Here is a 72,089-nt window from a genome sequence, read left to right on the forward strand (position 1 = left end):
GAAAAAAGATGGTTGATGCATGTTGGACCGACTGTAAATAACTGGATAGATGTGATAATGAAGACTTTCTCTTTAAATGTAAAGATGGACGTCTTCATACAACACTGGGAAAAATGGGCCCAATATGTCAAACCTCTGAGACCTGATTTTGTTATAATAATGAATTGAGGGAACATCCATTTTTTTTAATTTATTCCTTTTTGTTTTCTCTTTAATGTCCAAATATCTCACTGTAACATGAAGCCAAACTGCTACAAACATGTTATAACTTATATATTTATATTATGTGTCTTTATTCATATCTGTCCCTTGAAAACTATATATTTCTTCTACAAGATACTTTCTTTTTTATATTTATGCTTTGCACATTGCTTGTATATCTATTTGCCTGTGGACGAAGAGACAATGCACTTTGACATTAAATAAAGAAGATCTCTTCATAATGCACGTATAATGGAAGTGATGGGGGAGAAGTTTATCTGATATATATCAACAGCTACATGAACATCTGATCTGTGTTTGTTCAGATTTGTTTCTCTGGACCAGAAGTTTCCACCACAAGACAAATATCAGTATATGAATGAAATACAGGAGAGTCAATATAAGATTCAGAGTATTTGTGATGTCATAAAAATATTGAAAAAACTTCATATTCATGGATTTTGTCTCCTGTTATTATTCTTTGTTACTTGTCTGACTTTGATTTTGGGGGATAATCGTGTTCTTAGTGTTTGGAACTACAGTTCCCATAATGCTTTGAGGGATTTAGCTGAGGGCTTTTATATTTTTGGCCCATATTTGTTTACATTTAGTCAAATAGTCTCCATTAAAGCCTATGACTTGAAGAAGGACAGATGTTTTCAAAACAGCTGCAACTAAAGATGATCTTAATTATTGAATCAGTTATTCTCAATTAATCAATTAGTCGTTCTGTTTATAAAAAGGCATGAAATTGTTAATAATGTCTGTCATCTGAGAGACTAAAACCAGCAAATTTTTGGTATTTTTTGCTTCTAAAATGAGTGAAGCCGTTAATCAATTATCAAAACAGTTGCTGATTAATTCAACTGACTAATCAATTAACCAGCTAACGGTTGCAGCTCTAGTTTCTGGTTATTTCCAGGAGCTGAGCTGAAGTTTCAGTAGTTTTCTGTCTTTTATTTTGTTAGTCACCATCTAACGGCCATTTGGACCGCCACCCCTGCAGAGAGGTTAGGGGGTTTCCCGCTCAGAGCAGCAGGGGCGAGAATGATGGCGAGGGGCGAGTCGGGCCTCGTCTCAACATCCATCAGGGCTCAGTGTTAATGAGTGGAGGGACGAAGGGAGGGGGAAGAAGAGGAGCGAACAGGTGAGGGAGGGGGGAGGCGAGGCTCAGGGGGGAGATGAGGAACGGAGAGGTGAGAGATATTAGTGATGGTGATAAATAAAAAACAACAGGAGGCAGAGAGACAGAGGGGATGATGCAGCAGGAAAGAAGAGTTTCATAAAAAAGAAGAAGAGAAGAAGAAGAAAGTAAAGGAAGAGAGAGAGTCACGAACGTCAGGAAAAAAGACGCTGAACCTCCTCTGAAGAGTTTCAGCTGCATTTCTAGATTTTTTTTATCCTGAATGAAGCCCAGCGAACAGGTGAATGTTGGAGTTAATGTGGAGAGAAGATGGTAAAACATGCACATGTACTGTAGATATCTGAGTATGAGACTGAGAGACATCAGTGTTGGGAGAGATGGAGGACTGATGATGGACAAACGTCACTGAAACAGACTGAATAACAATCTGACAAACATTGATGTAACGTCTGAAATGCACAGTGAAAATGTTGCACCCAATAAAAAAATAAAAATACAACATTGTCATTTCCTCAGAACTCCTCGTGCACAGCCAGTGTTTTCAGTCAGGTGCTGCTCGGTCGCAGGAACATATGAGGTGAAAATCAGAATATAACACACTGTGACTAATTATCACAGTCTTCATTTTCTCAAAGTGAACATTTTACAACTGACTGAATAGGAAGGATGTGTTGTGATGTAGAGGGACGGCTGTAGGACCTGTAGTCCTGTTCAGTCAGTTGTTTACGGGATATAATGAAGTTTAATTATATAAAATCATTCTTGTAACTTTCGTGCCCTTTGTTAAAATGTTCACTTTGAGAAAATGAAGACTGTGATAATTAGTCATGTGACTCAGATGTATTTATCACACCTGTGAGTACTCAACAGTTGTACTGAAACGTGTTGTTCGCTCTTAATAAAGTCACAGTAAAGTCATTACAGTGTGCGCTGGTTCATTTTGATTTTCTCATTGTAATTTCCTGGTTTTTAACGTAATAATCATCACCTGCACGTTTGGAGCTGCGTGTTCGTTATATTTGTTCATTAAAAGCATAATCAACATCCTTAAAGTGGCGAAAGAGACTCCTCATGTCTGAATACAGGAAGTCAGTTTCATCTTTAGTTGGAGAATTATTCTGCTGTTAAGTTGAGACTCGCCTTCAGTTCCTGTTAGCAACATGTATGTTTTATGTTCATTCATCCAGTTATAGTTGTTGCTTAGCTAAAAATATAAATAAATTATTTTTATTTTCACTTTTACAGACTGATCTGACATGAGAAAGTAGGAATATAGAATATGTTTTACAATGTAAAATCAGCTCATTCAGTGTTTCATCGTATGTAAAAGTGAGTTTTCGTAACATTGATGTCAGAGTTTTCATCCACCTGTTGTTGCACAACTTCCAGTTTGTGCAGAAGAAAATCCCATCAGGCGTCGTATAAACAGCACGCTAGTTTCTAAAGTCATTTTTAGTGTTATGCATTTTTTATTTTTCATGTCATTTCACATCATTTAGGTCGTACATTCAGACGCCAAAAATGATCCATAGTTAACGGGAAGTGACGCATTTCAGATGACATCAATATAACGTGACTTTCTTTTCTTCGATAAGGTGATTTTGGCGTGTTAGTCGGAGGCGGGTTGAGTGGACGGTTAGATAGTCGGCAGCTATGCAACAACTGGAACATTTTGACCACGTTTTACTGATCATTTTAACCCAAACTATGATCTCTAAAACATGTAGACAAGACATGGCGTCATCTCATCCCATGAGACCATGTTGGTTTTCCGTCGTTTCAGCTTTGTCTGTCGCTCTTTTAATGACGTCGTCTCGTCGTGTCGTCTTCTTCTTCTGCGGCGGTTTAACGGCACCGACTGGAGAATTAGCGCCACCTGCTGTTTATCTGCTAATATTCACACAACAACAGCAGCGGATGGAAACAAACATTCAGAACATTTTACTTTGGAGAACTGGTTGAGAAAAGTAGAAATACAATAATATAAAGAGAGAAATTATCAAAAGCAACAATAAAATAATGAGAGATGTGACAGAAAAACCTGGAAAGTGATGAAACAAAAACAGAGGAACGAAGGAATATGAATAATAAAGAAGAAGATGTAAACTTGGCTCGGCGTTCCTCAGGGCTCCACGTCGGGCTCCAAAATGTTTTTCAGACAAACTTTAAAACAGCAGAAGAAAAAAAACAAGAGAAGAAGAAGCTGCCTGTGATCAGAAATTACCTCCCTGCGTCCCTCCAGGAGCTTCACTCCATCACCGGCTCTCCCATCATGCCTCACCTGACAGAACATTACAGATGCATTATGGGATCTGAGGGAGGTGGGCAAGGGGACGCGGAGCTTCATGAATACTTGATAAGACACGAGACGACCAAACGGAGGTCGCCAGGAGAGCAGGAGGGTCATCAATATTACATCACAGCGCCACACGGAGGGAACTGTCTCGCTCTCTCTGCTGCTTCGTCTCTCTTTTCTTTGTTCCAGGCAGATTTTGGAAAGTTTTGACCAATAAAATAAAAGTTTGACAGAGAGAACAGAGAGTATCCTCACCCGTCTGACTGCAGCTGAACGAGGAAAACTCTCCTCTTAACTCTTCTGTTTATAAGCCGACAGTTTCTCCTTCACAGCTTTTCATGTTGATCCGTGTTGAACAACCGGAGGATTTGTCTCTAATCGTTATCAACAAAGTCGATTATGCGAGCAGAAAAACTCGGTCACTGAAGTCACATCTTCATCACAGAGACTCGGCAAAGATAAGCTGCCGTGAAAACAGCTCAGCTTCATCCTGTTTGCAGCGTGACTCGCAGCGGGACGCCACCGCCGCCGCCGCTGTGAAGACAACAGGACTGTAATTACAGGAACGTCTCCGAGGGACAAACCACTGACCTGATTACAAACTTAACTTTATAATGTGGCTCGCTGTGGCGTCACACTGACAGGACTAAAGAAAACACTGAAATAATATGTGTACCAGGTTCAGTAGATCCTCTGAAACTCTTTAGATTACGTCAAAAAGTCTTTGGAGGATTTTTTTACAGAGGATTTCCCTCTTTTCAGGCTCTTAACAGCAGAATAAACATTTCTCCTCATTCAGTGAAGGACCACACAGAGGTTTAATAGAGGAAACCTCTGAACATCGAATGTTTCTGTTGTAAATTCATACAAATATCTGCTGCAGCTGATTTATCAGCACAGACTGCAGCAGGAAACGTTTAACATCAGCAGCTCAGACGATGAAGATGCAGTTATAAAGAGACACTACAGAGTGAGTTCAGCAGAGCTCTCTGAACAAAGCATCAGTCTGTTATGTTTCTCTTTCTCTCAGCTCCATCCTGCATGTTGTTCCTGTCTGAAGCACACAGTTACAGTTATTGTTTATTAAAACTACCCTGTAAAAGAAGTTTAAAAGTAGCTCATGAGATAAAACGTGATAAGAACTTGGATTAATAAATACAAACAAAATTAAATCTGCAAGCAGCTGGTCGCACTCTGGCCCGTCGGGATCAGATCATTTTGCTTTTTTAAAAATGAGGGATATTTATTACAAGTGTGGTGTGCTTTTATTTTGAAAGTTTGATTGACAGGATGAGAATTTTCTGCAGACATGTCTTACAAAATCCAGACCGTTCGAGTTATTACAAAGTTTTTAACAACTTTTTTTTAATCACAGTGTCATAAGTCATGTATTAAACCATTAACGTCCTCGGAGGAGACAGCGTTTGTTCGGGGGACCAAAATTGGGGAAAAGTCTTATTTTGAAAGGCTGATTGTGGACTTCCTGTTGGATTTAGGTCAGGGGTGTCAGTGTATGATTCGTAGGTCTTGATGAGACGAATAATTGAGTTTTGGTTTGATCTCTCTACGACATTCCTACGGGCCGTGGCGGCCATTTTTGTTACATAGGTGGCGCTGGAGATCAAATTAAGGGTTTAAGCCCGGTAATAATAAAGAAAGAAAGAAACAAACAAAGAAACAAACACACGAAAAACAATAGAGGACTAGCGTTTTACACTGAGAAGTTAAGTAAATTTCAATCCTTATGTATTATAAACATTACAGTGCTGAGGCTGTATAAATGACCTGAAATTAAGTTGTGCAAAATATGTGCAGAAGTAAAGGTTCTGGTGGGTGTAGCTCTAATTATATATTCAATTCAAGTCAAGTCAATTTCATTCATATAGCGACCAATCATAACAAAAGAGCAGATCTAGACTGAACTCTTTCATTTACAGAGACCCAACATTCCTCCACGAGCAGCAGCAGGAAAAACTTTAACGGGAAGAAACCTCGAGCAGAACCCGGACTGTGGCTGGACGCCATCTGGGTCGGGTTGAGAGAGAAAGGGAGAAAACAACAACAAATAACAATGTATATGTATGTTATATAGGTGAAGTAGTAAACACTAAATAAATGCAGTCAGTGACGTCTTTGTTGAGCCGACAACATCAGGAGATTGAACTCGTATTACAAGATGAAAACATGCTCTTCAGTCGACGTCCGCTCCGACTGAGCAGCACTTTAAAGTAAATCAGATGAACTGCAGCTCATTTACATCTGCAGCCTCAGTGAAAACCTCACTAAATAAAAAACTTGCAGTGACCCAACAGTTTGCACCCCTGACAGTAATACGCAGCAGCCTCATAAATATCCTCCTGTGTGTCATCCAGCTGCTGCTACAGCCGAGCGTCTCCAGGGTCAAAAGCTCAGGAACAGAACAGCTACTAAATGAACCCTTCGTTTGCTCAGGTGGTGACAGAAGAAGCAGAAAACATCCAGTATTTCATAAAAAACATCAGCAGGTCGTCACGCTGCGTCGTTCCCTCAGTGATCGGTGACCTCCTGCAGGGGCCGCGGACCTCAGGTTGGGCCACAGCGCAGGATCTGGTTTATCTGCGGTCTGATGGCTCCCAGCGGGCGGATTCAACATAATAGTTGTTCTGAACGTCGCTCCGTCATTTAAATTGCTAATTATGATGGTGATGGTGAACAAATAAATAAAACATGACCTTCACGTCTTTTATCTCTGACTGTAAAAACTTTGGACGGACGTAAATCAGCTGATGACTCGCCTGTCGTCGGGTAGACGCCGGCGTCTTTTATCAGCTGCTCTGTGAATGTCACAGGAAGACGCAGCGTTTACCTTCTTCTGGTTTGGATGTGAGGAGTCAGCGGATCAGTTCGTTAGTGACGTTTCATTTGTGAAAGACACCAACTGATGATACAACATATATTTTTCTTCATGTTTGGATCCAAACCAACATTGAACTGATCTCCTAACAGTGAGTCACACCGCTAAACATCATGAAGAGTTTGGTCAAAGACTAATAACAGCATCATAGTTGTTCTGTGTCAGGCAGACGCTACTGAGCATGTGCAGGAAGCTGCAGATCACAACCTCTGGACTTTATACTGGAGTTCTTTGAGAAATTTACAAGTGCAGTTATAAAAAAATATATTGATTATAGAGGCTTTAAGGATTCTGGTTTCTTCTGAATGCAAAGAAAATGAATCATCAATCAGTAAATTAAGTAAACGTTGATTTCTCCAACGTTTTCAATCTTTGATCTCAGATTTTAAATCTATGACAAAACTACAGTCTAAAAACTGTAAACTAAAGATTATGTGAACAGATGGCCGTATATATTATGTAAACACCCCACTTATTTATTTATTTATTTTATTTATAATATATATGTTGTTTTTCTTGAGAAAGAGGCACACGGAGACACAAAGAAAGCATTAAACATTGTTACTTGTTGAAGCTGTAGACGCTGTACAATCCATCACATCATCAGTAACAATTATACAAATAATTATCCAAACACAAACAAAAATACAATCATCTTGTATTTTTGGAGAGAGAGCTTGTTGTTCAGCCGGTCCTTTCTCTAAAGATTGTGAACCCAAACTAGACAGCTTTATACGTCTCCAGGAGCAAAGCTACAAACAGTCTGGTCCCTAAACGGACACTTCCACGAACCGTCACACCTTCTTATAAACTAGTATGGTCTCTAAAACAGCAGGTTTAAGACAAAGATATCTCTAGTTAACCCCAGAGGTCAGCAAGCAGCCTTCAGATAGACACAAGTTCAAGAGTTCAACTAGACTACTCATCAACATGTATCCCCAAAATGACATTACATCACATTCACTTGACAACAAACATTGACTCTTTAGTTTGAAAACATTTGTAACATCTATACAAAAGATTTATAAAATGATAACCTACTATTCAATTTTCTTTCAAAATGTATACATATATATATATATATTATTCATTTATTTTGCATCGTGTTAGTGGATTTAACTGGGTTTTATATGGATGCAGTGTTGAAATGTTTGTGTGTTAATTAAAACAAAAATGTAAATGTTGAACTTCTTCTGTTCATCACAACTAGACAAACTCCATCCTGTGATGAAGATCATGCTCTATAATCAAAAGCTCCACATCTGCCACTAAATGAACCTTGAGGTCAGATTGTTCTGAGGTTTTATTTCTTCTTCAGGGATCATATTAAAATCTGATACATGGAAACATGATGATATTCAATAATAGTCTTTATATGTTTACATATATTAACATATATTTATATATTTATATAAACTGTATGTACTAACATGTTAAAGAAACATATCACATATAATCATATTCATGTTTGCATGCATGTATTTCTAATATGTGTAAAATAAAAACATATATTCAACATAAAAATGTGTATTTGACCTTTTAGTTTTATGAAATCATGACCATTAAAATTTGTCTGCAAAATGTTTTAAAATTGTTGAAAACTTGAAAATGATAATAAATTATTAAGTAAGAAATGTGCGCTTCGGTTTGTGTTGTTGTAATAAAAACTGTTACATGACTGCAAATTAACCTCCACTGATGAATATTTCATCTCAATTTCAATTAGCAGAGACGTGAGTGATGTGAGCCGCTCTGTCATTTTAACGACAAAACAAACTGCAGCTCAGACAAAACACTTCATTTAAACATTTATGTTGCTGCAGATGTAAATCCAGAGAGGAGGAGGAGGAGGAGGAGGAGGATGAAGAAGACAACATACATAATGCAGAAACATGCAGCTATTGAACACACAGCAGCCAGAGAAACATCACATTATTATTATTATTATTATTAGAAGAAGTGAAAACAGTTGAACAGACTCAGTAGAAACGTCGCCTCTAAATGTCGTTAATTCTATAATTTGGGGAAAGTTTCACTTTGATGAAAAGGTACAAAAAGAAACGTGATTTCTGGATAAAATAATCATTTATTCAAGATAATATTTTCCTTCAGTGTGATATAATTCATACATTCACATGGACAAATTTGTCACTTTTGTCTTAATTAACTCACTGTGTTTTCACATCCAAAGATTCATAAGTGACAAAAGCAGCCAGCAGTCGCAGAGCTTCAGACGCCTCGGCGGTGGCGGCGGCGGCGGCGGCAGCGAGCAGCGTGACGTCAGCGCCAAGAGCGACGAGTTGAAGTTGAGCAGAGTTCAACTTTCGTCCTGAAGCAACTAAACTAAAGTTCTTAGCAAACATGTCTTACTACTGTATTAATATTAGACTATTTCTATAATTATTGTTGTAGAAGTATTCAATAACTAGCATATAACACTTTATTCCCCGGGCTACTAAGCCAACAATGTGATTTTGAAAGTGAATTTTTTATTTATTTTCTAAATCACAGAAATAAGACTTGGAATATTTTTCTTACTAAATAAAACACAGTGGAAACATGAAAAATTGTATATTTTATCATCGTCATCGTAGTTCTACTACAAACTTGATATTGGCCACAACTGAACGTGACGTTTGCAGCGCTGCATGAACGACCCGCAGCCAGTGAGCTGAGCGCCCCCTGCTGCAGCCAGCGAGCAGCTAGCGAGCAGAGCGCCCCCTGCTGCAGCCAGTGAGCAGCCAGCGAGCAGAGTGCCCCCTGCTGCAGCCAGCGAGCAGCTAGCGAGCAGAGCGACCCCTGCTGCAGCCAGTGAGCAGCCAGCGAGCAGAGTGCCCCCTGCTGCAGCCAGCGAGCAGCTAGCGAGCAGAGCGCCCCCTGCTGCAGCCAGCGAGCAGCTAGCGAGCAGAGCGCCCCCTGCTGCAGCCAGCAAGCAGCTAGTGAGCAGAGCGCCCCCTGCTGCAGCCAGTTACTGTATCTGTGAGGCAAAAACAACACATAAAAGAAGTTTTTGAATCTTGAATTTTGAGGCACAGGGGTCCAAGTAGAGTCTAACCAAATAACCAAATAATGAATAAATGGTACATTAAAATCAATATTCAGCAGAATAGTGTCTGTTTAAGATTTTAAAACCTGTTGATGAGGAAGAAAGGGAACATGTGTCCGACACGTGTATGTGAATAATATGTAGACTGATATCTGTAAATGCAACAGCGACACATCACAGGTATGAACTTAAAACAGGATATAAATATCATAACCTACAAGTCATTTATGTCTGAAGATTTCTATCATGTTTCTGTGGAGCATAAAAAATGACACAAGTATAAATAAATGCAGAAATAAATAATACAATACATGAATAAATTAAAAATAAATACATGTTGGTAATGAAAAAGGACATCATTAAATTAATGTCTTGGATTTATTTTCTACTTTTCCATGAATCATCTTTTATTTAGTCTATTTCTATATTTCTACAATCATTTATTTATGCATTTCTTCATGTATTTACTTGTTTATATTACATTTATTAATTTATTTATTTATTTATATCTTCATTCATTTATTCCTGCATTTATTTATTTATACTTATGTCATTTTCCGTCCTCCACATGTTTCAACTTGCAGAGAAACAATATAAAGTAAAATCATGTTTGTAAAATCAGTGAAATGTCCCTTTAATCCTCATGATTGGCTCATTTACACACTGAATATCTTATCCTATATTTTTATTTAACAGCATTAATGTTGTTGAATGAAACTGTCGTCTTCTTAGCAGCAGAATCTTAATTATCCCCCAAAGACGATGTGTTGGATCCTCGTCAGCTGATTAAAGACAGAAAACACAAACAGAAACAATTTTAAGTCACTCATAAACACAAACACACACATATATACATATACATAAATATATATATATACTTATATATATATATATATATATATATATATATATATATATATATATTTATGTATATATATATATATATATAACAGAAGCTGGACAACATTAAAAAAGTGTTGAAGATTAAAAAGCTCAAACTTTTGGTTCAGCGTGATTGACGTTGTATAATTACAATTTTTAATGAACAAATAAGTGAAACACATCCTGTGATTCGGTTATTCTTTTTTTTTTTTTTTTAATTACATAAACAATTGTGCAGTGAAGGCCAGCGGGGTGATGGAGGTGATGGAAGTGATGGAAGTGATGGGGGTGATGGAAGTGATGGGGGTGATGGGGGTGATGGAGGGTGATGGGGGTGATGGAAGTGATGGAGGTGATGGAAGTGATGGGGGTGATGGAAGTGATGGGGGTGATGGAAGTGATGGAGGTGATGGAAGTGATGGGGGTGATGGAGGTGATGGGGGTGATGGAGGGTGATGGAGGTGATGGAGGTGATGGGGGTGATGGGGGTGATGGAGGGTGATGGAGGTGATGGAGGTGATGGAGGTGATGGAGGGTGATGGAGGTGATGGGGGTGATGGGGGTGATGGAGGTGATGGGGGTGATGGAGGTGATGGAGGGTGATGGAGGTGATGGAGGTGATGGAGGGTGATGGGGGTGATGGGGGTGATGGAGGTGATGGAGGTGATGGAGGGTGATGGAGGTGATGGAAGTGATGGAGGTGATGGGGGTGATGGAGGGTGATGGAGGTGATGGAGGTGATGGAGGGTGATGGGGGTGATGGGGGTGATGGGGGTGATGGGGGTGATGGAGGGTGATGGGGGTGATGGAGGTGATGGAGGGTGATGGAGGTGATGGAAGTGATGGAGGTGATGGAGGTGATGGAAGTGATGGAGGTGATGGAGGTGATGGGGGTGATGGGGGTGATGGAAGTGATGGAGGTGATGGAGGTGATGGGGGTGATGGGGGTGATGGAGGGTGATGGAGGTGATGGAGGTGATGGAGGTGATGAAGAGGAGCTCCCTCTTTCCTTATAGCAGCATTTAAACAGGACTTGATGAAGGTCATCTCTGACTCTTTGTGGTGTGTGTGTGTGTGTGTGTGTGTGTGTGTGTGTGTGTGTATGGGTGTGTGTGTGTGTGTGTGTGTGTGTGTGTGTGTGTGTGTGTGTGTATGTGTGTGTGTGTGTGTGTGTGTGTGTGTGTGTGGTGGTCAGGTGACAGGTGGACATCAAGTACTGTGTACATTCGTACAGTCCTGTTAATAAAGGGAAAGGAAATTACTTGATCAGCGTCACAATGAGACAAGCAGTATATTCAGTATATTAATTGTGTATATTTGCCAACTCTGCTCAAACCGGTGACCCGGTGACGACTCTCGTCATGAACCGAGTCAGACCATCTCACATCCACACATGTGACCGATGATTGAAGGTCACAAGTCATCTGCAAAGACATTTCAGGTTAATTTCACAATGAAATCACTGAAACAAAGATACCAGTGAGCTTATTAATGCTGACAAAGTTCTGTAACAAAGTCTGTGCTGTATATGAATATTAATGACAAATGTGCAAAGTCTACAGTGCAGCACTACTACAAAGCTTTAATGTACCTGCATCAAACGTGCACATGTGCCACCAATCACCTGATAAAGGTGAGTAATAAATAGTTGACCTGAACATTGATGCTGTGAAAAGAGTTGATGGGGATGTGGGTGAAGTCTACTGCAGCTCTGACTTTAGGGAGTCCTATGAAGGAATTAGATTTATATATTATATTTCATATGTAAGTAAACGTCATACTGATTAATAACATAGTGAACTATTAATGTTTGCCACCTTTGATTTTATAGAAGGCTTCTTTTATAGCCAGCGGGGGCAAACGGTGTGAGAACACTACAAATATATTGGTGATTAGTGCAGCAAACAGTATTCTAGCTCAGATTTTCTGAATGCGTGTACGTTCCCGTGACAAAAAAACGCAACGCGATGCACAAAGTTCGGACTACTGTAACTGCACAGCTTCCTTTGGTGGCATCATTAAGTTTGCATATGTAACAAATTCCCTCAGCTGAGAATCACTCATAGAGAAAATAACCATAAAAGCCAACGGATCGCTTCTTATAATTCTGGCACCTGCGTCCACGGGATTCAGCATGAATGGTGACATCATCTCCAAAGGAGTTGATTAGTGAAAGGTGGCACTTTTTAAATTGTGAACTCTGAACTTAAAGTCTTCCAGAACAGGCTAAAAGAGAGCCACCTTCATGACTTTGAGAACTCTGGTTTCAGGCTCAACATACCTCACTAATCTCACTAATCTCACTAATCTCACTAATCTCACTGTGTAATACAAACCCTCAGCTCCTCCACATGCTAACAGTTAACATATCATCACATAAATACAAAAAATATACAAATAAGTTTATTAATTGCAGCACTGATTGATAAGGAGGAGAGTTCAGACCAGACTTCAGTTTGAAATTCACAGTTATGATGTTTATGAATGATTTGTGATATTTGACATATTTCTTTTTAACTTTTTATGGTTTTGTTTAATAAGTTTTGCCTTTTTGTTGGTCTTGTTTTTAGCTGTATCACTTGTGATTTTGTATTAATTAAAATGATTAAACATACCATAATGCCTCCAATAGTGGCTGGTGATAATGGACGGGGGCGTGGTCGACACAAACACCTCGGCCCCAAAAACAGGCGGCGGGGGGGGACGGACGAAGGTGGATAAACTCCTGGAGCCTGTTATATAAAAACAGTAATAACCTGGATGTAACTCCGGTTCTATGAGTGAGAGAGGAGACGTGATATCATTTAAATACGCGGATAACGAAGCATATGTTGATAATAATGACGGCAGCAACACACTACATGAGCACGGGTAGCCATGGTAACCGGGGTAACTTGGCTAAAGTGTTGAGCATACCTTCTTGAGCACGCTACAGCTAAGCGCCGCACCGCCAGAACGTTCAGGGTGGAACTAAAGTGCTAGAATTATTGTTCCTGCATGTCGGAGCAAGTGGAAGCAGATCAGAAAACAACGAGGCTTCGTATTAAAAATATGAGCAAATATATCAAACAGCAGGAATTAGAAATAAAGGCGTCTCTCATATAAACCTGCCTCCAGTAAAGCCTGGTACCTGCAGCAGCTGAGGTAAATAAAGACCTCGGCCACTAGTAGAGAAATACAGTTTATATCATTTTAACCTTTGCTTTGTCTCATTTTTCACAACAGTTTAAATGTGCAAAACAGACATGAAATTCATACCTGCAAACACAAAATGCTGCGAGTATAAAAGACTAAATCAATTCAACATTTCTCCATTTTTTACAGCATCGTCTCTGCTCACTTCATCACCTGCAGTTCACTTCTGTCCTTTACTGCTTTCTGTTTTCCACTATTACAGTAAAACATTATCTGACTGAATTTTAGATTATTAAACTGAGGTTTGGTGTTCAGTCACAATCATCATTTTGTCTTTATGAATGTAGATGTGAGACTTTATTATCTATATTCAGGAATACGTTAGATTATTAATAGTGAAGCATCAGTGTTAGAGCAGCATGTTACTGTTGTAGCTGCTGGAGGTGGAGCTAGTTTACACTACTTTATATACAGTTAGCTAGTTTAGTCCAGTGGTTCCCAACCTAGGGGTCGGGCCCCTCCAAAGGGTCAGCAGATAAATCTGAGGGGTGGTGAGATGATTAATGGGAGAGGAAAGAAGAAAAAACAAAGTTCTGATACACAAATCTGTTTCCAGTTTTTGGACTTTTTCTCTAATCTTTGATTTTTGCTGAAATATTGGATCATTTGAACATTTATTGAAATGAAAGCATGTGAGAAGTTTAGAGGGAAAAATCACTATTTGGTGGAGCTGTTAACAACTCATAGACATGTGAAATGTGACCCCGACTACACACTGCTTTTTGTAAGACGTCAAAAGCCAAAAAGGTTGGAAACCACTGGTTTCATCTTTAACAATGTGTTGTATTTTAAAAGCTTGTTATATTATCCATTGTGTCAAATCTTCATCGGAAAAGTAACTAAAGCTGTCAAATAAATGTAGTGGAGTAGAAAGTACAATATTTCCCTCTGAAATGTAGAAAGTAGCATCACATGGAAATACTCAAGTAAAGTACAAGTACCTCTAAACTGTAATTAAGTCCTTCATCGAGGGTCTAAGGTTCAGTTTTTGTTGAAGCTGTTAAACAGATGAAACATCATAAATTACAGCCTCAAAAATGACCATAAAGTTGAATTAAAACATTTATATTTCTCTCCTATGAGGATGTGATATTCTATCAGGCTGCATTAGTTTTATGTGTATGATGATAATAAAGTTTATCGCTATTAACAAAAAACTACTATATAGAAACACACATATATCTAAACATATACATGAAATGTAAGTTTAATATAGACAGATACACGTATAAAACATATCAGATGTTGGTGACTCTTGTCGTGTCGTTTGAGTTATTGATATATTTTTATTGATTAAGTCGTTTTAGACAAAGTTCTCTCGTATCTTTGTGAACTTATTTCACAGAAACGTCTCTGCTGTCTGCTGCAGACACTCAGAGTAGTTTATTTATTTATTGCTCTGTTGCTTTTTTGGATATTTTAATCATCTATTTTTCCTTATTATTGCTTACTGCCTGTGGAGGAGCTGAAACCTGAGATTTTACTGTCTTATACTTAATGAGATGTAACAATAAAGAATCTGGATGTAAAAGAAATCGTCTCCCAGACTGAATGAACTCTGTGCTTCATCATTTCTTCACTAATTGTCTCTGGTTTTAATTTATTTCACCTTCTTATTAGTGACAAGTTATTAGTGTTTTGTAACTCGTCATCTGGTTTTCAGTTTTGTTTAATTTTTTTTGTCTCGTCTGAAACATCTGATTAAATAAAGAAATTAAATAACTGGTTTAATCCTCAGAGGTTCAACTGTGAACCACTTCCTGTCACATTTCTGTGCAGATTAACAGCAAACACGAAGAAGATGAAATGTTTCTCTACAGTTATAGTTCCTCAGTTTCATCTTTATGTTTTTACTGTAAAATCAGCTTTTATTTATGTGTTTTATATTAAAGTTACTGTAAACTGCAGTACTGTTCCTCAAGATTTAAAATACAGTAAATGTTCTTTTATTTAGTGTTATTTAAACGTTTTATTCATTTTATGTGTGTGTTATCTTTTAATGTTGTGTCTCTATAGATAAATTAGCTTTTTAATTGTTTTCTGCAATCAATCAATCAATCAATCAATCAGTATAGAATCTGTTGATAAGTGCAGTTCAACAATGTGAACAAATAATTTAAGACACGATAACATTTTAAAAAGATGAAATTTTAATAAAACTAATTATAGATTATAAAATTATAAAACACTTTAAACTACGTTTCTCCTGTTAAAAGTTCTACAAATCAGGACTCGATTGATTGATTATTTGATTGATTTTCCAGCATGTTAACAGACGTTTTTACAGCTGGATTTCACTGACGTCCTGTTTTTCTTTGACAGATTTATTTTAATTCTGTAATTGGACTCAAACTAATCATGTTTCTGTTTGCTGCTGTAAGAAAATCAATATGATTCTATAATAACACTCAAACTGCTGCCGTGTTTTTATTGTAAATACAGAAAATTATCTGTAAATTTCTTTTAAAAGTCAAACCAAACTGAGCTGAAATCGTTTCTGCATTAAAATGTTTGTTTGGTCGTTTATTGAATTTTGACAAATGTACAAACATAATAAATCCTTTTGGATATTTAGTAAAAATGACAACACAAAGACTTTGATTTTATATTAATGTCAAATATCATCAGTGGAATTTTCTGAAGAAGCTGACGGTGTTCAACATGCGGTCTGTGGCTCCACCAAGTGATCGTACAGTAAAACTTTATTCAAACACATTTTCACTGTTAATTCTGTCAACAGAAGTCAAGAAACTCTGGTCTCACACTGCGGACACATTTAGAATAAACAAAACAACAAAAGTGAATATAAATAAATCTAATGTGATCGATCAAATGAAATATAGATATAGATTCATATAGAGATGAAATAAAGGACAATAAGAGACACATAATTAGAGAAATGCAGAAACGATCTGCTGATTAAAAAAAAGAAAAAGAAAGAACAGAATGAAGGAAAATATAAATTAAACTTTATGAATTCAATGAAATGACAGTTTCTTTATTTTTAAATATAACATCAGTATTGTGCTTCAGAAATAACAATAAAAATAATAAAAGTAGATAAACCCAACTACCTCACTGATCTCTGCTGATCTGCTTTCAGTCTCTCACGTCTCTTAGAGAATTTACAGTTTCATTATCTGATGTCGTTATGAGTCTTGTAACTGTTATTATTTATTATTTATATGTTGATGTGTGGATAAAGCTGTGATGTTCCTGTTAAACCCGACAGAGTCTCGGCTCTTTATTATATTCTGAGTATTTCTGTCTCCAAATACAGAGTCAACACTTTGTAAAATAGTCTCACGGCGCCACCTGCTGGTCGAAACTGACAACATGGAACAATAAAGATTTCAGAAAACCTTTATAGGAAAATTATAGTTGCAAAACAAAAGGTTGAATACTGGTGATTCCTCCATATTCAGTATAATTAAATACATTATTATTCATTAGTTTTATTTTATCTTACACACATTTATACATATAGAAAAGGAACATTAATATAGATAAATCATTACAAATAAAAACACAAAATATAAACAAACAAACTCACTCACAGCTATATATAACATATATATATATATATATATATATATATATATATATAAGGTTAAACAGACAATACACAGGGTTCATGACTTTTTAAATGTGATTGTTGAGCTAAAGAGTAGAAGATAGAAATATAAACACCCAAAACAGTATATTATACATTTTCAGGTCCTAATATTTTTCCCTCCTCATGTTTGTTAATGGAATGGACAAAATATTAGGAACACCATTCAATATAATGCACTCTAGTAAACCACCGCCCACCATGACCTCAATAGTAAACATAAAGTAGAATTATCACCTCTCTGACAATGTCAACAAAAACTGAAAATGTAAAAGCTTCATAAATGTAGAATATATAGCAGAGCTGTTGTGTTGGATTACATTAGATTGCACAGGTGTTAATGACGTGGCTGGTGAGTATATGTATATATATAAAAATTCTCCCTCTCACCCCCCTCCCTTCCATGGGGGGTGGTGGTGTTTCTCTACCGGAGTTCTGGGAGTTTGAGGGTTCTGTGCAGTATCTTAGCTGTTCCTAGGACTGCGCTCTTCTGGACAGAGACCTCAGATGTTGTACCTGGAATCTGCTGGAGCCACTCTCCCAGTTTGTGGGTCACAGCCTCCAGTGCTCCCATTACCACTGGCACCACTGTTGCCTTCACTCCCCACATCTTTTCCAGCTCCTCTTTCAGCCCTTGGTATTTTTCGATCTTCTCGTGTTCCTTCTTCTTGATGTCAGTCTGGATCTGGAAGTCCCACAGGATCTTGGCTCGATCATTCTCAACCACCTCAGGAGGTGTCTTCCATTGTATACACACACACACACACACACATATATATATATATATATATAATAGCACTTTTCAAAAAAACGTTACAAAGACCTTAAAATTAAATTAATACAAGACAATAAAAAGCTGACAGTGACTAAAATATTAAAATAATATGATAAAACACAACGAAAGATAATGAAACCAATAGTAAAATCAATAAAATACAATTTTTATACTTGTAAATGTCTTATAAATTAAATGACTTTAAATGACTTAAAATATGAGAGGATAGGTAAAACAGAACAAGTGTTTATTTATTTTTCGTTAAAGTTTTTATTTGATTTAATTTGATTATTATTATGTATCGATTTAATGTAATTGTATTTATTTTAATGTAGTTGTGCTGTATTTTATTTTTATGTATAAAGTCCCAGTGGAGCCTCCTCACCAGCTGGCGGCGGTAATGCTCCACTCTGTTGTTTACAACCGTCTTTAAAGACGACGAAGAAGAAGCTTTAGCCTCAGTTAGCTTGTTATTATTGCTCGACTTTCTGTTTTTCGTCTTCTTTGTTGAAAACGTTTCTTTATAAGTTGTTTCTTCCTGTCGTTAACAGTTCAGCTCAAGGTGAGATATTAGCCGTTGTTGATGTTAGCTTGCTAAGCTAATGATGGTAACCGAATAAAACACATTTCTGCCCTTTAACATTTTCAGAAAACTGTGATTTTATAGGTCAAAAGACGCCGAAATTCTCTGATTCCAGCTTCTTTGGTCCTCTGACAGTTAACTGGATATCTAAGAGGACGTCATGTTGGGCTTTAGGAAACACTGAGCGACATTTTTCACTATTTTATGGACTAAATGATTAATTGAGAAAATAATCGACAGATGAAGCGATAAGTTAATGAAAGTAATTGTTAGTTGCAGTTCTTGTTTATTTTATAGCTGTAAAAGCTTCCCTTTTAAAGGATCAACCTGCTGATATTTTTTTATTGTCAACAAATCTTCATGTTTTGGATCCAAACCAACAATGAACTGATCTACTAACCAGTATTGTGTGTGTATCAAAGCTGATATATCTGATTAAAAACACGTCAGTGAGTCTCACCGCTGCTCTGGATGACATGTTCCTTCATCATGAAGAGTTTGGTCAAAGACTAATAACAGCATCATGTTTTCAGTCTCTGGAGAATCTCATGCTTGACTAACATGTAGTGACGCAGGAGGCTTAATTTATCCTTACAGCTCCGTCAGATGTTAAACATCATCATGTCTCTGTTCACTTCTAAAACGTGTTGTTTCTTCTTCCAGAGACCAGAACAAGTTGTTCTTCTGCCGCAGTGTTTTCATGTTTTCAGATGAAATATTTAGTCTGTGGACAAACCTTCCTCAGCGTCTCTCTAAGTCGGTTTTTACATCTCCTGTCTTCCCTGGCACCTTCTGTCTGCAGCATTAGTCCACAGCCGCCTTCCCGTCATGTCTCACAACTACCCGTACAGACGCCCGCCCCCGGACACTGACCTCCGACAGGATCTGGGAACTTACAGCTCCTCAGACCGCCGTCACGCCTCACCGCACCACAACTTTTACAGACCGCATCAGGAGCCGCCGCTGCCGCCGCTACCGTCTCGTCTGTCGTCCTTCTCCTACCCGTCCTCTTCCTCCTCCAGAGGCTCGATGGCAGCGGCGGCGCTGCCCCCGCCTCAGGGGTCAGCGGACGGCGCTCTGAGCATCCTGAGCAGCTGCGGTCTGGAGCCCAGCGACCTGGCTCTGCTGGCCGAGCTGCCTGAAGACGTCCTCACCGTGGAGTCGCTGCCTCACCTCCTCCAACAGATCAAAGGCAAGAGAGGGACGGTCAAACCTTTCCCCCCCAATGCTCCTTCCTCCTCCTCCTCCTCCTCCTCTTCCTCCTCTTATCCTGCCAGCGCTGTGCGGCATCCTGCAGGCGAGTGGGATCACCTCCGCGGCCAGCCGATCCATTACCCACTGGACCAGGTCCCCTCCAGTCCTCTTCCCTCTGAGCAGGTTCAGGACCGCTGGGGGAACCGGACCAGCAGGTCTGTCTCCTACGCACCTTCCTCCAGGACCGACCCACCACCACTACCATCATCATCATCATCATCTTCCTCCAGCTACATGGTGGACTACAGCCACAAAGCGGGCTCCTCTGATTATGGTAAGACAGCGAGAGACGCCGGTCCGTCCTCCTCTCAGGATCGACACTCTTTCAGCTCGCCGGCAGCAAGAAGAGGCAGAAGAAGCCGTCCGTCCCGTTTCTCTCAGCCAGCCGAGTACAGGTCAGCTCCTCCTCCTGAGGACCATCAGAGACCTCGGTCGGAACGCCGTGAGTTTGAAGCCTCTTACAGCAGGAGCAGCAGCAGCCGGGTCGTCGCCACTACCGCCGCCACCGCCACCGCCACCGCCACCGCCACCATGCCCTCAAAGAAAGAAGCGCTGGACTTCCACGGGACAACGCCGGCGGTGTACCCGTACTCGTGCTCTCTGTGTGATATCACTGTGCTGTCAGAGAAGGTAAGTACTCCACCTGCACCTCGAGTCTCTGGCTACAGAGTCTGATGGGGGGCGGGAGGGGGGGTTATCAGGCTTCCTGCTGCAGAGGCATGCTGGGAACAGGTGGAGAGTTTGCTGAGTGTGCTGCTGCAGCTGCTGGAGAGACATGGTGCAGTGTGACAGAACAGATCTCATTGTAGTTCTGCTTTTTGTGTTTCAGGTGTGGATCAAACACATCAACGGCACTCAGCATGCAGACGGACAGCTCAGCCTGCTGCAGCAGTAAGTTTCCCGCCGCTGACGGACTTTGACTCATATATTCAACCTTTATTGACACGTGGAGGGAACACAGAGAGGAACAAGAGGTTTGGGTCTCTAGTTTCACAGCAGCGGCTGCCAGTTTACCACCAGTTTACCACCAGTTTACCACCAGTTTACCACCAGTTTGCTGCTGTGAAACTAGAGGACTTATTGACTTTATTTCTGTGTATTGATGTTCTCTCAGTTTTGGTTTTGTGACTCCGTCTTGTTTCTTCTTCAGGTTTCCTAACTGGGACTGTCGCATGGAGACAGTCAGCAGGTCAGTGGACTGTATGACTGTAATCTTAAAGTGTCTGTAACTCCACAGTCTGATGTGTCAGCGTGTAATATGTTGGTCGTGGCTCGTAGTGATGAACCTCCAGAGAATCATCAGTGAGCTTTATAGTGAGTTTCAGCTCATTGTTTATCTGTCTCCGCAGCAGGCAGCTGTTTTCAGAGAAAAAGCTCTAAAAAGCTGCTGTACTTGTTTCTGCTGAAAACTATTCAAAAAAACACCAGTTAAATCAAATCTTTCTGTCATCCAAGGGCTGACAACCAATCACAGAAGAGGAAAGATGAAGGAAAACCCGCCCAGCCGGCCCAAACAGCCAATCAGAACACCAGTAAGTAAAGGCATGGTATCGTTCTCTCTGATGCTCTTCATCGCTGCTCTAACGTCTTCGTCTCTCTGTGTTCAACAGAGCCTCAGCCCAATAAAAAGTCCCAGAAGAAGGTAAAGTAGAGATCCTGCTAACTCTCAGAAAGCTCACGGATATGTTTCTGACTGTAGTTAGTTTAGCCGCTCCAGGATGAACTTCACTCATGACTCTGTGGTGTGTCTCTCAGACGTCAGAGAAAGGTAAAGTGGTGTGTGTGAAGTTTCCTCCTCAGTCTGTGGACGAGACGTATCTGAGGAAACTCAGCGAACCGTTCGGAAAGATCGTCAAGATCCTCATGTTTCCATCTTTGGTGAGTCCATGTGGTTTATTACGCAACCATATATAATAATACATGTTTGCTGTTCTTCTTCGTATCTGCAGCGTTTTGATTATTATTATCTGATTATTTCTTCGATTAATCAACTAACTGTTTGGTTTTTAAAACATCAAAACACAGTGAAAAATGTCGGTAACAATTTCCTCAAACCAACAGACCAAAATCCAAAAATATTCAGTTTCCTGTCGTGTAACACAAAGCAGCTAATTCTTACATTTCAGGACATGAATCAAAATTGTGGCCTTTTTGTTTAAAATAATCAACGATCAGTGGATTATATATGATAGTTGATTAATGGACTGATCGTCGCAGCTCTAATCAGGAACATTTTTGTGTATGTTGTACAGAGTTTAGTTCAGTTTCATGAGATTAGTCACATCGATGTCAGCTGTGTTTCACTCCCATCTGCTTGTCTTTTAAGGATCCGTCTGATATTTTTCTCCTTGTCAACAAATCGTATGTGCAGATAACTGATTAATGATTAATGAGACTAGAAGAGTTGTGCTTTTGAAGGAAATATTCTCCTCTCTTCAGTCTCCTCGCTGTAGTTTTCAGTTTGTATCTTCAGCCTCGTTTTCAGTAACAGAAACAGATTTTCTGAGCAGCAGGAGTCTTTCCCTTCATCCTGTTGATCTTAAACTTCGCTGTAAACCCTGCAGGCGTTTGTGGAGCTGGGCTCCATCGACCAGGCGAAGGACCTGGTGAAGTTCCACAACAACTATCCTCCGACTGTGAACGGAGAGCAGATGGAGTTCAGCATCTCCAACACTTTCAACTTCCTCCAGGTGAATATTCATCCAACCAGCAGCTCACACTGAAGAGTCACGACCTCCTGATAAAGTAATACTCTACTTCAAATACTCTGAAGACAAGAGACGGTACAGCGCTGATGCATCATGTTGGGACGATCAGCTTGTTTACACAGATGTGATAAAAACAGTAGAGTCAGACGATACCAACATTAAAACCATATGACACCAGAATAAAAACGCACATGTAAAACTTTCTGAATTATTGTCTGAATATGAATATTGTCTCGTCTGTGCACATATATTTCAGATTATAGTGTGTGTGTGTGTGTGTGTGTGTGTGTGTGTGTGTTTTCAGAGCTCTCGGGTGGTGAGTTTCACTCCGGCTCCAGCAGGAGAGGACGGCCAATCAGATCTCATCAGCATCGTCAAACGCTTCGGCCTGCCGCTCTACACTCTGTTCCTGCCGTCTATGGTGAGATCCGACAAACTGTCAATCACACACAGGTCAAAGAAGAAGAAGAAGAAGAGGAGTCAGAGACGAGACTAGAGAAAGATGTTTTATAGCTGAGACATCCGGTCGGGGATGAAGAGTTCCTCCACAAACGTTCAGAAAAAAACACATCGAGCTTCAGCAGAGCTATAAAACACAGCGAAAGCCACATGTTTAAAGATCCCGCCCACACTGTGTTTGAAGAACACTCTGATTGGATTAAAAATTGTTTAGTTGACAAGTCAGAAAACGTTAAAACATCCTCTCCTCCTTCAGGTTTCCACATCACGCTTGTGTAAGTCGCATACTGGACCACCATTGGCTCCAAACTAGTTGTGATGTCATAAATCCTGCAGGTGCTAAACTGAGATTTAAAGGTGTACTGTGCAGGATTTGTCGGAACAACCACAGTCGACCAAAGTGCTGTACAATAAGATATCAAGAATAAATTAAAACAACATAACAGGGTGACAGCAAACAAGAACAAATAGAAAACAAATAATAGTAGAACACTGGGTTTTAACGACAGTCAAAGGCCTGAGCGAGTCTTTAGTTTGGCCTTAGAAGTGTCTCGGGAAGGGGAACACTTCATTCCAAGAGGTCAGCTGTTCCAAAGTTTTGGGGTGATCGAGGGATGTAGTGGGGCGCCAGGCCATGTAGAGCCTTAAAAACAAATAAAAGTAGCTTAAACTCAGTCCTATACTTGACTGGTAACCAGTGCAGGGAGGCCAGTACAGCCAAATAAAGGACATCGCAGTAGTCCAGACGGGAGGAAATCCGAGCAAGTTGTTGAATGAGAGGAGCGGTGTAAACAAGTTAAAAAGTGTTTTAGAGACATGAGAGCAGATAAGAAACGTTCATGGATCACATGACATATGTAATCAGATTACCGCAGAACATATGTAAATAAAAGCAATAAATAAATCAACTAAATGAAGAAAACTGCATAAACTGAATGAGAAGTTAATCTATTAAAATAAATCTTCAGTGGAGGTTTATTGAATCCTTAAATACTGTTAAAGCTGAAATGTAATGAATTGATCAGACTACAAAAAGAGTCACTTTCTGCTTTATTATATTATTATAGTTGTTAAAGCTCATATGATCTTTGAGCCTGTTTTAGTAGAGAAATAATAAACTTTATTTTTATCTTTCAGGCGTTTGTTGAGATGAAAATCGCTGCGGATGCTGAGAAGCTGGTTGATTATTATTCTTCCAACACTCTGAGGATCAACAGCGACTTCATCAAAGTTTCCTTCTCTGGAGAATACAAGAGTCTGATGTGAGTCACTGAGGGCTGCTGGGAAATGTGTCAGCCGCTTCCGATCGATGGGTTATTGATCGGGAGTTAATATTCCCTCTGTCCCGTCCTGCAGGCGGGTCCCGTCAGCCAAGAGGTACGAAGAGGAAACCTGCTCAACCAAGAGGACGAGGAGTCCGAGCGCAGACCGAGAGGACAAGACCACGAGGACCGACGGGGAGAAGACCAGGTCCAAGTCTAAGTCCAGGTCCAGAGATAAATCCAGAGAAAGGTCCTGCAGCAGATCCTCCAGGCAGAACAGGTCCAAGTCCAGAGAGAGGAGGACCAGATCCAGCACAGAGAGGAAGACCAGGTCCAGAGATAAATCCAGCAGCAGATCCTCCAAGCAGAACAGGTCCAGAGAGAGGAGGTCCAAGTCCAGGTCCAGAGAGAGGAGGTCCAGGTCTAGAGAGAGGAGGTCCAGGTCTAGGGAGAGGAGGTCCAGGTCCAGAGAGAGGAGGTCCAGGTCCAGGTCCAGAGAGAGGACTGTGGTTCCAGAGAAACCTGATAAATCTGGTAAGAAAACTCATCTCAGTAAAAACGTGTCTCAGTAGTTGTTGGGATATTAGTTGATTTACTGCCGTCAGTTTATTTATGAAGCTCATCTAAAAACAAGACGAGTCGACCAAAGAGCTTCAGATCACAGTGGAGGACGGAGAGATGACATCACAGTAGTTTCCTGCAGTAAAAGGCACAGTGGGAGCAGTGAAAGCAGGGATGTTCTGAAATGTACCGTTCAGATCGATTTCCTTCTCGTGTCAGGTTAGCATAGCTTAGCTTAGCATAAAGACTGGAAACAGGTGGAAACAGTTAGCCTGTCTGAATGTAATGAACACGTTTCCAGTGTTTATGCTAAGCTACGCTAACTAGCTGCTGGTTGTAGCTTCATATTTACAGTTGTAGAGCTGCAACAATTACTTCCTTTATTTATTGATCGACACAATCAGTCAATCAATGTAGTTTTGTAATTTTTTTTAAGAAACATTCTAAATTCCCAGTTTGCAGCTTTTCAAACGTGCGGATTTGAAGTTTTTCTGTGATAATAAACTGAATATCTATCGATGGATTTTGGACAGTTTCCATGGCATTAAAGGAACGATAACAGGCATTCTTCACTCTTTTATAGACAATCGATGAATCAGTAATGAAAACAATCGTCAGTTGCAGCTTTTTACTGCACAGACATGAGAGAGAATCAATCTGAACATTTAACGCGCAGCTAGAAAGAGAAGCAGATTTTCCCCTTTTTAAATCTTTAAATATTAAAAAAAAACATGTATAACTTTTTAAACAGAGTCTACAGCTGTTTTTAAACACAGCTAAACTAAAGTTTTATGGTTGTATGTGTGAAAGTTGTATTTAAATGTACATGAAGTTCTTCTTCTGTCCACAGAAAGCGAGTCCAGGACTGAAGCTGAGCCTCCACTCAGAGACGCCCAACCTGAAACTGGAGAGAAAGAAGCGAGCGAGCCGGAAGCAGAGTCAGTTTTTAAAGATCACTTTGATACAGTTATTTTTAAAAAGCTGCTGGTGTTTTATAATAATAAAGTTTATTTATGTGGCACTTTTCAAAACTCAGGTTTGGTTTCAGAGGAGTTGAAGCAAATATGTAAACGATATTCCCTGTTTATATACAGAACTGATGCTTTATTATAAATATCATCTAATGTATTATATTATTATTAAAGAGTTGTGCCATTTACTTTGACTGATGTTCAGCATCTTTTTAGAATATTGATCATAAACAATAACATGAAATTATTGACTGAAAAGTTAGTTTACAGTATTGTTACATCCCTGAGTAGTGCCTGCAGGTATAACCTCCAGCCTCTGTGTAGCCTGAGAGGCTAAACTCGGGGAAAACTGCTACTCGTAAAGTGAAAATCCTGTGAAAATGTAAAAGTGAAAAGAAAGAAAATGCTGCTGCAGGTCGTCTGCAGAGGAGAGCGACATCGAGGGGATGGAGGTGATCGGAGAGGACGGAGAGAATCTGGAGGATGAAGATTTGGAAACTCTGGATGACGCTGACGTAGAAAAGGAGAACGAGGAGGAGGAGGAGGAGGAGGAGGAAGACTTACCTGTACAAGGTAGAGATACAAACTGAGCTGCTTCTGAAAAGATGAGACAAACTTTCAGGTAGAAATGTTTTTAAACTGTTAAACTACTTTTCAGGCGAAGGAAAGGAGGAGAAAGATGGAGAGGAAGGTGATCAGGAGAAGAAAAATGAGGAGGAGAAGATGCAGGAGGAAGAGTCAGAATCCATCAGAGCAGCAGAGGACGATGAGGTAAAGAACAGGCTGAAAACTGCTGCCGTAGTAACAGATTTATTAATGTGCAAACAAACACAATAAGTATAAATATACAGTGGTATATTTATATAAACGCTATATAAATAAAACTAGCAGCTTCAGCGCAGTGAGATATATGAATAAATAATCCCAGTTTAAACCAAAGTGTTCATTGATCTGCAGACGAAGCAGAAACGTAACATCAGGATTCATCAGTCTGAAGATGTTAACGCTGGACTGAAGCTGTCTGAGTGATATTTGCTGCTGTCACTGAGACACGTCCAGAGAGACTGATTAAACTATTAATCATTGATTCCTGATAATCAATAACCAGCTGTAACTGAACCTCCAGGAGGAACCAGGCTTCCCGGTGGACCTGGAGAACTGCATCACTCTGGATGAACTAGAAGCGTCTGATGAGCCAGAAACTGAAGGAGGTCTGGAAGTCTGAAACTGACGATTTAATCAACTTATTTAACATTTTTTATTCAGCTTTTAAAACATAAGCAATACTGAACTCTCTACTTGAACTTAATTACAGACAGTTTTCTGTTTTCTAATTCATGTTTTATTTGAATATGTTGGTGTTTGTGTTACAGAAGAAGAAGAAGAAGAAGAGAGAGATGAACCCGAGGTGAGGAGGAAATATTTCTGTTGGTAAAACATCTCGACATTTGTTTACTGACACAGTTAATTTATTTATTATTTCATTCTTTTCCTCCAGGGTCCGTCTACCAGGGTGGTTTACTTCAGAAACCTGCCGCTGCGTTTCTACACCGACGTGGAGTTCATCAGCCTGGTGAAAGGTTTTGGGAAGGCGGTGCGCTACTTCCTGATCCGCCGCCGCCGAGAGGTCCGAAAATGAACGTCTCTTTTTACTTATTGTTCATATAAAATGCTTGTTCCATAAAAACTACTGTATGAATTAGTTGTATTATTGTTGCATAGCCAGGAATCTTCATGTTTCAGGGTTTCATCGAGATGTCGAGCTCCTTGGAGGCTCTGAGAGCTGCCACAGAGCTGAGCTGTAAATCCGTCTCCTTCAACGGCTCCAAACTTATCGTCCACATCTCCCACAAATACTCGCGGCTCACAGCGGGGTCAGTGTCTCCGAACGTCACCTGTCCTGTCTCTGTGTTGTTGACTCCTGATGCCTCAACTCCTGACTGTGTGTGTCTGCAGGTGGACGGTTCAGTCGGACGAGGACGAGGACGAGCGGAGCCAGCGAAGGAGTCGAAGCAGCAGCGGGAGGAGGAGCGAGAGACGCAGCAAATCCAAGACATCAGAGAAGGAGGAGTCCAACAAGGAGTCCGGAGGGAGGAAGGAGTCCCCAAAAAAGACTCCAGAGAGAGAGTCAACATCTAAAAAGACTCCAGAGAGAGAGTCAGTGTCTAAAAAGACTCCAGAGAGAGAGTCAACATCTAAAAAGACTCCAGAGAGAGAGTCAATGTCTAAAAAGACTCCAGAGAGAGAGTCAACATCTAAAAAGACTCCAGAGAGAGAGTCAATGTCTAAAAAGACTCCAGAGAGAGAGTCAACATCTAAAAAGACTCCAGAGAGAGAGTCAATGTCTAAAAAGACTCCAGAGAGAGAGTCAACATCTAAAAAGACTCCAGAGAGAGAGTCAACGTCTAAAAAGACTCCAGAGAGAGAGTCAACGTCTAAAAAGACTCCAGAGAGAGAGTCAACGTCTAAAAAGACTCCAGAGAGAGAGTCAACGTCTAAAAAGACTCCAGAGAGAGAGTCAACGTCTAAAAAGACTCCAGAGAGAGAGTCAACATCTAAAAAGACTCCAGAGAGAGAGTCAACATCTAAAAAGACTGAAGAAAAGAACTCCAAAAACATGTTGGAGAAGGAATCAGCTGTCAAAAAGACTCCAGAGAGAGAGTCAACTTTAAAAAAGACTCCAGAGAGAGAGTCAATGTCTAAAAAGACTCCAGAGAGAGAGTCGGTGTCCAAAAAGACTCTAGAGAGAGAGTCAACGTTAAAAAAGACTCCAGAGAGAGAGTCAACATTAAAAAAGAGTTTAAAGAGAGAGTCATTAGACAAAAAGACTCCAGACAGAGAGTCAACGTCTAAAAAGACTCCAGAGAGAGAGTCGGTGTCCAAAAAGACTGAAGAAAAGAACTCCAAAAACATGTTGGAGAAGGAATCAGTTGTCAAAAAGACTCCAGAGAGAGAGTCAACATTAAAAAAGAGTTCAGAGAGAGAGTCATTGGACAAAAAGACTGAAGAAAAAAACTCCAAAAACATGTTAGAGAAGGAATCAGCTGCCAAAAAGAGTCCAGAGAGTGAGTCAGTGCCTGAAAACTGTCCAGAGAAAGACTCTGCATCCAGAAAGATCTCTGAGAAAGAGTCACTGTCAAAAAAGACTGAAGAAAAGATGTCAGAGGTCGATAAAAAGACTCCAGAGGAGCAGTCGGTCTTCAAAGAGGCTGAGGAGAAGGACTCTAAAAAGGAGATCCTGCTGAAGACGAGTGAAGAGAAGGAGAAGCTGAAGAGGAAGGTGAGTGATGAGAGCGACTCGGTGCCTGAAAAGATGCTGAAGAAAGAGTTCAAAAGAGAAAAGACTGAAGAAGAGTCAGAGGAGGATCTGTGTGAAGATAAAACGTCGTCTGAAGTTCAGCGAGTTCGTTCGGAGACGACTTCAGAATCAGGAGAGAAGAATCCAGATCAACCAGACTCCACCGCAGATCCTCAGAGACCACGAACTGAGCAGGTACAGCTGAGACCTGAAGACCTTTTTACTGTCTGAAGCTCAGTGCACAACACATTCACATTAAATTAATTAACATATAAGCTATTTAATACCTGTTTCACCGTCATACAGGCAGTGATTGTTGATGGAAAACCAGTGTACACAATATGAGCTGCAGTTGTTTTATTTATATATTATTTTAAAGCATATAATTATTATTATTATGGCTTATTCACAGTTTTAATAGATTCAAAAAAGTTTGGATCTATCTATTTATGATTTATTTATCTATTTAGTTTATCTCACAGATACTGACTGATACTGTGGTGGACAGACCGACTAACATTTCCATCCATAGAAACGTGTTTTATTGACTCAAAATAAGTAAAAACTGACTCTGACGTTACCTGAGCTCTCTTCAGTGAGTTTTTAAAGACTGTACCAGCATGTTTGCACCTAAATCACCAAACCTAAAGAGTAAAATCATCTCTCTACACGCCTCAGTGGCTGTTTTTGTACTTCATGTTGTTATAATAATGTATAATGTTGTTGAGTTATTAAAGTTGAAGGAGTGATGAGTTTTAGATTTGTTTGTTCTAAGAAGAAACTGACTGCTGTTTATCTGCGATGTTTGTAGAAAGCTGCTACTGGACGTGCAGAGGGCGCCGCAGCTCCGCTCAAACCTGTTGGTAAGAAGAGACACTTCCTGTCTCCACATCATTCTGCTGCTTCACATGTTTCACTCACTTTAAACTGAATGTAAACACCTGTACGAGCTGCTGACATCATTTTGTGTCTGATTGGAGGAGCAGCAGCGGTGCGTTCACTGACACCTCGTTGTGTCTGTTTCTCCTGCAGGAACAGAGTTTGTTCGTCCGGTCGTCGGTTACTTCTGTAACTTGTGTCAGGTGATCTACGCCGATGAGGACGAAGCCAAACTGCAGCACTGCAGCAGCCGCTCGCATTACACTAAATACCAGGTGAGCTCCCAGAATCCTTCACTGCTGCAAACTCAAGTGGATGGAGAAAGGTGACGTAACCCCTCTCCCACTGCAGAAAACACGTTTTATATCATTGTAACTTCAATATCTTTAGTCATTTGAAAACGTCACCTTATGAAAAGTGTTTTTCACTGTTTTCTGATATTTATTGACTGAACAATTGATCAAAACAACAATTGATGTGAGAAAGCTGCAGCTGTGGATACGAAACAGACAGAAGTAACAGAATGACTGAATTAACAGGTTTGATGAAAGCAGAAATCACAATCTGGACTTCAAGTTTATTAACTGTCAGTAAACAGCTGATAATGTGTTTCTATGTATTTTTAATCTAAAACTAATCAGTTTCATCCTTTAAGGTGACGTCAGATTTAAAACATTTTGAATCCAGTCAGTCTAAAGTGAGTTTGGAGTAAACAAATAAAACATTATTCGAATATTTGAACAGATTGGTTAATGTATCAGTTTTCTTTTCACAGTCCAGGTTAATTGATTAATTATATTACTGAATTGTTGTTATAAACAGCTCGTATTACTGACAAAATGTGATATAAATGTTAATAAATTCATGTACTTAATAATTGTAGACTTTTAGATAGAGTTCTTAGACTAGAAGACTAGTACTAGATACTAAACCTAAAGGGAAATTAAAGTAATTAAATATTGTACCAACTGGTTTTCCATCATTCTTTGGCCATTAGAAAGATGCTAAATTATATTCTATGTGATATTAAAAATATCTTAAATTTAATTTGGTCATCACTGCAGAAAGTCTGGAAATGTTTGAGAGATTCGCTGATTCTTTTTGTCTTAATTCCAACTTTATCTTCACGTGATCTTCATTAGAAACCAGTTTTTGAATAAAAACATCCAACATGGCTTCTCTGACTTGTATTTTTTCAGTTTTCCATCACTGGAATGATGGAATTATAATAAAACTAAAACTATTTCCCTGTAGAGTTGAGAATGTGCTCCTCACTTACAACTTTAATACAAAACATAAAGCTCATCTTTTTAAATTAGCTTTTACAGAGAAACTTTTACATTTTAACTTCACCTACCATATTTATCTTAAATGCGTCCTGTTGTTTTTAATGTTCCTGTTTCATTTTGTGAAGCTCACTGTATTGCATTTGTTATTATGAAATGTTCTGTATAAATAAAGTTTAATTATTTCTTGCTGCTGATTCTGACGGAAAGCTTTGATCTTGTGTTTTAGGAGCAGACGGGGAAAAATCCATGGACGAGCTGAACACCTGACCTGAGAGGAATCAGCTGTTTGGTGTCGACTCAACGAACTGACTCTAACAAACTCTTTGATCTAAAACTCCATGAGGCACTTTTAAGTAAAATGTTTCTGCTCAGGATTTCTGGGAAATGAAGTCCTCCAAATTCAAACTGTCACAAAAATGTAAAAGTCAGACAGAATCTGAAACTGAGAGCAAAATGATTTTTGGATTTGAGCTCTGTTAGTTTCATCAAACTCATTTTTCCTGAAGAGATTCCGTGTTTTGCTCAAAGACACTTCAGCATGTTGAGGATTTTAAAATCTGACTCCAGATGTGGTGGAAACATCTGGAACAAGGTATTTCAGTTTGTCTGTTTTAAAATCAGATCAAACTGAAACTGTTTAAAGGTACATTGAAGCTGCTACTTAAAGTTTTGTTTTGCATTTTGACAGAATCCAAGGAGGGTTGAATCGAGGGCAGCTGGACTTCTTGGTTGTAGATACTTGAAGATGTTTCCCTTCAGTTCTAACTTCAGTTCTTCAGTTAGAGCTGAACAAGCCCCTCAAGAAGTGAAATATCTTCGAATATCTACAACCAAGAAGTCCAGCTGCCCTCAACCCACCTTGGAAAACCATGACCTGGATGACTGAGAGTCTTCAGACATTTTGAAAGAAACACAGTTTGTTGTTTTTAGGGTTAAAATGTTTAATTTTGTACCCAGTCAAAGAGAAAGTGTCTATCTGTAAAATAACTTTCTAATCAAAGTGTTTCATGATTCTGTTGCCAAATAAATAAAACCTCCAAAAAAACTCCACAGGTGAAGAAAGTTTTATTTTATAAAACGTCTAATGAACATGTCAGCTGCAGACTGTGCAGCTTTAAACACAGTTTACCTCCCAGATACAATGAATGTCTGAGACCTCACATCACCATGACAACAGCTCTGAGACTTTAGAAGTTGTCTAGTCAGCACTGGACTTTAAAACTTTAAAACAAATCAAAAATAAAAAATTCCAGTCATTCTAGTTTAACAGTCGCCTTCTTCCCTTTCTTCTTATCTGCTTTCTTCTGTTCTTTCTCCAGATGTTTCTAAAGAACAAACAGGGAGAAACATCAGTTTACTTCTTTTCATTCACAACAATCGTGTAGTGTAGGGTTGGGCTGATGGATGATGAACGCAGGTCGGAGTCTGTGTGGATTGAGCAGATATAACGCTTTCCTCTTCTTTTGTTGAGTGAGGAGAAGAAGCACAAGATCATCTGGATCACTGGAGGATGATGATGATCTCCGACCAGCATTCAGTGTCCTTGTCCACAGAAGCAGCTGTCTGTGAGCTGCAGTCCTGGGGAGCTGAGAGGACAGCGGCCAGACAAACTGCCTTCACCAGCCTGACTGACAGCAGAAATTTACAGAACCAACAACAGTTTGCATGTCGGCTCCACGGGAAGAAGTCCACAGTGTTTGTATTTATAAATACATGGTGATAATGCATATGATGATACATGATACATCAATGTATTGATTCATGGGCTTTATTTCTTCGCCCACTGTAGTGAGTGAGCCTACTTGTCTGCCTGCAGTGAAACAGGCAGCTCACAGACAGACGGGGAGCTGATCAATCAACGTAGATCCGGTAAATAAGTTCCAAACACATACAGCAGGATATTCAACACTCCACTTGGGCCTTTACAATCAACAGCTGTCTGTCCAGATTATGCTTCGTGATTGGTTGATGCTTTTATTTGCTGTGTGAAAACTCAGAAAAATCGACTGGTTTCAGAGTGAGTGTGGGCCCTTTAGTTTAGAGCTCTTGAATTGGTAAATAAGAAAGACCACGGTCAAATTTCAGAACTGAAATTGAAGGAACAAAAATTGACTGCATATTAAAACTTTTGAGAGAGGTTTGAATTCCAAAGGAAAATGCATTATGTGTTTTGTTATACTATTTTTATACCTGTTTTTTAATTAAACTTTTATAAGTGGTTTAAACATTTGTTTTTCATTTAACTTGTTATTTGCATTTAAAGTACTGTCTATGTGTGTGTCATATTTACATTTCATTAGGGTGTATTTTGAATGTAAAAAGTGAATAATAATGAAAGAAAACAATTCTTAGTGGGATTTAAAATGAGTGATTCACATATTCCTACTAAGTAGAGGGGCCATCATTTATTTATATTTGTTGAAAAGCTATGAATTTCATTTCTGTTATGCAAGTTATTACATCCAGCCACAGGTAAATGTGCCCATGTCCCGGACATGGGTCAGATGCTACAGTTATTTAATTTATTAATGTAATTGTCCAAATATGTTTTGTACATTTGACTAAACATGAAGGTCTAAATGTTTAAAAATGTCCTCCAGACTGCAAGGAATGTGGTGACATACAAAACCCATTATTAGTTATTTAACTTTGGTTTAAAAAGAATAAAATAGAAACATAGTATATTAAAAGCACAGGATGGTGTTGTAATTTGTCACTGACCACCAGAGGGTGCTAATATTCATCCTCATTTATCATCATATCTCTGTCAGTATTAGTATCAGAATTATCTTCATTAGTGTGAGCTTGTTAGAAATAACTGAGACAGAAATACTGATGATAATAAGTTGTAAAAAGGGGATTTGTGTTTCCATAGAAACAAAAACAAAGAGGAAGTACAAAATTGACTTGCAATTTTACAAAATAAAACATAATTCAACAGTAATGGTTATGGTGATGATAATAATACCAGTGGAATCAATTTATAACAAATATTTAAATTGATATTTAAACAGACACTGAAAGCAATGATACCTTTGTATCTGAAGCTGGTAAAAAAGCTTTTATGTTTTGGGCTCTTACCAGCTAGAATAAGTTACCTACAAATATCTGCTCTCTGTCATCATTTTGTTTGTTTAATAATATTTTGTTTTCTCATCTTAAAACAGATTGCCTGTGTTTTCAGTAATGCCATCACTGTTCCTTTATTTCCATTATTTCCTGTAATTTTGGACTGATCAATTTTTCCGCTTCTATAAGGTTGTAACATTTTTTGTTTTTGTTGTTTTTTGTGTTTATTTTATTTCATTCATTTATTTATTTTTCTACCTGTTATACAATTTCTTTGTTTGTTGTTTGTTGTGTCATTGTTGTATTATATATCATTGTGTCTTGTACCTTTTCCATTTGTTTTGTGAGTGTTGTTTGGGACCCCCTTGAAAATGAGATAATACATCTCAAGGGGTTTATATATATAATACATATTAGATATATAATAAAATTTCCAACATAAAACTTCTTTTTAATACAAACAAATATCCACATATCAGGATGAATTAACCAAAGGAATAAACAGTGACACCTGGTAGCTTTAATCAGACACCTGAGTGCTAATGGTGCAGAACTTAATAAAACTGTCAATGACCAACAGCTGTCAGACTGTTTGTGAGCTCAACACATTAAACTGACACTTGGTGTTGCTTACATTTACAAGCAGTGAGAGATCATGTTGGTACTAAATACCATCAGCTGTGTGATCCTGTACAGACTGAACTATCTGGTCAGCAGTGAGAAAGTTTCTCTAACAGGAGGAGACTCTTCCTCCTATAGACGACACACAGACATGGATGAAACAGACCAGTCATACCAGAACCCAAACCCAGGACACAAAGGCTGAGTGAATGGGGTGTTAAAGGTGTGAAGGTGGATCAGTGTGTCAGAGGAGACTCTGTAGAAGGACAGAGTGCCAGCAGGATAGTCCACATATACTGCCACTCTGTTAGAGACAGAGGAAGAGGTGGAGGAGGAGGAGGAGGGAATGGATGTTTCTCTGTTATTGTACCAGACAGAGTAACTACCATCACAGCAGAACAGACTCCAGGACTGATCATTCTTTCCAAACTCACAATCTTCACCGAGTCCTTTCCTTCTGATTCCTCTGTAAGTCACTGATATATCAACTCCTCCTCTCAACTCGACCTCCCAGTAACAGCGACCAGTCAGATCATTTCTACAAAGCAGCTGAGGACACCAGTCAAATCTGTCTGGATGATCAGGATATGACTGATCCTCCTCCACACGTGTCACCTTCCTGTTCTTGTCAGACAGCTTGAGTTGTGTGTATACTGTGTTTGGATCCAGTGTGAGTTGACAGAAATCTGATGGAGAGAACGGGACACAATACAGCTGCAGTTATTATTATTGATCTGTCATCTGTTCGATGATGACACCATCTTCATCCTCAGTAGGATGTGAATGAGTGATGTCACAATTTGAAGTTTGCTTTGTTTTCATGAGTGAAATAAAAAACACACTTACACTTCCTCAGACCTGGTGTCAACCATTGGACTCCAGAAGGCTGCAGCCTGAAAGAAGGAAGGGGGTCAGAGCAGCACGTTCTCTTTCAGCATGCAAACATGGACATTCAATTACTCTCATACACATACATTGTTCTCATCAACAAATCTGCTTATATTTCCAAATAGGACACTTATTTATAACGTGATGATAAACACACAGTCATGTACAGTACATCTACGCAGTAGCCCCTTTTACACAGCTTGCTGTGCCTTTATTCTGCCTCGCTGTTCTGTATTAAAGGTACAGGCACAGAATGGGGGGGCAGAGTTGCTCTGCCAATAAGCCGGCAACAGAGATAGTCCCAGCGCCAGAGACAGGGAGCTGACAGGGAGCTGACGCTGTTGTGAGCGTCAGCTCCCTGTCAGCTCCCTGTCTCAGCTGTCAGCTTTCATCATGCCTCCGAAACCAGAACACTGGCATACTATGTAAAACCACACATGGGGCATATTATGCTGGATTTGTTTGGTTCAGTGTAAAAAAGCAAAGGCAGCTTAATGACGGATCTTCTTTACAGCTATAATGTGGGATCTCTGTATGAAAGAGCCTAAAGATGTGCATACACTCTATAAGACTCAGCAATATATTGGTCCTGCAGCTCTCTCTGCTTTGCTGTTGCTAGACGACAAAGCTATCAATCAACTGTCCGCCAGTGAGCTACACATGACGACTATCATCAGCAGCTACATTCAGCTAATCAAAAACGTTCATTCATTCATTCAGCTAATCTTGATGTCAAATAATATCAACAATGACACTTTTCTTTTAAGTCTCATCAGTTTGTACTCTGAACAGATGACAGGACTTTTAAACAGATTCACACTAACATGAAAATGATTAACTGGCCTGTTTCTGTTTGCCTTTCCTGAACAATCTTTGGACTACTGATAAGTCATTTCTTCTCACACAGGTGTGGAACATTTGTGCATGATGGTTACAGCTGACAATTAGCTGCAGTCTTAAGTGTTTAAGGTGAGTTCATGGCAGCTTTCTGTTTTGTAATTTAGTGTCCACCTGTTTGTCCATACCTCAGATTGTCCAGTACCCAGTGTGGATCCTTCAGTCCAGCAGACAGCAGCTTCTCTCCTGAGACTCCTGGATGATTGTAGCTCAGGTCTAGCTCTCTCAGATGGGAGGGATTGGAGCTCAGAGCTGAGGCCAGAGAAGCACAGCCTTCCTCTGTGATCAGACATCCTGACAGCCTGACACACAAAACAACACACCAATGCGTTTCGAGTTAAACTTAACACTTTGAGTCACTACCTCTCAATTTTAAAAAAAGTCAAAGATTTCCTACATTTAAAATCCTAATGACAAGGAAATTCTGAAATACTGACATGAGAGAGGCTGTTTAAGTGTATGGTGTTTAGAGAAATTTCTCAAATCAGTTGAGACTCAAATCATGATCTGACCTTAGAGTTTTCAATGAACAATGTGGACTCTCCAGCCCAGCAGACAGCAGCTTCACTCCTGAATCCTGAAGGTTGTTGTTACTCAAATCCAGCTCTCTCAGACTAGAGGACTGGGAGCTGAGAACAGAGGAGAGAGCTTCACAGCTTTTCTCTGAGAGGTCACAGTAACTCAGTCTGAAAAGACAGTAATGAACAAGACATAACATTTGTGTTGACATAAGTCTTAACTTTGATTATATGTAATCTTTGCCAAGCACTGGCTACATGTTCTGAACAAGCCAGAGATGTGACAGTTAATCAATTAACCGGAATAAAAACTACGTCAGTAATGTAAAAGAACATGGTATCAAAACATAGATGAGTTTCTTAATTTCAGTCAAAGTTCATATATTTGTATTACACAGTACATGAAGCTTAAGTAGAGAAAAAGATGTTAGATTTTCTACACTGTGAAATTTAAAATACTGATGAGATTCTGTAAAACTGACATGACAGAGGCAGTTTAAACTGTATGGACCTTGTAGTTTAGAGAAATATCTCAAATCAGTTGAGCCAAACATGATCTGACCTGACAGTTTCCAGAGGACAGTGTGGACTCTCCAGTCCAGCAGACAGCAGCTTCACTCCTGAATCCTGCAGGTTATTGTTACTCAGCTCAAGCTCTCTCAGACTACAGGACTGGGAACTGAGAACCGAGGACAGAGCTTCACAGCTTCTCTCTGAGAGGTTACACAAACTCAGCCTGAAGAGACAATGTTAACAAAACATTTAATAAATTATTTATTTTTCTCCCATTTTAAATGCTCTCTTTAAAAGTATTTTCATTAAATCTAACTGTCTGTGTACTTACAAAGCTTTGTTGGAAGCTTTGACTACTGGCAGCAGCCTTAGAAGAGCCTCCTCTGAAGCAGAGTATTTCTTCAGGTCAAACACGTCCAGATCTTTTTCTGATGACAGTAGGATGAAGACCAGAGCTGACCACTGAGCAGGAGACAGTTTATCTGTGGAGAGACATCCTGATCTCAGGTACTGTTGGATCTGCTCCACTAGCGAACGATCATTCAGTTCACTCAGACAGTGGAACAGATTGATGCTGCTCTCTGCAGACAGATTCTCATTGATCTTCTCCTTGATGTACTGGACTGTTTCCTGATTGGTCTGTGAAATATGTCCTCTCTGTCTAAGCAGACCTCGTAGGAGAGTCTGATTGGTCTGCAGTGAAAGACCCAGGAGGAAGCGAAGGAACAAGTCAAGGTGTCCATTTGGACTCTGCAAGGCCTCGTCCACAGCACTCTTGTAGAAACTTGTCTCTGCAGATTTGTCTTTTCTTGATTCAGAGTTCTGAGATGTTTTTTGTTCTTCTGCCAGCAAATTGACTCCAGACTTGATGAATGTCAGATGGACATGAAGAGCAGCCAGAAACTCCTGGACACTCAGATGGACGAAGCAGAACACCTTGTCTTGGTACAGCCCCCTCTCCTCTTTAAAGACCTGTGTGAACACTCCTGAGCACACTGAGGCTGCTCTGATATCGATGCCACACTCTGTCAGGTCTGATTCATAGAAGATCAGGTTGCCTTTCTGCAGCTGCTCAAAAGCCAGTTTTCCCAGAGACTCAATCATCTTCCTGCTCTCTGGACTCCAGTGTGGATCTGTCTCAGCTCCTCCATCATATTTGACATTTTTCAGTTTGGACTGAACCACGAGGAAATGGATGTACATATCAGTCAGGGTTTTGGGCAGCTCTCCTCCCTCTCTGCTTTTCAACACATCCTCCAGAACTGTAGCAGTGATCCAGCAGAAGACTGGCATGTGGCACATGATGTGGAGGCTTCGAGATCTCTTGATGTGGGAGATGATAGTGCTGGCCTGCTCCTCATCTTTGAATCTCTTCCTGAAGTACTCCTCCTTCTGTGGGTCAGTGAACCCTCTGACCTCTGTCACCATGTCAACACACTCAGGAGGGATCTGATTGGCTGCTGCAGGGCGTGTGGTTATCCACAGGCGAGCAGAGGGAAGCAGTTTCCCCCTGATGAGGTTTGTCAGCAGCACATCTACTGAGGTGGACTCTGTAACATCAGTCAGGATCTCATTGTTGTGGAAGTCCAGAGGAAGTCGACATTCGTCCAGACCGTCAAAGATGAACACAACCTGGAACTCTTCAAACATGCAGATTCCTGCTTCTTTGGTTTCAGTAAAGAAGTGATGAACAAGTTCCACCAAGCTGTACTTTTTCTCTTTCAGCACATTCAGCTCTCTGAAAGTGAATGGAAATGTGAAGTGTATGTCCTGGTTGGCTTTGTCTTCAGCCCAGTCCAGAGTGAACTTCTGTGTTAAGACTGTTTTCCCAATGCCAGCCACTCCCTTTGTAATCACTGTTCTGATTGGTTCATCTCTTCCAGTTGAGGCTTTAAAGATGTCTTCTTGTCTGATTGTTGTTTCTGGTCTGTCTGGTTTCCAGGATGCTGTTTCAATCTGTCTGACCTCATGTTCATCATTGACCTCTGCAGTGCCTCCCTCTGTGATGTAGAGCTCTGTGTAGATCTGATTCAGAAGGGTTGGGTTTCCTGCTTTAGCAATCCCCTCAAACACACACTGGAACTTCTTCTTCAGGTTCGACTTGAGTGTATGTTGGCACAATGGAGCATGAGTTCCTTAAAGGAGAAAGAACAAATTAAATCAGTCAAAATAAAGATAAAGATTTCAACAATAAGTACATAAACATTTTCCTGCACCTCTTGAGACATCAGTAAATGTCCCATTTATCCAACATGTTAAATCTTTATAGAAATCCTCTTACTGCTCTGCAGACGGTCAGCCAGCTCCTTCTTCTTCATTCTCCTCAGGAACTGCAGTGTGATCTTCAGAAATGCCTCTCTGCTGCTCCTCCTCTTCTCTTTCTCCTCACCGTCCAACACCTCCTCATCCTCCCTCTGACTCTCTAGGCATTCTGGGTAATCTGAACTCAGAACCCTCCGCATCTTTTTCAGCTCATTCTTCACAAAAGTGACGATGTTCTCCTCCAGCCGCTGGAAAAGAATACTATATGAATGACACAATTAAACTAATTATGAAGCAAACATCAGATCCATGTTGGACAGACTGACAATCCACTCTGTGCCTTTACAACAATTGCATAAAGACACTGAAAATACTAAAACTATTAGGATGAACAAAAGATGCAAAATGAGCAAGCAAACAAGATTGTGCAAGCTGCACAAGGTCAAAAGGCTGTATGCTTTCCTGTCAGCCACACCACTAGGCTGCAGTACCTGACCTTAAAAGGAGAATCAACATCAATAATCAGAAACTGCACACACAATACAAAATGGCCAGTGTATCAAATTAAAGAATATAAATAAATATGAACAAAGGAATAGGCTCCTACAGAGATGATTGTGAACAGATGTAAAAGTTGTTATTGTACATGTACAGACCATAAATACGGAGTCCAGGTGTGTTTGATGCTGCTGGGCAGACTGACCACTGGGAACCTCTGAGCTCTCCTGGTCCACTCTGTGGAGGAATCATGAAGAATGGGCTCACATTATGTCTGTCCACACAGAGAAAAACACAACCTAAAGGTCCATCAAGTGATATTTGGATGTGAACAGAGAATCAGATGACTCCCTGTAGTGGTAAAGCTTTACTAGTCCTGCTGATCCCACTGAGAATCAACAGCTCAGTCTGTTTGTAGCTTTCAGCTCAGTGTTTTGCTTTTTCAGTCAGTTTGGTTTAGTCCCAACAGCTCTGAACAACCCTCCATACAGCTCTCCCTCTCTCACTGTACGCTGCTGTACAGTGCCATGGATCAAGGCAGCTAGAACCTCCAGCTGCTCCAGTGGAGCTGCTCAGTGTCTGCTTGTATCAGACTGGTTGAACTGGGCAGCTCACACTATGAAAATGACATTCAGGTGTGAGAAAGTAAGCAGGTGTCATGTCTGAGGCCTTGCCTGGAGCTGCGCCAGAGAGGAAACATCGAAAGCAGTGCAACAGGATGTGGAAGCAGGGCAAACTCGGAGGAGTGCAAGCTAGGCTAACTGTTAACCCATACAAACCAGAGCAAAATGGATTATATAATTTCCATCAGTGCTGGTCACTCGTTCACATGCAAGAGTTGTCTACATTGAACTGAGACATGTACTTTTCTCTCTAAATACGCTTTAATGCACTGTGCTTTTAACTGCTCGTTCTTTTCTTGTTTTGTTTTTTTCTCTTGGGATTATATGTTTTTTCACGTTTTAAAGGGAATTTTAGATATACAGTATATCTTCATCCTTTCTGTTGTTGTTGCATTGCTGTGGGCTGGGAGGAACATTTCGGTTTTTTGTGTATGCAAATACACAAGAAAATGACAAACCAAATATTGAATCTTGAATCTTGAGCAGGTTGAGGAGTATTTAGGAAGACACAATTTGTTGTATAAGTGTAAGAAAGGCTCATAGGACAGGACTTTATGCTTCCTGGGGGCCATGAAGTTTCTGCTCCTGATAGTATCGTCAGTCCCGACAGAGCACCAGTGAAGTCACTGCAGAAATTACTAGCTGTAGGTTTACACCTGCATCCCCAGTTTGAGAGACTGAAAAAATACTCCATACATGTGTGTCTTTGAATTAAAGTAAGTGTGATATCACGAGTAGTTATGGATATGGTGATAATGTTACATCATATCACTTAGTTGTTCAGTTATATGGCATCAGCTTGTTCTACAGGGATAGCTAATTATATTTTTACTTTTTATCTCGACATCACTGTTCTTCATCTTGTATTCAAGCTTCCCATTTCTGTTTAGTCACCTTAAGGAATGTCATCATGTAAATAGATTAAGTATTCCTGTCTATGGAGTTTCTGGAGAATGTAGGCAGCTACAGTATATTGCACATGGTTAGCTAACTACATGTGGGTAATCCTGTAGCTTCTGTCAATTTGATGGCAAGTTTCCATGGTCTGTAGTTGTTGCATTTTAAGCCCAGGAGAGGGCAGCAAACACCACACAATGATGACAAACCAAATCAATGTTGTTCTAAAGCTAAAGGAGACCAGTGAAACTAGTATTGAGCAGTAGATAATTGCCATTAATGCTGTTAATTTACATCTATTTGGATTAATTATATACTTAAGTTTATACACCTGTGTTTGATATTAAGGGCTGAATTACAGTGAATCATTTGTACCTGAGTTTCCTTTTATTCTTATTTCTCAGAACCATGCACACAGTCATATCATTTCTGTCTACAAACATAGCTCTGTCTACTGTGCTGCACTATTGAAATTTGCTGAATAAATCATTGGAAGGAAGATACAACTGTCTGAGTATCGTGTCCTGACCCACACCCAGGAGTGAATGCCATTTCATTACCTAACAATACAGTCCTTCACAGATCCTCCGATACAATAAGCTTCAGTCTGGCTTTACAACAGCATACTCTGCTGACACCTGTCATGTTCATTTGTTTGATTTTGTTAGACAAAACCTTGATGGAGGAAATTATGTTGACTTGAGGAAAGTTGTTGACACTGTGAATCATTCTACAAGGTTTCTTACTACTGTAGGTTTATAATGAAATCTGCAATTCCATTTTTACCTCAGCCATCAAATTGTCTTTGTTGTACTTTGTGTTTAGATGTGGGTGTTTATTATTTAATTTAATTTGTAGCAACTTAGTTTTATGTTGTATGTCTTGTGTTTTGTCTTTTAACCTCTTAGGACCATGTTGGAAGTAAGTGTTTTCACTTTAACATGTTTTTTATGTCTGTAATATATAAATAAAATCATATAATATCTCTTTTCATATGAACAACTGAGTGCAACACCATTAATGTCTTCCAGGAGAGATTGTCTGAACATGTGATTTTTTATCTCCATATTTAAATGATTATGTCTCCTCCCCCTCTATGACAGACGGCCTTTTTAATGACGTGGTCAGACAACATGTCGTACAAACCAGTTCTTTTCTAGCATAACCCGACATTTACTGTCTGTTACAGCTTACATCTGATCAGCATATGGACGTCCTCCTTTAAAATCAAGGAAATCCTCCTTCGACTGATTGCTCTTAAAGGACAGACAGCTGGGTTCAGGTCCAGAAGTTTCTGGTCTCTGCTGCTGGATCCTGAAACAACAACAGCTCTGATAATGTGCATGTTGGATAGAAATTAAACATCTGTTTCCTTCGATAAGATGTTGTTGTTGGAAAATTTTCTTTAAAATATTTAGTAACATTGCTGACATTATAAACTAATCAGATGTTGACTTACTCTTTCTTTGAAGAAGATGGTCTTATAAGATATCCATGTTCATCTATGAGCCTCATGGACAAACAGTTGGGTTCAGGTTCATGTTCAGGTCCAGGTCCAGCAGAGTCTGGTCTGTGCTTCTTCTTTGTTCTTCAACACAACACACACAGAGCTTTGAGTGTGAATAATGATGGTGGAGTGATGTGAGTGGAGAACAGTCATGGACAGTTAGAGATTCTCATCTCACTTCTGAGCTTTGGTCTGGCTGTCATGTTCCCCAAACAGAGAGCTTTCAGAGGGAGCTACTCCCTCCTCTCTGTACTCACACTGATCCATAGCAGAGAAACACCTTCACACAAACACAACAACACATTATTTTACATCAATCCTTTCAGTCACATGACAAACACACAGAGCTGTATCTAATATCATCCACCCCTTCATACACCCAACAGTGTGATCTAATAATCTTGTGGTAATTAATACTTTGTGTTTTCCCAGGTGACTGTCAGAGTATGAGAGAACTGTGAGGGATTCAGATGGATTGAAACCAAAGAGGGTTTGCTGATGGGAGTCAGACTGTTAAAGAATGAAAATATTTGTTGAAATAATATGAAAATATGAGGCTCTAATTGACTAAAACAAAGCAGAACTCTCTTGGCTGCTGTTTATCCACACATGTCTGTATAGAAAATAAAATCATCTTTAGCTACAAACAACAAGTACAGAGGATCTGTAGAGATACAATTGAGACTGATTTATTTCACCTCACAGCTTTAATATTATTCAGTTCTGAAGAAAGATTCTCCACACTCACAGCTCATCTAAACTCATACTTCACCTGACCATCTAATACACACTACACACTGGGAAGAGTGACCTCAAGTTACCTGAAGCATTTGTGCACTTTATACTGATTTATTTACATCCAGAACACAAGCTAGTACATGTACACACACCACAGGCCAGTGGTGGAAAGTAATTAAGTACATGCACTCAGGTACTCTGCTTTAGTACAGTTTTGAGGTATTTGTACTTTACTTGATACTTTTACTCCACAAAAGTACAATATTGTACTTTTTACATTTATCTGACAGTCATAGTTTCTGGTTACTGACTCAGTCTATAAAATATAATGCATTATAGATTGACTTACCCTGAAGTATATGAAGCAGTAAATATCAGCTCCACGTCAACTAAATACAACATTACAGTAATGATTACATGTAAATGCATCAGTAATAATCATCAATAATAATAATAATAATACAATGAAGTTTTTAAAACTGTCATTAGTAAATGAGTTATTGTGTTTTCTACTTAAATGTAATATGACAAAAACAGATTTGCTATTTAAACCAGTTTTTTAATGTACTAACTACTTGAAATGACTTAATACTTTATGATAGATAACAAAGCTAGTAATACTAGCTAGTGGTAAAGTATTTGTATGTTTACCACATAGAGTACTGGGCTTTACTGTCTTTCTGTATGATTTATGGTTGGTTCTAGCAGCTTTATAGTAGGATATTAACTGGCAGTTAAAAAATAGAATGAATATACTTTTTTACAATCATGCAGAGAAAGTAGGATCATGGCCTACCAATAGCACAAGACTGTACTTCAGTGACTGGAAACGTGGTACTTAGCTAAAGCTAATTAGCAGCAAGAAACCCCCCCCCTTCTCCACAGACAACTACCATGAACTTCTGTAGAGGATTGCAGTGCTGGAAACAAAAGTCCACCAATTAGAATGTGGAGTTAGTGACACCAGTGACCACAGTCCAATGCACTGCCGGAGCAGGCGACATAGAATCAAATTTAAAACTGCTGGCATAAATATGTTATGATCATTATTTACCATGGTGGTAATTACTCCCAATTACGCCAATTGGAGGTCATTTAAATTAATGTTGAGTCGTGTGTACATAAGCAAAGACAGTGTTGGACTCCGTAGTTTTCTCTGGGACACTGCCTAATCTGACCAGTGATGACATGTATAGCCGCATGTCACAATTCAACTGCTGGCTGTCGAGGTGGTGTCCAGCAAATGATGTGGGCTTCATAGACAACTGGCGGACTTTCTGTGGAAGACCTGGTCTGATTAGGAGAGACGGCATACATCCCACTTTGGATGGAGCTGCTCTCATATCTAGAAATATTGCTCAGCTTATCAGTAGACCAAAACCATGACCACCAAGAGTTGAGACCAGGAGGCAGAGCTGCAATCCTGCACACTTCTCTACACTTCCATTAGAGCAGTTACCCACCCAAAACCACATAGAGACCGCATCTGTCCCCAAAACTACATAGAGACTGTGTCTGTCCCTCGACCACTTAAATCAATTAAATCTAAACAGAAGAGGATTTATTCATAAAAATCTAATAAAAATTAACACCACCTCTTCAATAGTACAACAAAATAGGATAATTAAATGTGGACTCTTAAACATTAGATCACTATCATCTAAAGCTGTATTAATAAATGATCTAATCTCAGATAATCATATTGATTTATTTTGTCTTACTGAAACCCGGCTATGTCATTAATACTCACATTCCTCCAGACACCTGCCGAGGAGGTGGAGTTGCAGCCATTTTCAACTCAAGCCTAATCATCAACCATAGACCTATATTGAATTATAACTCATTAGAAAGCCTTGTTCTTAGTCTCTCTCACCCAACCTGGAAAACTTTACAGCCAGTTCTATGAATCTATGAGCTTCTTTCATGATAAAATAATATCTATTAGAGACAAAATTCATCACCTCCTGCCCTCAACAGGCACCGATTTATCCCAAAACACAGGCACCTTAGAAACAGCTGTAAAACCTTATACATATTTAGACTGTTTTTCTCCAATTGACCTTACTGAAGTAACTTCAATGATTTCTTCATCTAAACCATCAACCTGTCTGTTACAGCTTACATCTGATCAGCAGATGGACGTCCCTCTTTAAAATCAAGGAAGTCCTCCTTCGACTGGTCGCTCTTAAAGGACAGACAGCTGGGTTCGGGTCCAGCAGAGTCTGGTCTCTGCTGCTGGATTCTGAAACAACAACAGCTCTGATAAATGTGCATGTTGGATAGACTGTTCAGTCTTTGCAGATTTACATTCTTACCTTCTATGAGAGTTTCTCCTTTGATAAGTTGTTGTTGGAAAATTTCCTTAAAAATATTTAGAAATACTGCCAACATGATAAACTATCAGGTCATCAAATGTTGACTCACTCTTTCTTTGAAGAAGATTGTCTTTTAAGATATCCATGCTCATCTATGAGCCTCATGGACAAACAGCTGGGATCAGGTTCAGGTTCATGTTCAGGTCCAGGTCCAGCAGAGTCTGGTCTGTGCTTCTTCTTTTTTCTTCAACACAACACATACAGAGCTTTGAGTGTGAATAATGATGGTGGAGTGATGTGAGTGGAGAACAGTGATGGACAGTTAGAGATCCTCATCTCACCTCTGAGCTTTGGTCTGGCTGTCATGTTCCCCACACAGAGAGCTTTTAGAGGGAGGGACTCCCTCCTCTCTGTCCTCACACTGATCCATAGCAGAGAAACACCTTCACACAAACACAACAACACATTATTTCTCAAGGAAGTGAAAAGTGAAAAGTGAAAAGTGAAAACACACAGAGCTCTGACTGGAGGAAAGCAGCTCATCCACTTCAATACTAAATACACTCATCTGACAGTTCCCATGTTGTTGGCACTTTGAGCTGCAGTGTCATATCTAACAAATCACTTTCACAATGCTCACAATGGACCTTATGCAAGAAGTACTCGTACCAACAGATTTGTTCTTCAGTGACACGTACGAGTGATTTAAGAGAATTTGTGGCTTCACCGATTGTCTGAGACTTCTCTCTGAGGTACGAATGAAATTGACGAGTTCAGAGCTGTCGTACGAGTCCGAAACAGACAGTCTGATTTTCTTCACAGTTTAAATATGATACAGAAACCAAGTGAAAATAAAATATAAAGGTTTATATATTACAGAAGTTTAGGAGAAGAGAATGAAAATGTTTTTGCAGGAAGCTTTTGGATGGTTTGAAGACTAGAGGGACACACTTCATATTGCTTTTTCTTTGGCTTTCTTTGGGGATCAGATCACTTTTCACTTCTATTTGACAGACTTTGAAAAGCTCTTCAACATTTGAAATATTCCTCTTTTTCCAAGTCTACTATATCCAGTCAGAGCATGCAGTGGCAGCTCGTCCAATAATCCAAAATCAATCATGTTACCTGGACAGATGCTGCTGAATTCACATCCACATCAGCTCACAGAGACTTTCTACCTTCATCTGTAGAGGAAACACAGAGAGAACAGCTGAAAGCATCAGTCCAATCATTGATCAGCAACTGAACATTGATCATCACTCATTCATCCTTTACATCATTTTTGCTGGAAACATCCTAAATATCAGCTGCTTCTCCTCTGATTGGCTGGTTCATATCAGCTGAATCTCTTTGGGTTTTTGGACTAAACAAGCAGTTAGAAAACATGACGTCATTAAACATCTTGTATTCAAACCCCAAAATTTTCAGTTTACTATCATATAAGACCAAGAAAAGTAGCAAATTCTCACATTTGAGAAGCTGGAAACATCAAATATTTGTATAAGAAGCTTAAATATTTGACAGTGTAATGTGGAGCGCTGTCTGTGATGATAGCGCTGCTGAATGTGCACAACTGACCCAATGACCCAAACACCTGGCTTTCATTTTAAATGTCAGAAGGATAAAGATTTATAGAATCATTTACAGTAACATCAGACTCTGACTGATCATTTAATAATATGAAGTTTCAGTTTGTACAGATGGGCACACAGGCTGCCATGATGGACAACAAACATTATCAGCCTAAATCCAAAGTCCTGAAAGGCAAATGGTAACCAGAGCGCACACACAGACACACCGAGCTGTATTCAACTCAACTAACAAGGTTCAACTTCAGTTTGAATAGTTAGATTGGCTCTGAGGATGACAGGAAGCGCAGCGTCCTGGCTTTAACCATTACGCATGGGTGACAGGTATGTTACAGTCATTTTAAACCTCTTTTCATCAGCTGACATCATTTATTATTAAACTATAGAAGCTCATAAAAAACATTTTTTACATATTTTTATCCCGAATTTCTCCTGCAGTAGGAATTTACATCCTTCGTTGTCTTGTTTGAAACTAAGCAGATGACATGAAAAATCTGTTATTAATAAAGTCTAATTAGTCCAATAGACAAGAAAACACATCAATAATACTCTTAAATATTTTACAAAAACTAAAAGGACCTTTTTTAATAATTAATTATATCCTACATAGGTGATTTGTGTATCAGAATATTTTCATGGATTCAGGGAGGAAAATAGTGGATTTACTGGAGAGGAGGGAAACTATTGATCTCATTTATATGTATAGATAGACTCATTGATTTTTAATGGAAGATTTCTCTCATCTGAATTTAGACTTTTTCTCTTTTATTCTGGTGCAGCAGCTGCAACTGAAAGTGTGCATTAGGTTATGGAGATGTTGTGTATCTCTGTTATGTTATTAATTATTCATGACAGCTTGGCAGTTCCAAAAGGCTCAATACGTTCAGTGCAGCATTTTTCAATATTCATGGGTCACCAAGTCAGGTCTCCTCAGCTTTTTACCTTCAAGTCTCCAGTAAGTCGAGTCTCAAGTCTCCAGCTCTGCTTGATTCAGTCAGAACTGCTTTCATCCAGATGATGAAACTTGTCAAAGTCTGAAGAGAGTTTTGTGCATCAAACTTTGAGATGAATGTTTGAATGTATGAACACATGAAAAGACTTTCAGTGTGACAGAGAGAGACTCACTTCCTGTGTTGGATCTCTGAACTCTACACAACATCAACCTGAGCTTTCACTCCAGTTCTTGGACTTCCTGCATGTTTCACCAGCTGAATGAGTTCAAGCTTCTTTCCATCTGCAATAAGACTAATTACTGAGGACATTCAGTCTGAAGAAAGATACTCCAAGCTCACAGCTCCTCTGAATTCATAGTACTTCTCCTGACCCCCTAATACACACTACACACTGGGAGGAACCACCTCAAGTTACCTGAAGCACTTTATACTGACTTATTTACATCCACAGCACAACTTTGTCATATTAGCACGACTGTTACAGACACAATTAAGTTAAAAAAAAGTCATCAGTAAATTGTTCACTGTGCTTTCTACATTAATAGTAACATAACAACTTTTTTACAATCATACAGAGAAAGTGGGATCATTTGTCAGCCCTGAGTAGTGTCTGCAGGCTTCCTTTCAGGCTGCAGCCCCAACAATCTCTAGTAATAAGAAGGGCAGCATGTATGAAGCCTGAGAGGCCAAACTCAGGGCAGAACAGTCTGCAGAGCCTCGCTGAGCTTCTTGCTGTGAGTGAACTGTAATAAATGAAGGATCTTGTGATACAACATCTGTATATATCATCGATCATCACTCTCATCAGAACGATATTCTTACATTAATCAGCACACTTATTCATCCAGTTCAGACATGACTGTTAACTCTCATCTCATCTGTCTCAGGGACAGAAAGTGGATTACTACGCACAGATGTAGAAATTAAAATCACAGGGGGGATGGAAACTATATAAAGTTGATTAACATGCCACAACTTTGTGGGTTTGTGAGGTGTGTGGTTGGTGATAAGACAGCGAAGAGATAGTGAGATATATTGAGTGATTGTCTTTGTGAGTGATAGTGTGTGTTTCTGAGAGAGGCTGGCATTGTAGGTTTGTTGTGTTTGTTTGTCTCTGGTTGTGTGGTTTGTGTATTTGTCATTTTGCTTGTGTATTTCACTGTAATTGTTTGTGTGTGAAGAGCTGAGGGTAAGAAGGTAGACAGAGGTAGGAGTAGAAACAATATTGTACATTGTTCACAACCAAATCAGTTGGCAGTTATGCCTAGAGTAAAGCTACTGAAGACCAGCAAAATCACTGTTTCTTTCATTTATCCTTTCAGAATAAAACCATCCCTCTTTTTTAAAAAATATGTTCATCATGAGTCTAGTGTGATTTGTGGGTACAACACAGGCGCAAAAGAAACAAGGCGGAGCACTTTCGAAAGGTTGTGTCAAGTGCAGAGGAAGCAAACTCCATCTGGAGGAGTTTCACTTCAGTACTTTTGGTGGACATTGTTGGGTGGAAAAACATCAAAGTGCCATCTCACTGGGTGCTATTGGCTTGGCATGTAGGAGGACATTCGCAATTCAGTGAGTTGGCATCTTCAAAATATTGAGGTGGAATACAATTTAACAACTGTACAGAGGACATTACACAAAAAGTGTAAAAGCTTTTACTGTATGCTAAAGAGCCTACCACTAGTTCTCAATATGGGGATTAATTTGCACACATTTGTCATAAGTTTGAAATGATGTTTGTCTGTTTAGATTGCTCAGTATCCAAGAGAGCCAATATCAAAGAAAAGAGGAAGGATAGGCCAATACAGGTAAAGGAATTAATGGCATCAACAGTGATACAGTGATAGGCTACTGTAATGCTCATGTCTCTCTTTTTTCCTTTTTTTCCCTAGGTAACAGAGTTCCATAACAGAGTAATGGATCTGGTGGGTAAACTCATGCAGACACATGGTGGCAACCAGTACATGTGTGTCATGGTTGACTATTTCTCCAAATGGGCAGAGGGCTACCCACTAAAGGACAAAACAGCAGATGAGGTGACCAGTATTCTTGATTCCTTTTACAAATACACTTGAAAGACTGCTAACAGACCAGGGCTCAGAGTTCTGCAACAGGGTACAATAATGAGTCATTATGAATCCCCAATATGTAATGTTTCTGTGCTGACTTCTTCCATTCTTGTCCAACTAATCATTTCAAGGTCAACTATGGTCTGTATGAGAGGCTGGGCATCAAGAGAAGCCAAACTATGTTTTCTACATTTTAACTGTGTGGCAGGTAATGGAAGAAACCTGGTGCATATTGAGGAAATCCCTGAAGGGCTGAAGAGGCAGAGTGAGACCTACACAAAGCTCATGGTAAACATCAAAAAAAGCCAAGACAAAGTCCACGAACGGAGAGACAAAAAGGGCCAAGAGGACAAATTTACAGTGGGGGATCTTTACAGTGATGGCTGCACAAACATCCACAGAAGGACCAACATGTGACAGGCCATTCACATGCCAGAAGGTCCCAGAACCTTCAAATGACGCAGAAATTAATAAGCAAACTTCGAAAATGTACACCCTAAATAATGCATTTCACAAATAACTGACATTGATATTTTTACAATAGGCCTAATCAGAGACATAAGGGCAGCGAAGAGGAAGGAGACTCTATGGTCCAGGAATGGGCCATACAAGGTGTATGCTGAGAACCAGATGGACCTGGCCCCAGGACAGGAGTTGGATAGTAAGGTACTTTCTATTTTAAAATATATTATTGGTCTGATATTTCCCTTTTTAGATTGTTAGAACAACAATGGATCACAAGTCACTCTTGTACTTTGTGAAGATTGTGAATGCCTACCTGTCGGCCGTGGGGAGGAGAACGGGGACAGGCATTATCGATGCCTACACCATAACTGCGGTCTGGCATGGGCACAGAAAGGTTTTAGATGGGAGTAGGACGTTTTATCTAATGTAGTGATATCTCATAAATTAGGATGTGTGTATTTTATTTATATATTTTGGTAATTTCATTTTATTTGTTTAAGTTGGACCTTTCCAGATGTGATGTGGCAGCAGGCACGGTTTGTCATAACAGACACTGGACACTCATTGTAAGTAATCCTAAGTGCTAACAGATTTAGATGCAACAATGGGATCATCTGGTGTATGAGGGTTTGACTATCATTTTTAATTGCATTTCCATAGATCACGTATCTTAAGGAGATGAGGTCCTTGTTTGTGGATCCATTTGGGGCCACTGAACAGCAACTAAAACACTGTGTGGCCAGGTTGTGGCTGGACACAGCAATGTCCTTGCTGAATGACACAGGTATGCAGTACTCTACCAGGTATGCGTAAATGTTGTGTCTGTATTGGCATTTGACTCCATTAATGCCTGTATTTTCACAGATGACCTTTCCCGGTTGTGTAGAGCTTGTGGGGAAGAGATAGGGGTTGACATAGATGACATAGCGGGGCATAGATTAATGGGTGAGAGGAGTAAATGAACTCCAAACTGCCGTTTGCCTGGACAACTGGGATCTGCCTTGGAAAGGTTACCTCAACATCACTGAGTGAACTCTTGCAATCACACAGCTATTGAGTGTGTATAGCTTTATTCACCTAATTTGCATATCTTTGCCCCTTCTCAGGACAGTGGTGCAGCTGAAGGAACACAAGAACACACTGACTCCACACAGATAGGACCACAGCTAAGATTTAAACCCAGCATCTGACACACATTGTCACACAATTTTAATTGATTAATTAATAATATATTGAGGTTTTGACTGCTTCATTGTACATACTTATCAAGATGAGAGACCTGAACCTGACAAAATGTTTGACAATGATCTAAAATCAAATCTGTTTTTTTCTTTTTCCCTTTCAGATTGAGTGCACCACCTGTGCTCTGTGGTACCACACGGTCTATGTGCACCATCCCTCCACAGAGGGAGACTATTTTTGCAGAGCATGCACATAAAATTCTTAATGACAAATCATTATTGTTGTCCTTCCTTCAGTCACCGTAATGGGTAACTACTACTACTATGTGAGAAGACATGAAACTTGCATTGCATATTGACCTTGACTTTGTCAACAGTGTTAACATATTATATATAAATAATTTTTTAATTTTTTTTTAATAAAAGGGCTGGCGTGTTGCCTTTGCTGTTAGGTGAGTCTCACTGCTGCAAGATAGAGAGGGCAGCCAGTATTGTTAGAATACATTGTAAAGCTATATATATAGCCACAATAATATCACAGTTCACTCACATTTTGGATTAAATTATTATTGTGAAGCTTTTATCTTACTGTCTCCTCTTCTTCCTCGCTTTCTCCGTGGTTTAACGTTACTTGGGAAGGCATAAGTAGAAACCATATAGGCTAGTTGAAGCGATCTGCTGTTGACTCCAGCGTGAGTTGTTTTTATGTGACCAGATAGCGAATGGTGTTTTCATAGTGGAGAGATCAACTATTTTCTTTTTTTTCTACTGTGACGTATCAAAAGACGCCGACAAATTAATGTGATAGAGTAGTGAAGTGACCGGATTGTTTATTTCCTGGTTAGTTGACAAGGGGTCCTGAAAAGCCACGCATATGAAAAACCTGCCTCTATCAACAGTTAATTCAACCACCCGGCCCAATTTAACCCCTTCCTCCACCACTGCCACAGACAGTCTGTATATTGTATATTAAGATATTTTTACGTCTATGTTTGTACTTTTTATGGACTGTAACTCTATTTTTACTCAGCATGTGACCCATATGTGTTCTCTGTGTTTCCTCTTCTTGTAAACAACAAATAAAGTTATTTGAACTTGAAGCTGTCACTAATACAGACAGAGCAGATTGTTTTTTTTCTCCACAAAGAAGACACATGTTGGAAGTTATTGATCTATGAACACTGACTCAGTACTGTCAGCTGTTATTGGACACTTTGAACAGTGACACTAAAATGGAAACTTCAACCGTGTTGATTGTTAGTAGAGTTCTGAACAACAGATTTCTGCTGTTTCTACTGGAACTAAACTAACAAGATGAACAAAGAGTCATTCAAGAGTCAAACAGTGAAAACTGTCACAATACAAACAGAATAAAGTTACAATAAATACCTTTAGACGGAGAAAAGAAGCTGCAACACGACGAGAATGGAATGAGGAAGTAAACTTCAACAGGAAATAACCAGAGAGAGAGAGAGAGAGAGAGAGAGAGAGAGAGAGAGAGAGAGAGAGAGAGAGAGAGAGAGAGAGAGAGAGAGAGAGAGAGAGAGAGAGAGAGAGAGAGAGAGAGAGAGGGAGGATGTGCCGTCTCTGGTGGTACAAACACAAACTGCAGGATGTCAGTTTCACTAACAGATCAAAAGCTGTTTTTTAAAGTTTTTACATCATAAAATATCAACAGTTACAGATAACTGTCAGAGTCTGCTCTCCCCCTCACCTGTTGCTGTGGGAATTATCCAATCATTCAGTCTCACTCTCTGCTCTGCCACACCCCTCATTAGTTCAACCACTTTCACCTGGCACTCCCACCTGCTCATCATCTGCAATCAAGCCAGTATATAAGCTGCCTCGGCCCACTCCCTCTTTGTTGCGGACAAGGTGATAGGCGTCGCGCAGGTCGAGCTTGGTGAAAATGGTGGCCCCCTGGAGCAGCTCGAAGGCGGAGGAGATGAGTGGAAGCGGGTACCTGTTCTTGATAGTAATGTCATTTAGCCCTTGGTAGTCAATGAAGGGCCTCAAGGTCTTGTCCTTCTTCTCCACGAAGAAAAAACCCGCCCCGGCAGGAGAGGAAGAAGGACGGATGAGACCCGCAGCCAGAGAGTCATTGATATAAGTCTCCATGGCCTTCCTCTCAGGCTCAGACAGGGAGTACAGGCGCCCCTTGGGGGGTGAAGTCCCAGGCAAGAGGTCAATAGCGCAGTCGTAGGGATGGTGCGGAGGCAGAGATGTGGCTTTGGCTTTACTGAAGACCAGGCAGAAGTCGTGGTACTCCGGCGGCACCCTGGAGAGATCGGACGAGGAGCTGAGGCTGGGGGAGTGAAGTGGCAAGGAGGCTTGCTGCAGGCACCTGAGATGACAGGAGGGGCTCCACCCTTGAATGGCCCCTATGTCCCAGTAGATGTGAGGGTTGTGAAGACGGAGCCAAGGATACCCCAGGATGAGAGGCAGACGGAGTGAGCTCAGGATGTGAAACTGGATTGTTTCATGGTGGTTGCCAGAGAGCAGCAGATGGACAGGGGAGGTTTGATGTGTGACGTTGCCCAAGATGTGTCCATCTAGGGCTCTAGCGGGAACCGGTTGTGGCAAGGGAACCCGCCCGAGCCCCAACTGAAGGGCCAGCTCCTCGTCAATAATGCAGGCATCAGCCCCAGAGTCAATGAAGGTAGCCATGGTGTGGGGACCGTCCGGAAGGAGGAGCCGGGCCTGGAGCAGAGCTCTTTGGGGACGGGGAGACACTAGGGAAGTTGGGCTCACCAGGATCTCCCCCATTACTGATGAGCCCTGGCTTTTGCTGGACATCTTGAGATGAAGTGCCCTGCTGCACCACAGTAAAGGCAGAGGTTGACCTTACAGCGATGCTCCTTCTCCTCTGGGGTGAGGGAGGTGCGTCCCAGCTGCATAGGCTCAGGATCCCCTGTCTGCAGAGCTGAAGAGGAGGCAGAGTTGGCTGCGACGGCACCCCCATGGGAGCGGGACGGCAGAGGGCGATGGCCTCCCCCTTGACGCTTCTCTCATCGCCGGGCCTGGATGCGGAGGTCGATGCGGGTGGCCAACTCAACCACCCCATCCAACGTGGTGGGCAGGTCATGGGAAACCAGTTCATCCTTGATGTAGTCGGCCAACCCGTTGAGGAATGCGTCGCAGAGGGCCAAGTAGTTCCACTTGCTTCGGCTGGCTCTGGTGCGAAAGTCTATGGAATAGTCTGCCACTGTTCTCTCGCCCTGTTTCAGTCCAATCAGACCTCCGATTGCCTCAGGACCACAGGTATCCAAGCCAAACACCTTGCGAAGCTCTGTGGCGAACAGGTCAAAGGAAGCACAGGCTGGTGACCGTCTCTCCCACTCGGCTGTCCCCCATAACCGAGCTCTGCCCGTCAGATGGTTGATGACGAATGCAACCTTCGCTCCCTCAGTGGCGAAGGTGCGGGGCTGCAGAGCAAACAGGAGAGAGCAGTTGGTGAGGAAAGTGCCACAGGTCTCTCGGTCACCCTCGTAGCGCTCCGGGATTCCCACCTGGGGCTCAGGGGCATCCACGGGTGGCAAAGGGGCTGGAGCAAGTGCAGGAGCGGTAGCAGGCGGAGCAGGAGGAGAAGCAGCCCCGGAGGCTTGAGGGGCTTGGGTTAGCAGGGCTGTTAACTGCTGCAGCGGCTCCATTGTCGGCTAACATTGTTAGCGCCTGCTCATGGGCTGCTGCTGCCTGTTTGGTTTCAGTCACAGCTGCTGTCATCATGGCCTCATGCTGCTGAAGGACGCCTTCAATCCTTTCAAGGCGACTCAGCGGTGGATCCATAATTGGTCAGATTGTACTGTAACGGGTATAGAATGGACCCAATAGCAGCACAAATGACACTGGTATAAATCTTTATTTCACACAATGTCTAGGCAATAGTAGCACGGTTGGAGAAACACAGTTCTAATGAGTATGGCTCCACCGGAAATTGAACCCCGATCTTCCACTCCCACAGCGGACAAAGACCAGGGAACAGGCAGGCAGAACTCAGAGTCAGGGACAGAAGGCTGGTGGGCTTATCAGGGCAGAGACGAGGAGCGATGGTCGAAGACAAGCTGATCAGGAACCAGGAAGGCAGTCCAGTGATGAAGGCAAGATGACTTAGCATAGTAGCATAGACAATCTGACAAAGAGGGAGTGGGCCAAGGCAGCTTATATACTGGCTTGATTGCAGATGAGGAGCAGGTGGGAGCGCCAGGTGAAAGTGGTTGAACTAATGAGGGGTGTGGCAGAGCAGAGAGTGAGACTGAATGATTGGATAATTCCCACAGCAACAGGTGAGGGGGAGAGCAGACTCTGACAGATAACTTAGTGCTGATGTTTTTAAATGTTCCATCATGTGAGTTCTGAGTAGTTTGTTGTTATTTCCTTATTTGAAAACATTTTAACTCATTTACTATTATTATTATTAAAATTACTTTTTCTGTGAAAGTGAGCAAACGTCAATTTTATTCAGAAAGTGTCTGAACCCTCAAACAGCACGAAGAAATGAGGACAGAAGAGGAAAATGTGTGAAAGTCAGGTTGGTCCTCACTAAACTTAAAACTCATCTTTGTGCCTTAACCTTCAATTAGTTTCCTTTAATTGAGTCCTTCATGAGCTTGTACTGTGCGGCAGGTCGGTTTCTGTCTCAGTGAATTTACAAAGCGCTGTCCTGCTGATCAGATTATTGATTATTGTAACTGTCCTGATAAACACTGCATCTCTTCTGTTTGTTCCACAAACACATGAGCGTCCAAGCTGTGAGCTCCTCTCTCTTCTCTCCTCCTGTCCTCTCTTGTCTCTCAGGCGTCTCTTGCTGGACCAGAACCCATCCTGGACCTGCTCTGCTTCCCTGCTGTCGCTGCCATTTCTTGAGGTTTTGGATCTGGTTCTCCATCCTGCAGGAGTTCAGCCTCACTGCATGTCTCTCTCTCTGAATGATGTTTTTATTCTTCTTTCTCCTGTGTGAATAATGTCTTTTCTTGTCTCTTCTCTCGTGTATGTGATGGTGTGATGTGAGTCTCCTCTGTGCGCATGTGTAGTCTGTCTTCCTGCCACGTCTCCATGATGATGACGGTCGCGTGGTTCAGGTCCTATTCTGCTCTGGTGGCACCTGAAAGCTGCTCTTCATCCTCTTCATCGCATTTTTTATATATATTATAAATCCATTATAATGTTGTTTCCATGCTGTATTCTGTAATTTGTCTTTCTGGTTCTGTTCTGTACACACAACATCTACTGCACTGTTGGTATGGGTAGGAGTGCGTTTGGTTATTAATAATAATTGATAATTATCCTAGATAATTATGAATTATGAAATCAAAACATTATTAATATCAATCAATAATTCAGGCACCAACTGTTGGCGTCTTGCACTCACCCAATTCCGTGAAAAACGCACGTGTCTGATGGCGGATAACAAGGGACGAGTCCCACGTTATTTGACCATCAGATGTGGAAAAAGATGTTGGTGCGTGTATGTGTGTGTGCGGGCATGTGTATGTGTGTGTTAGTCAAAAGAGAGGGAGGAGAAAGGAGTGAAAGTGATCGTGGGGGGAGAGAAGCGGTTCCTTTGTCCACAGAGAGCGTGCGTACAGACGGCAGTCTGTGACGCACGTTTCTGATCGACAAAGCAACTTACTTTCTCACTCACGGTAGCACAAACACAGCAGTAGTCCCGAGCAGGACAAAAACAAAACAGTCTAGCGTGGTGAACAAAACTAATCAGGCAGCAACTTTAAACACTCCTCAGTGTAAAGCAGAACAAATGGACTCGGCAATCCGTCAATGCACACAACAGAAATAGCAATACAGCTTAAAAAGCTAAAAGCTAACAAAACAACAACAGCACTGAAGCTAAAGGTAATACACAAACTAACACTGCCTCTGCCCAGACTTAAGCCTCTTACTTGGTCGCTTCAGAAAGCGAGCAGGGTGTGTGTTAAGTCCGTCTTTCGGTCCGGCTCAGTTCCTCGGCTCAGATGCTAACAGTGCCGCTTCATGGCAAGCTGGTCCTCGGCAGCGTGGCGGAGGAAAACAGCAGAGTCGACTCAGTTGAAGAAGAGCGGGGCAGAGAAGTTCGTCTTCCTGAAGAAAATCCGTTTCTTCCTTCTGCAGGATGTGAGAGCGCTGGTTGCAAGAGCGGTCTTTCTTGGATCCAGGGATGGTGTTCGGGTGAACACGGGTGAGGTCTCGTCTCGTCCAGTGAGGGGGGAGTCTTCCGATCGGTGGGGGAAACACGTGCACGGTGATACTTCCGTTAGTCAAGCTGACTCACAGAGGGACAGAAGTTCCCCCTGACTCAGTTGACATGGAAAGGCGCGTTCTTCAGAGTGAGTTCACTTTTTAAAGGGGCAGTGATGTCACGGCTGTGTCATCATGACGCTCCTCTGTACAGGAGCGTCTCTGCCAATGAGGGTTTGTTGAGACCGTTTCCTGTTAAGCACCTAGGTGTGAACTTGCAAAGCATCACTGGAAATGGAGTTTGTGAGCAGCATCTTGGTGCTGTTTCTTTGTCTCAGGACAAAGGAAAAGAGGCGGCCTCATGGTCAGGCCTCAGGGTTTACATGTAGGCCTTCTTTGTGTGACCCAATTATTGAGGCCCAACAGCACCTCTGTCCGTCCTGGGAGAGGGATCCTTCTCTGTTGCTCTTCCTGAGGTTTCTTCCTGTTTTCCTATTAAATGTTTTTAGGGAGTTTCTCCTTATTCAGGGGCCTAAGGACAGGATTGTGTTGCTGTACAGACTGTAAAGCCCCCTGAGGCTAATTTGTGATTTGTGATATTCAGCTTTACAGATAAAACTGATTTGACTCACAAAGAGACAAACAAGAGAAAAGCAGATTATGGAAGCAAAATATATTTTAATATCATCCTTCATGTACATGAAAGTTTCCAGAACAATCAGGAGAGAAACAGCTTTATAGAATAATGTACAACATATAAATACTGAATATACACAAACCATCATCAAACCAGTCTGTCCACTGTTAGATTCATACTGGGACCAGTTAGACTGTGTTATGGGAGGACTGGTGGACACACCTTCTACTTTTCCTCCACATGTCAGAGAGAAACACTCAACTGTTTCATGATTCACTACATTTTATTTCTCAGAGCTTCAACATATTGTTGAATGCAGGACTTTTACTTGTAAAGGAGTATTTGATGATAGTTTTACTACTTTTACTAAAGTAAAGGATGCATTTTATTTCTTCCACCTCTGAACATATAAACTGTGTGAAACTGAAGTGTTGGAGGAACAGAAACATGAGCGTCTGCTGCCACCTGCTGTTCACTCACAGCATCACATCCTGTCAGAGGAGGAGCTGTTTGCTTCACTCACACTTTAAAACATGAGAACAGGGACATTTAGGCTTTAAATAGAAGAAGAACATTAGAAATATCACATGATTTATTTTTAGACTTTGATTATGTATCTCACAATGTGTCTATACAACATGAATCCAATCTATCTTTGACTTTCATAGAACGGATGATTTTTGTTATAAAATCTGACCAATAAACACGAACTGATCATTTTTGAGTCACTCTGACAAAACCCCCAAAAAGTCAGTTGTGCCGTCACAGACTGTCTGAACTTTGAAGATCCTCCACACATGTTTTAAGAATATAAAAATACTCTGCTTGGCATAATAATGTGTGTCTGATGTTGGTTTTCCATGAAAAAGATGAGTTTATTAGTTAAAAATTCTCAAAATGACATCTCATCCTTCATTAAACATCCAGAATCTGTAAATATGCAAATATCTTTAGTTTGCAGTTGAACTACTTCACTGTAAAGTCCATTCTCAGTGTTTGTGCTCTGGAGGTTTCAAGTTTCCACATCACACTTGTGTAAGTCGCATACTGGACCACGATTGGCTCCAAACTGGTTGTGACGTCATCAATCCTGCAGGTGTTAAACTGAGATTTAAGGTGAGCTCAGAGAAACAGAGAAGAAGAACAATATGTTTGAGTGGAGGAGACTTTAATGAACTCAAGTGTTTGATGTTTTGAATCAAATCAACATAAATCAACAGGAGTCAAAGTGCATTTTGTGTTGTGAAAAGTTCATCAAGTGCTCTGAAATTACAGGTTGAAAATAACATTTGATGAAATGTTTATCAAAATGTTATTCAAACAAAAAAATGAAACTGTGATCCTCTCAACACATTTCTCAACAGATCTTACTCTTCTTTTACAGATTTTAAACTGATTATATATTGTGACTGTCTCTCTCAGGAGTAAACACCTGTCCATGCATCCAACTGGATTCTTCTGTTGGATTGTTTCCTTGGTTACGTGTTCATTTTGCTTCATTGTTTGTTTGTAATATATTATTTTGGTGTATATGTTCAGGGCTGTAGCCAGAATTTCAGAAATACCCACAATACAACAACATAAATAATATGTATCATTATTTAGATTTTATTCATGTAATTATCCAATTATATACTATATTTTGTACATTTTATTAAACATGAAGGACTAAATGTTTCAAAATGCCCTCCACATTGCCGGGAATTAATCATGGTGGAGAAATACACAATCCATTCAAATGTTATTTAAATAGGAATTTAAAAGAATTAAATAAAAACATAGTAGATAGTAAAAAGTATTTACAGATAGACCTCATTAACATCTTGGATCATAAAGCTGATTATGAGGATTTGTGTGTATCTATAGAAAAAATAGAGGAAATACAAAAGTGACTTGCAATTATACAAAATAATACAAAATAACAATAATTGCTATGGTGATAATAATAATACCAAAGTGGAATCAATTTATAGTGAATACTTAAATGAATATTTACACAGGAACTGAAACCAATGACATAAAACCTCCTTTCAATACAAACTATTTTCCATAAATCAGGATGAATTAACCAAAAGAATAAACAGTGACACCTGCTGGCTTTGATCACACATGACAGCTGAGTGCTGATGATGCACAACTTATTTAGAAACAGTCAATGAAGAACAGCTGTCAGACTGAATGTGAGCTAAACACAATAACTGACACTTTAAACAGTCCTGAAACTGTGTGAATTCTATTTACAAGTCAGAATCTCATAATTAGCATAATTCCAATATGATATGAACACAGCATATAAGTAGCCACACTCCAGCTGCTGAGCCTCAGCCTTCACCATTAGAGGTGTTCATTTAACCAGCCAATAGGAGGCCTGTTGTTCTGACCATCATTTGTCATGTGATCTCTAAATAAGTGAAGGAATCAGGTAACACAGTTACTATGAAACTACTAGAAGAACTACAACGAAACATTGTGAAGATCCCATTCCCATTATCCCATTACAGTTCAAGCCTTTCTAATACACTAACAACAGAAAACAACAACAACTGGACTCAGTTTATCATTTGATTCATTTTACAAGCAAACTGTCAATCATGTGGAAACCATGTTTACATTTACAAGCAGTGAGAGATCATGTTGGTACTAAATACCATCAGCTGTGTGTGATCCTGTACAGACTGAACTATCTGGTCAGCAGTGAGATCGTTTCTTTAACAGGGGGAGACTCTTCCTCCTACAGACCACACAGAGACACTGAGGAACCAGACCAGAACCCAAACCCAGCATACAGAGGCTGAGTGAATGTGGTGTTGAAGGTGTGGAGATGGATCAGTGTGTCAGAGGAGACTCTGTAGAAGGACAGAGTGCCAGCAGGACAGTCCACATACACTGCTACTCTGTTAGAGACAGAGGAGGAGGAGGAGGAGGTGATGGAGGAGATGGATGTTACTCTCTTATTGTGACGGACAGAGTAACCATCATCATAGCAGCTCAGACACCAGGACTGATGATTTCTTCCAAACACACAGTCATCACTGTCTCCTTTCCTTCTGATTCCTCTGTAAGTCACTGATATACGAACTCTTCCTCTCCACTCGACCTCCCAATAACAGCGACCAGTCAGATCATTCCTACATAACAGCTGTCCCCAGTGATCAAATCTGTCTAGATGATCAGGATATGACTGAACCTCCTCCACATATGTCACCTTCCTGTTGTTGTCAGACAGTTTGAGTTTTCTGTTTGCTGTGTTTGGATCCAGTGTGAGTTGACAGAAATCTGATGAAGAGAACAAGACACCATACAGCTGCAGTTATTGATCTATCATCTGTTTGATGATGACATCATCTTCATCCTCAGTAGGATGTGAATGAGTGATGTCACAGTTTGAAGTTTGCTTTGTTTTCGTGAATTAAATGAAAAACACACTTACACTTCCTCAGACCTGGTGTCAACCATGGGACTCCAGCAGGCTGCAGCCTGAAAGGAGGAGGGGGGTCAGAGCAGCACGTTCTCTTTCAGCATGCAAACATGGACATGATATTACTGCTGCTCCATTATGGCAAAAACCATAATCACGATTATTTAACATGATTACTCATTAACTCTGGAAACATTGTGCATTTCTTGAACTTTAAAAAAAACTTGTCTTTTTAACAGTGGATTTCCTTGAACAATAACAGATGCAGACCAGGGTTAGATGCTAGACTTTTCTGACGGCCAACATGTCCATTAATATTCCAGAATTCCGGCCATATAGAACAACTAGCGGACATATGTTTAAATAGCCATAGAATATCCTACATTTAAATGGTAATAAAGCACAAAAACACAAACTATGATCCAACAAATGTATTTTAGTCAGCAGAATGAATTCTTCACAAACTTGTGAACTGAGCATATTGGCTACAACAGTAAAATAAAAACAAATAGCCTTGCTGTTGGTAATTTAATGCAGCCATGTTGGCAGCCTGCAGCTGCAGCTCCACCACCTCCACTTGCCGTTGTCTCCCAGAGCTGCCTCTCACTGGGGCCGTACGGGGAAAGTTAAACCTCCTACTGATCAATTACATGTTGATGGAGGAGACTGACAGGGCTGAAGGAGCAGGTCTGATGGAGGTTAGTAATCAAGAAGAAAGCCAGTGGGAGTTGTTTAAGCTTTCAGTTAAAATTAAGACTGAATTTTATGACACAGGCCTATTACTCATACTAGGCATAAACCAGTCAAAATGATTTAATGACAGTTTTAGTTTTAGAGGTTCACACATCAAACATCAGTCTGTGTATCAATAACATATGTAGGACCTGCAACTTATCTAAGAGAGAGGAGATAACATTCCTTGACTTCAATACCTTTGTTTGATCTGTGCCTGAGTAACTATGTAACTACGGAGTAATTACACTGCATGTTGCGGGCTGTAATCTAAAGCTTCCCTTTTTCTTTTCAGACTCAGCAGTTTGTTTTCTGAACAAATGACAGGACTGTTTAAACTGATTCACGCTAATGAACCTGTTCACCTGTACCTGAGATTGTCCAGTTTCCAGTGTGGATCCTCCAGTCCAGCAGACAGCAGCTTCTCTCCTGAGTCTCCTGGACAATTGTAGCTCAGATCCAGCTCTCTCAGATGGGAAGGGTTGGATCTCAGAGCTGAGGCCAGAGAAGCACAGCCTTCCTCTGTGATCAGACATCCTGACAGCCTGTAGACACACAAAACAACAACACATGTCATATGATCTGAGATCACACACACTGATGAGTTTTAAGTTTGTTTTAAAGAAACAAAAATTAATTGGTGGTTAACCACGTAAAAGCTGGGGTTCACTGTCATATCACCATGGAGAGCAAAAAATCACTATCATCCCAGCACAGGTACTGCTCTGAAATTAAAAGAAATTGTAACTGTTAAAAATCTATTCACTGAATAACTGTCTGTATGTGTTTTACTTTTGGCCAGTTACACAGTTCTTCATTCAGTTTTGGATCTTAAAACTCCTCTCTGGTATTTCAGGTTCCAACAGCAGAGACAGAACAAAACTAATAAAAATATATAAATAGATAATTATTCACAAAGTATAAACAAACAACTGGTCTGAAAATAACTTGAATAGAGAAAAGTCCAGGTGTTTATCTACTCATATAAATCACAATTTAAATGGTTATCAGTTGAACAGACTGATGAATCCTGACCTGAGAGTTTTCAGAGTACAGTGTGGACTCTCCAGTCCAGCAGATAACAGCTTCATTCCTGAATCCCGCAAGTTGTTGTTACTCAGCTCAAGCTCTCTCAGACTACAGGACTGGGAGTCGAGAACTGAGGACAGAGCTGCACAGCTTCTCTCTGACAGGTTACAGCCACTTAGTCTGAGAAATACATTTGGAAAAAATATTTAATGAAACATTTATTTTTCTCTCCTCTTGAAAAAATCTCTTTGAATATCTTTTTAATAAATGAATCAATAAATAACTATCTGTGTACTTACAGAGCTTTCTTTGAGACTTTGACCACTTGTATCAGCCTCAGAAGTGCCTCCTCTGAAGCAGTGTATTTCTTCAGGTCAAACACGTCCAGATCTTTTTCTGATGACAGTAAGATGAAGACCAGAGCTGACCACTGAGCAGGAGACAGTTTATCTGTGGAGAGACTTCCTGAATTCAGGTACTGTTGGATCTCCTCCACTAGAGAACAATCATTCAGTTCATTCAGACAGTGGAACAGATTGATGCTTCTCTCTGTAGACTGATTCTCACTGACCTTCATCTTGATGTACTCGACTGTTTCCTGATTGGTCTGTGAGCTACTTCCTGTATGTGTGAGCAGATCTCGGAGGAGAGTCTGATTGGTCTGCAGTGAAAGACCCAGGAGGAAGCGAAGAAACAAATCCAGGTGTCCATTTGGACTTTGCAAGGCCTTGTCCACAGCTCTCTGGTAGAAATGTGTCTCTACAAATTTGTCTTTTCTTGTTTCAGACTTTTGGGATGTTGTTTGTTTTTTTAACAGCAGATTGACTCCAGACTTGATGAATGTCAGATGGACATGAAGAGCAGCCAGAAACTCCTGAACGCTCAGATGGATGAAGCAGAACATCTTGTCCTGGTACAGCCCTCTCTCCTCTTTAAAGACCTGTGTGAACACTCCTGAGTACACTGAGGCTGCTCTGATATCAATGCCACACTCTGTCAGGTCTGATTCATAGAAGATCAGGTTGCCTTTCTGCAGCTGCTCAAAAGCCAGTTTTCCCAGAGACTCAATCATCTTCCTGCTCTCTGGACTCCAGTGTGGGTCTGTCTCAGCTCCTCCATCATACTTGACCTTCTTCAGTTTGGACTGAACCACCAGGAAGTGGATGTACATCTCAGTCAGGGTCTTGGGCAGCTTTCCTACCTCTCTGCTTTTCAACACATCCTCCAAAACTGTAGCAGTGATCCAGCAGAAGACTGGAATGTGGCACATGATGTGGAGGCTTCGTGATCTCTTGATGTGGGAGATGATTCTGCTGGCCCTCTCCTCATCTCTGAATCTCCTCCAGAAGTACTCCTCCTTCTGTGGGTCAGTGAACCCTCTGACCTCTGTCACCATGTCAACACACTCAGGAGGGATCTGATTGGCTGCTGCAGGTCGTGTGGTTATCCACAGGCGAGCAGAGGGAAGCAGTTTCCCCCTGATGAGGTTTGTCAGCAGCACATCCACTGAGGTGGACTCTGTAACATCAGTCAGGATCTCATTGTTGTGGAAGTCCAGAGGAAGTCGACATTCATCCAGACCGTCAAAGATGAACACAACCTGGAACTCTTCAAACCTGCAGATTCCTACTTCTTTGGTTTCAGCAAAGAAGTGATAAACAAGTTCCATCAAGCTGTACTTTTTCTCTTTCAGCACATTCAGCTCTCTGAAAGTGAATGGAAATGTGAAGTGTATGTCCTGGTTGGCTTTGTCTTCAGCCCAGTCCAGAGTGAACTTCTGTGTTAAGACTGTTTTCCCAATGCCAGCCACTCCCTTTGTCATCACTGTTCTGATTGGTTCATCTCTCCTAGGTAAGGCTTTAAAGATGTCTTCTTGTCTGATTGTTGTTTCTGGTCTGTCTGGTTTCCTGGACGCTGTTTCAATCTGTCTGACCTCATGTTCATCATTGACCTCTGCAGTCCCTCCCTCTGTGATGTAGAGCTCTGTGTAGATCTGATTCAGAGAGGTTGGGTTTCCTGCTTTAGCAATCCCCTCAAACACACACTGGAACTTCTTCTTCAGGTTAGACTTGAGTTTATGTTGAAACATGGCAGGAGATTCTGTATGAACAAACAGAAAATAGAATCAATGAATAAATTAGTATTAGTAAATATTTCAAAAGACTATAAACATATTTTCCTCCATCTCTTGAGACATCATTAATGTCTCATTTATTCAGCATGTTAAATTTTTATAGAAATCCTCTTACTGTTCTGCAGACGGTCAGCCAGCTCCTCTTGCTTCATTCTCCTCAGGAAGTGCAGTGTGATCTTCTGAAATGCCTCTCTGCTGCTCCTCTTCTGCTCTTCCTCCTCACTGTCCAACACCTTCTCATCTTCCCTCTGACTCTCTAAGCATTCTGGGTAATCTGAACTCAGAACCTTCTTAATCTTCTTCAGCTCGTTCTTCACAAAGGTGATGATGTTCTCCTCCAGCAGCTGGAACAGAATACTATATGAATTACACAATCAAACTCCAATCATGAAGCAAACATCAGACCCATGTTGGACTGACTGACAATCCACTGGTCTACAAAGTGCAGCATGGAGATGATTCTGAACAGAATGGATGTAAAAGTAGTTGTTGTACATGTACAGACCATAAAAATGGAGTCCAGGTGTGTTTGATGCTGCTGGGCAGACTGACCACTGGGAACCTCTGAGCTCTCCTGGTCCACTCTGTGGAGGAATCATGAAGAACGAGCTCACATTATGTTTGTCCACACAGAGACAAACACAATCTAAAGGTCCATCAAGTGATATTTGGATGTGAACAGAGAATCAGATGACTCCCTGTAGTGGTAAAGCTTTACTAATCCTGCTGATCCCACTGAGAATCAACAGCTCAGTCTGTTTGTAGCTTTCAGCTCAGTGTTTTGCTTCATCAGTCAGTTTGGTTTAGTCCCAACAGCTCTGAAAAACCCTCCATACAGCTCTCCCTCCCTCACTGTACACTGGTGAAGTGCCCTGGAGCAAGGCAGCTACAACCTCGAGCTGCTCCAGTGGACTTGCTCACTGTCTGCTCATATCAGACTGGTTGAACTGGGCAGCTCCCAGTATGAAAATGACATTCAGGTGTGAGAAAGTGAGAAAGAAGGCAGATGTCATGTCTGAGGTTTTTGGACGTCTCATGTTTGAGCAGGTTGAGGAGTATTTAGTCAGATACAATTTGTTGTATGAGCTTCAGTCTGGCTTTACAGCAGCAGACTCTACTGGCACCTGTCTTATTCATTTGTTTGAATTAATTAGACAAAACCTTGGTGGAGGAAATTATGCTGATTTGCAGAAAGCTTTTGACACAGTGAATCATTCTTAAATATTGTCAAAGTTACAGTGCATGATGTTTGGACGTACTGCTGTAAAATGGTTTATTTCTTACATTACAGGAAGAACTCAAGTCTGTGATGTTGAAGTGGTTCTATCAGAACCTCAGGATATTACATGTGTGGTGCTGCATGGTTCTATTTTAGGGCCTCTTTTATTTCTTATGTATATAAATGATACAACAGCTGCTGTGACATGCAAGCTGCTGCTCTATGCTGATGATTCTGCATTACTGGTATCTGGGAATGATGTCAGTGAAATTCAGAACTCTTAGTAATGAATCAGAAAGTGTGAGAGAGTGGCTGATAGATAACAAGCTTTCAATACATTTGGATAAAAATTAGTTAATCCTGTTTGGAACAAAGACGTGGTCAAGAACAAATACATTGAAAATCTTTTGTAATGGAAATGAAATTTTATTATATTATGTCTAATACTTAGGAATAATATTGGACCAGTCACTGTCCTGTGATTCTGTTGTTGCTAAAATATTATCGAAGAGTGGCAGCAAACTTAAGTTCCTGTTTCACAGACTAAGGCTCTTTTTGACTTTTCTGTTAAGAAACTTGTCATGTTCTCATTGGTACAGCGTCAGTTTGATTCTGCCTGTCCTGATTGGTTCAGTGGTTTGACATTTAGGAACAAACTGCAGGAGATGAAAAATAATATTATTCAGTATTTATTAAATGTATCCTCTTTAACTCATATTGGTGATGAATTCAGAAGTGTAGGACTGCTGCCAGTACAGCTCAGAGAAGAACAACAGAAGCTGCTTCATATGTTCAACATTATCAATGGGTTTGCTCCTCAATACTTCACAGATAACAATGGAACATACTCAGCATGGCTATAACACCAGGGCCAGTGTGTGTTCATATAAAGTCCCTCCAGTGAATAATGTAGCCAGAAGTTCCTTTTTTAAGCTGCTGCCGTGTTGTGGAAGAGCCTCCTGTTACACATCCAGCTGTTAAAAATGAGAGGAGCTTATAGAAGTCAGGTCAGCACTTATTTATGGAACATGGTCACAGGTTTATACTGAAATCTGCAATTCCATTTTTACTTCAGCCATCAAATCGTCTTTGTTGTACTTTGTGTTTTGATGTGGGCGTTTATTATTTTGTTCAATTTGTGGTGATTTAGTTTTATGTTGTATGTCTTGTGTTTTGTCTTTTAACATCTTGGGACCATGTTGGAAATAAATGTTTTCACTTTAACATGTTTTTTATGTGTGTAATGTATAAATAAATCATATTGTCACGTTTCATAATTACAGCCAAGTGCAACACCATGAATGTCTTCCAGGAGAGACTGTCTGAACATGTGATCTGTTATCTCCATATTTAAATTATTATCACGTCTCCTCCCTCTCTATGACGGCCGGTTTTTCACTGACGTGGTTGGACAACATGTTGTACAAACCAATTCTTTTCTAGCATAACCCGACATTTACTGTCAGTTACAGCTTACATCTGATCAGCAGATGGACGTCCTTCTTTAAAATCACGGAAAATGTCCCTCGACCAGTCGCTCTTAAAGGACAGACAGCTGGGTTCAGGTCCAGGAGAGTCTGGTCTCTGCTGCTGGATCCTGAAACAACAACAGCTCTGATAAATGTGCATGTTGGATAGAAATTAAAAGTAAGTTCAGTTTTTGCAGCTTTACATTCTTACCTTCCATCAGCAGGTTGTCCAGGTTTAAAATGTGTAGGTTCATACACGGACAAGTCACTCTTCATGGACAGACAGCTGGGTCCAGGTCCAGGTTCAACAGAGTCTGGTCTGTGCTGCTTCTTTGTTCTTCAACACAACACACACAGAGCTCTGAGTGTGAATAATGATGGTGGAGTGATGTGAGTGGAGAACAGTAATGGACAGTTAGAGATCCTCATCTCACCTCTGAGCTTTGGTCTGGCTGTCATGTTCCCCACACAGAGAGCTTTTAGAGGGAGGGACTCCCTCCTCTCTGTCCTCACACTGATCCATAGCAGAGAAACACCTTCACACAAACACAACAACAAGCTCATTCATTACAACAAGCTGCACATCACACCAGCACTGCAGTTACAACGATGTCATTCTTGATTCAACCACCAGATGGCATCAAAGTAAGACATTATTCTTCATTTCCACTGAGGTTTGATGTTTAATGTTTTACTTTCCGAAGCTTCCAGTTCTCTGTTGGCTTTTCATTTACCACTATAGAGCACATTTAATGGAGATGAGCTGCTGGTGGAGTCAGCTGTGTGGCAGAAGAAATAAAAATGCTCACCAGGTGAATTCAGATCCACATCCAGTCACAGAGTCTTTGTAGCTTCACCTGCAGAGGAAACACAGAGAGAGAAACTGCTGCTGATTCTCCTTCATCAGTCCTTCATCATCAGTCTGAGGATTCTGGTTTTCTATGGAGTCATTTGTTCTTCTTGCTGTTTTAATTAGAGATTGTACTGAATGACACTTTATTGATTAATAACAGTTGAGCAGCATATCACACTCAGAGGCCTGACATGTATTTCAATCGATGATTTAGTGAATATATATAAAGATACTGATGCAACAATTTTCACAAATATCAGTGGAGACAAAACTTGTGAAGTTTGTCAGACACTAAACGTGTTCTCTCTCTTTTATCCCCGAGGAGATTAGAAGGAGCCACAAGATCACATGAATGTTTGTATTTCAGAGCATCAATGCATCATATTTTTATTTTACACTCATCTTTATTTATGGTTCTGTTATAGTTACTACAGCTGTGTTATATTCTATTTGATCTTGTGGGAATGTTGTCTGTCAATCAGTGTTAGATTATAAGGATCAAAGTACAGACGTCTCCATGATTTATGGTTGAATTAATGGAGCATCATCTTCATCATCATCATCATCTACAGTAGGGATTAAAACAGGCAGAATAAGATGGAACAATCTGTCTGACTCAACACTAAATGCAGTTCTGTACAGCAGAACAAAGATCTTCCTGTGATGAGGCATCACATTGTAGTTTAAACTCCGTCATTATTCCACAAACAGAGTTTACTGTGTTTTGATGACAGTGATTCACTTTGCAGTTTATATAATGTGACATTGATTTTATATTGATATAGTATAAAGATACTGAATAAAGGTTTGGCAGCAACGTAAACTTTAGTTTCTATTGCTGCAGTTCTTAGCTTGGTTAAAATACTGAATATCATCAATGAAAAGATGTTTTCAACAGTTTGTCTGTGATATAGTTTAGAAAGATTTCGGAATATATTATTTTATGACTTTTTATTACCTGTTAATCACTAACCATACCACCTGTGAAACAAAGTCTCCCTCACTACCAGCATGATACTGGTTATTAAAACATGCACCAGTTTAAAGGTGACTGAATGGGGCGACCCTTCATACTGACACTAAACTTCTCTGACAATGAATAAAATGTTTTACACAAACAAACTCAAGACTGTTTGAAACTGTTTGAGTTCATTTAATGTCAAACTGTCAAAACATAATCACATGACTGTGTTTAAGTGCAGTTAGTGACGTGTTGAAAGCTGATAAAATGTGTATCTGTCAGGTTGGTGAGCTGTTGTTGACTTGCTAGCTAGTGACAGTGTTCCTAATATAACTGCAGCACATTTTACTGTTTGATGAACAATAAATTCACTGCAGAACATCTATTAAAACATGGTTTACTTTTACTGCTCAACATTAAACACAACTAAACAGCATATTATTAATAATCTATTTAATTCATTTATGAAAAGCAGCAGCATCATACATTGAGCCTTTAACACTCAGTGTCAGCTGTGTATTTATTTGAGTCTAATTTATTATTGATGCACATAT

At 40.3% G+C, this 72,089-nt stretch overlaps 3 protein-coding genes across 4 annotated transcripts in view; 1 reads left to right on the forward strand and 2 right to left on the reverse strand.

The window, feature by feature from the left end:
• The first annotated feature begins 19,094 nt into the window (after positions 1-19,094).
• LOC122990937 (trichohyalin-like) lies at positions 19,095-32,357 on the forward strand. The gene is made up of 23 exons (XM_044364511.1): positions 19,095-20,512; positions 20,712-20,773; positions 21,033-21,071; positions 21,338-21,414; positions 21,493-21,524; positions 21,638-21,760; positions 22,447-22,572; positions 22,895-23,011; positions 24,187-24,311; positions 24,406-24,732; positions 24,769-24,845; positions 25,723-25,810; positions 26,259-26,416; positions 26,502-26,533; positions 26,564-26,614; positions 26,970-27,054; positions 27,214-27,251; positions 27,342-27,470; positions 27,587-27,717; positions 27,800-29,336; positions 29,953-30,004; positions 30,174-30,295; positions 31,536-32,357. The coding sequence occupies exons 1-23, from the start codon at positions 19,457-19,459 to the stop codon at positions 31,566-31,568; spliced, it is 4,617 nt and encodes a 1,538-aa protein (XP_044220446.1). The 5' UTR covers positions 19,095-19,456; the 3' UTR covers positions 31,569-32,357.
• A 2,451-nt stretch (positions 32,358-34,808) lies between these two features.
• Positions 34,809-54,396, reverse strand: LOC122990044 (NLR family CARD domain-containing protein 3-like). Of its 2 annotated transcripts, XM_044363166.1 has the most exons (16): positions 54,302-54,396; positions 47,781-47,839; positions 46,997-47,098; positions 46,765-46,899; positions 46,463-46,582; positions 43,781-43,882; positions 43,555-43,683; positions 43,290-43,409; positions 40,734-40,812; positions 40,097-40,325; positions 38,147-39,950; positions 37,865-38,038; positions 37,297-37,470; positions 36,913-37,086; positions 35,846-35,892; positions 34,809-35,685 (listed from the first exon to the last, which is right to left on the reverse strand). In XM_044363166.1, the coding sequence occupies exons 3-16, from the start codon at positions 47,083-47,085 to the stop codon at positions 35,132-35,134; spliced, it is 3,930 nt and encodes a 1,309-aa protein (XP_044219101.1). In that variant the 5' UTR covers positions 47,086-47,098; positions 47,781-47,839; positions 54,302-54,396; the 3' UTR covers positions 34,809-35,131. The 2 variants fall into 2 exon arrangements, with proteins under 2 accessions (XP_044219101.1, XP_044219102.1); XM_044363167.1 differs by lacking the exons at positions 43,290-43,409; positions 43,555-43,683; positions 43,781-43,882 and having other exon boundaries at positions 54,302-54,392.
• Positions 54,397-60,871: 6,475 nt separating this feature from the next.
• The window catches only part of LOC122990048 (NLR family CARD domain-containing protein 3-like), a 13,744-nt gene continuing 2,526 nt past the window's right edge, over positions 60,872-72,089 (reverse strand). The window contains exons 2-11 of the mRNA XM_044363175.1: positions 70,531-70,684; positions 70,156-70,257; positions 69,730-69,849; positions 67,539-67,617; positions 67,149-67,377; positions 65,199-66,999; positions 64,906-65,079; positions 64,242-64,415; positions 63,151-63,197; positions 60,872-62,996 (exon numbers count right to left, since the gene is read on the reverse strand). Coding sequence (XP_044219110.1) covers positions 62,452-62,996; positions 63,151-63,197; positions 64,242-64,415; positions 64,906-65,079; positions 65,199-66,999; positions 67,149-67,377; positions 67,539-67,617; positions 69,730-69,849; positions 70,156-70,244 — 3,258 coding nt within the window. The 5' untranslated portion in view covers positions 70,245-70,257; positions 70,531-70,684 and the 3' untranslated portion in view covers positions 60,872-62,451. The remainder of the gene's footprint in view (positions 62,997-63,150; positions 63,198-64,241; positions 64,416-64,905; positions 65,080-65,198; positions 67,000-67,148; positions 67,378-67,538; positions 67,618-69,729; positions 69,850-70,155; positions 70,258-70,530; positions 70,685-72,089) is intronic.

Source organism: Thunnus albacares, chromosome 10, assembly GCF_914725855.1.
Source record: "Thunnus albacares chromosome 10, fThuAlb1.1, whole genome shotgun sequence".
In the NCBI taxonomy this organism is placed as follows: Eukaryota; Metazoa; Chordata; class Actinopteri; order Scombriformes; family Scombridae; genus Thunnus; species Thunnus albacares.

Excerpts from the sequence above, each read along its gene's own strand:
- LOC122990937 (XM_044364511.1), top strand. The coding sequence starts at position 19,457 with ATGTCTCACAACTACCCGTACAGACGCCCGCCCCCGGACACTGACCTC. Across the intron at positions 26,417-26,501 it reads GGAAGACTTACCTGTACAAG|GCGAAGGAAAGGAGGAGAAA; the intron begins GTAGAGATACAA and ends ACTACTTTTCAG. Across the intron at positions 27,252-27,341 it reads AAGAGAGAGATGAACCCGAG|GGTCCGTCTACCAGGGTGGT; the intron begins GTGAGGAGGAAA and ends CTTTTCCTCCAG.
- LOC122990044 (XM_044363166.1), bottom strand. The coding sequence starts at position 47,085 with ATGGATCAGTGTGAGGACAGAGAGGAGGGAGTCCCTCCCTCTAAAAGC. Across the intron at positions 37,471-37,864 it reads TGTCCTCTGGAAACTGTCAG|ACTGAGTTACTGTGACCTCT; the intron begins GTCAGATCATGT and ends CTGTCTTTTCAG. Across the intron at positions 35,893-36,912 it reads TGGGTACTGGACAATCTGAG|GCTGCAGCCTTCTGGAGTCC; the intron begins GTATGGACAAAC and ends TCCTTCTTTCAG.